Source organism: the organism of the source record quoted next, unplaced genomic scaffold (genome assembly GCF_019419815.1).
Source record: "Pyrus x bretschneideri cultivar Hongxiangsu unplaced genomic scaffold, Pyrus_bretschneideri_v1 Contig36, whole genome shotgun sequence".
Lineage (NCBI taxonomy): Eukaryota > Viridiplantae > Streptophyta > Magnoliopsida > Rosales > Rosaceae > Pyrus > Pyrus x bretschneideri.
The window spans coordinates 1,953,376-2,025,464 of record NW_025999679.1 but is presented as its reverse complement, the minus strand read 5'-3'; the positions used below and the strand labels follow the sequence as shown (position 1 = coordinate 2,025,464).

Here is a 72,089-nt window from a genome sequence, read left to right as displayed (position 1 = left end):
TTACATGTTCTTTCTTCCTGCATTTTACTTAAATCGAGAAAAAAAAAATTTATTCTGAATTCTCAAACAAATGCAACAAATTTTCATAGAAAGATGTGAAGAATGTAAACTTGTGCTTAAATTTTGCAGATAGCCAGGTTGAGATGGTGTTGTTATCCATTTCCCCTTCTCTAAGTCTAATATTGCACAATGCACACCATGAAAGACACTAATTCCAATAACTAATCAAACCCCAGAATTATAACTTGGTTGGCAGTCCCACGTCGATGGGTGAGCTCAACAAGGATGGCTTGAAATATGATTACCTTACTCTTAACTAATACGGAGGCTTTTTTTGGTAAAACCTCACACCTAATGGATTAGGCAGGTGGTAAAGTTGGGAATAGTAGCAGTGTCGTTAAAGTGGGCCTTCCAGGCCCGTTGATCTAAAAAAATTCAATATGGTATCAGAGCCCACGGTTATGGGTCCATGCAAGCCAAAGGCTTGTAACGAGGGTGTGGGCATGGAAATGAGCTTGGACTCTTAACATAGAGCCGGCCTCTGAGTTCTTAAAAGGCATTTCCTGAAAGAGCTGAAAACAAGTCTAGACTCCATAGGAGCCGACCTCTAAGTTTCAATTGCCGATGTGTGGATCTCCATATGTGAACCACCAAAATGGGGTTATACGTGAGGGGACATGTTTCATAAAGATTCGACGTAAGAATGGAGTGCCAACTATTAACTACCTAACATTCTCCCCCTTCTTTTTTATCTGAGCTTGGGACTGGCAGTGCAAGCCCATGTGGAGTTATATATATGTATTACCAAATAAGGAATAAAAATATATTTGGCAAAATGTTTGATTTGAGATATCTAATGTTGTGCAAACCTCTCAGTAATTACCCATCTTTTAAGTCTATGAGTGACATAATTGAAATATTGAACTCGTGATTCCATTTTTAATATAGGGAAATGTAAACCACATGCAATTGTTCTGCTTTTATGCACCTCTTCATTTTTGGACATTAAATTCAATAAATCAAATGAAAATAACCAACAAGATCAATTGGTTGTGTAGGGGGAGACAAAAAAGGTGTGGTTACCATAATCCTGGTAAATTTTTTAGGGAAATAGACAAAAATGACCTATTTTCTTAATCTTGGGACATAAATAGGACACACCGCCCATGCACAAGCCATGAACACTATGGACAAAATGGAAATTACTAAAATACCCACATATAAATACTAAAAACTCTCAGCTCATTGCATCATTTTCCTCATTTGGAAGAGAAGGATGTCAAGAGAACTTTGTGAGCTCTGAGTTTTTGGGTTGAGCTCAGATCTCAGATTTTGAAGGGAATGAAGTTGAGAGTGAAGCTTCAAAGTGAGGGTCTCTAGTTTTCATCAGTGTTCAATCCTTGAAGATATGACCTTTGTACCAAATTTTTCATTTTGGTCATGAAGTTCCATTTTTTCCGATGCGTGAAACTACAGCAGCCATATTTCCACAGCCATCTGGTTCGTCTCTCTCTCGTCTCTTTCTCTCTAACTCAATCATCGTCTCTATTTCTGCATCTAATTACTTGTTTTTTTTTTCAATTGGTTTTTTTGGGATTTGTAGAGATGAGAAGTCGAAGAAAAGAGGGATAGAGAAGAGAAGGCTTAGAATGTGTTTTGGAAATTTTCATTTGTTTGTGGGTTTTGTTATTTTAGTTCCAAGTTTCTATATCAAGGATTTATGAAATAAATGGGTTAATTGTAAGATGAATTAATACTTAGAAGCTAAATTAGTGTTTCTATTTCATATTGAGGCCTATGAATTTTGGAATTAACTTTACTTTTTTACATGCTACAAAATTGGGATGGAACAATTTTTGGTTTTCAAGTGTTCAATTGCAGAAATTTGTGAAATTTTTTCCGTATTGTGCATATGGTGTGCATATGGTGAGAAGCAAGAATGTTCACTAGTTATAATGCACACATGTTGGGCCCCGAAATTTAGCGAGTATGACCACAACCTAGTTAGCCTTGGCAAAAATCAAAATTAAAAAAAAGCTTGGAGGATGTTAAGGGTCAATCATGTCCATGAAATCACGACAACGAGCTAGTATCATGTTTTCCATGTGCACGATTAGGCAGTCATTGATATACATAACAAGACTTTTCAAACTGCCACTGTAACCTTATATATGTAACAATTATGTTTTAATTGTATCCATTATACCAATAGGTTGCCATTAATATTTCTTATTAATGCGAAAATCAACTCGTTGCTCGATCTCCAGTTCTATGCATATCATGTGCATATAATGTACATATGATGTGCATGTAGTGTGCGTATAATGTATATGGTGGTGACGTCATATGTGATGATGTCATTTTTTTTTATTTTGAAGAGAGCTGTGAGGTCTAGGTTTTTGGGTTGCTCAGATATGTGAGCATGTTGTGTGCATGTCACTAGAAAGAGATGATTTTTAGTGGGATTTCTTGAATCTAGGTTCAAGTCAAGGATTTGTAAACTATAGATCTTTAAGGAATTTCCATAATCTAGATCCCACATATCCCCCAACGCCATTAATTGCACGATGCACGTCCACAACAAAACCAACGTCGTTGCATGTATTGATACAAATAAGAAATTTAGGATTTTCTTCGAACTTAGAAGTAGAAGGCGTTCATCAGTGGATGAGAGAGGGAGATTATAGCAGAAAAAATGGTGTCTTTAGTTTTTCATAATGGATTTCCCTTGACATTTGAATTTTTTTGGGACTGTAGATTGGATTTGACCCATATGGGTTTTGAATGAGATTTCAAATTTGGGGAAGAATATGGTGATTTAAGGAAGAAATCCCCAATTTGCAATCTGCAACTGCCAGCACAAAAGTGTGTTCATTTCCCAAAAGCTTCAATAAGTAAACACGAACAATCTCCAAATAAAACAAAATTTTCAACTGAGTTTTTCATTATCTTTCACTAATCTAAGAACAACCAATAAATGTCAATTTTAGAGAGAGAGAGAGAGAGAGTAGAGAGAGAAATCAAAAAATGGGAGGAAATAACCCATTTATATACGAGGGCAATTTGATCATTTCAATGTGTAGGAAAAATCTTATTTCTGTCTGATTGTTGTGCATGCCATGTGCATATTCGAAAAATCTAATGTTTGTACCAAGATTAAGAAAATGGGTCATTTTTGTCTATTTTTGAAAATTTTATAAGGTAACATATAATTCAATATACTAGACAGTAAGCAACTATAAATTCAGAAGTAGCATAATATAAAGTCAGTAATATGTCGCCTAAACTATTTATGATATATAATCCCCGAATAAGAAGGTTTCAATTCTTGGATGCCACATAGATTTTGAAACTTTTTATGACATGCTATTAATTCACCCGAAGTTCATATGGATCTCCACACGAGTAGAGTACACCAACCACATATAACATAAATCAGTTCGTCTAGAAATAACATTTAAAGAATTTAAAGAGAACTGTTATCGGGGCTCCTGTGTAATTTCTCCCTTGTATTTCAAAAACCATGAGCACATGATGACAACTTTGGAGTGCTAGTGGCAACTTCTATTTGGAAATATAGGAGTTAGCTGGATGATCAAGCAAACCTTGATCATGAATGAAAGACGTTGTAACTTTCATGCCCAATATAATCTAGGGAAAGACAAAAATAGGCCATTTTCTTAATCTTGAGACAAAAATAAGACAAACCGGCCATGCATAAGCCATGCACGCCATGCACAAAATTGAAATTACTAAAATACCCTCATATAAATACTAAAAATCCTCATCCCATTTCATCATTTTTGTCTTGGAAGAGAGGTGTGCCGAGAGAGCTATGTAAGTCCTAGGTTTCTAGGTTGAGCTCAGATCTCTAAGCTTTGATTTCGAAGAGAGAGACGTCGAGAGTGAAGCTTCAAAGTGAAGGTTTTTGGTTTGCATTAGTGTTCGATCCTTAAAGATATGACTTTTGTGCCAGATTTTTTGTTTTGGTCGGAAAGTTACAATTTTTCTGGCGAGTGCAACTTCGGCAGCCATATTTCCACAGCCATCTGGTTCATCTTTCTCTTCCTTTCATCTCATTCTCTCTAACTCAATCATGGTCTATATTTCTACAACTAATTACTTGTTTTTTCAATTAGGTTTTTTGGATTTGCAGAGATGGAAAGTCGAAGAAAAGAAAGATAGGGAAAAGAAGGCTCAAAATGTGTTTTGGAAATCTTTATGTGTTTGTAGGTTTTGTTATTTTAGATTCTGAGTTTCAATTTTTGAGTATCAATATTAGAGTATTGCGTTTTAATTTTTGTTTAGGGTATTGAAGATTCATGGAGTTGTGTTGGTGGATTTGGCTTTGTGGGTTTGTTATAGAATGCTTAATATTTGTTAGTTTTGTTATGAACTTGCAAATGTTTGTGAATTTGATCTAGAATGGGTATTTGTTTGAAAATGTTGCAAATTACATGTTTTAGTTCAATATGAAAGAAATTGTACACGATATGCACATGTAACAACCCGTCCTTAATTTTACAGCTTTATTAATTTAAAATGAGTGAATTGACGATAGTATGATGTAGGGGTGTGAGATTTGATAGCACACTAACCTTTATATTGGAAATGAAGTAATAAATTTTGGAAGCATCATTCAAGTCGGGGAACAAAAAGGTAGTGGTGGGGATTCTTACAACTTTTGAAGGTCACATGCATCACATCCTCACCACATAAACACCTTCAACACAATCCCTCTTTTACCCAACGGATTTCTCCTCCTCATGGTAGACTAGTGTATAAATATGATTCTCACACATAGTTGCAATAACCATTATCCCCATCAAAAATTACACTTCTCAGATAGCCAAAACAATTCACAACACAAAGATGTCCAAATTCCCACATGAAACTAAGGGCTTTAACATCGAGTTCCACAAGTGATACAACATGGAACCTCCTCCACTTTCGGGGTCACTGAATACATATCCTATGTCATCATTTAGCTATGTGGACTCGGAGACACCGCTGAAAAATATAGATCAAATTCGCAGGAAACTCGACTATGAGAAGGGTGTTGCCGAGTATTGGAACCACAAGCTAAAAAAGTTTGTGGACCTCAATGGTAAATCCAATGAAGCACTCTACTGTGCAAGTAAGTAGAAAGCGAAGGGTGACACATGTGGAGAAAGGATCACATCTCTAAATTTTAAATTGTGGCAGAAGTGTTGAGGCCATATTGAGTCGGACGAGCGTTCCCGGGAGGGAAAGGCAAAAATGGAGGAGAAACGCAACAAGGGCTTCGAGGATTCTCGTCGATTAACGAAGTGAAAGGAACCGCGTCAACCATAATGGGATTATATGACATTTTATTGTTGTGCAATGTATTTGCTAACTATTCTATGATAATAAAGACACGTACTATGTATCCTTGTTATATGCACATACCATGTACATTACATGCACATCCCATGCACACCTTATGCAAACCATGTGCACAAAATATGCCATGCCCATCAAAAGCACACCTTATGTAAGCGATATGCACAATGTATGCATGTCGTATGCACACATTAGGAAAATTTTGTGAAATTTCAACAATTGAACTAAAATACAAATTGGAACATACCTAATATTTTACCACGTCAGGAATCAAAAAATTTCCTTACATTAGTGTAAATCCAGTCGGCATTAGCATGTTGGCCTTGGGATTCTGTTCAAGACTAGGCGCCAAAAGGGATGAGACTTACCCCATTATTTTAGGGTTTCATATCTTGGAAAATGCATCATCCTCATATTAGTGAAATCCCAAACTAAAAAGTGCAAATTGGATATCAAATTTTGCCTTCCATGCTTTGTTTCTACATGGATTGGTTGGCAAACTAGTTAGGAAATTGACAAAACAAGGTAGTTGTGGTGTATATAACCCTCATGTCTTGTCTTAACCTACTTGAGGTGTGCATCGCATTCAACATGTGTAAGATGTGCTTTTTCATCATGTCCACTCATAAATGTCCCAATATTTAATAATAATGTATTACAAAAGTACTGGGTTTTAATTAATGTTTTGTTTGTGTACTTAGTTTGACAAAAAATAGACCTGGCAGTTTCTGATACGACACAATGACACGACACGAAAACGACGCGAAAATAACGGGTTTTGGATCAACACAATAACTAATTAGGTCATTATCGGGTGACATGATAAAGACCTGTTAATAACAGGTTCTTAACTGGTATACACGTTGGTAACACGTGGGGAAACCGTTTCGACCCGTTAAGAAAAAAATATTATTTTGATAATTTTAAAGTTTAATTACTTAAGATTAATTATAAAATACAATAGCCATATTAATATATATAATATATTCTATATTAAATATATAGTATATAGTTTTTTTATTATTATTCTATATAAGTTAAAAAAAAAATTTTGGTCATTATATATTTTTATTATGAGAGTTCCTTATTATCATTACTAGGATAAATTTTACTTAACATGTTATTGTCCAAAATTAAAATAAACTAGTATAGTATTTGTATAGGTAAGAACTAAGAAGACATACATACAAGTATGAAAAATGTGAAAGAATATATAAACACTTGTGATTCATCATTATTCCTCCACGAGTAGATAATGGTTACACTTACATTATCGTTTAGATTTTTAAAATTCTTCAAACCCTCATGAATAATGTTTTTTATTTAAGGGAAAAATTAATAAAATTAATAATAATTATTGTAGAAGTGTAAAAAATGTAATATATATATACACACAATCACTCATAATGACAAGCTTTACAACTTTCATGAAGGGGCCAGCTTCGAAATCCAACACTATAATTCATAAACCTTAAATTTATATTTAACTGTCAATTGTCATTTACATTTTATTTTTGTTACTAAATTTCATTTTTAAAATTTTCTTTTTTGAAAACATGATCATCTGGCAGATGTAAGAAGATGAACGGTTTAGATCTTTGATATCACGTTTCTATATTTACGGTTAACTAAAATATGAGTCGATGTCATATAGTTTGTAGAAACTTTATAAACATCAAGCAATATTTTCACTAACCGTAAAACTCTGAACATAATATCAACAATCCAAACCGTTCATCTTCTTGCATCCTCTAATAAATCATGTTTTCAAAAAAGAAAATCTGAAAAAACAAAATTTGATGAGAAAAATGAAGCGTAAATGTAAACAACAATCAACGATTAAATTTTGATATATGATTTATATGATTATAAAGGCGAATTTTGAAGTTAAGCTTTTCACAAAAGTTGTAAAACTTGTCATTACAAGCGTTTATATATATATATTTTATATTTTTTACACTTCTACATTAATTAAAAACTATTAAAAACTTTACTTAAATAACAACCGTAAGATAAATGAGAGTAAATCTATACCGTTAGATTCTATTTCAATTATATTATTAGAATTTTTTTGGACAAAAAAACCCCTTGTGTTTTCCAATTTTACAATCTAATCTGATCAAAATTCAAAACAAAAGCCAGCCCTAATCCCTTTCTATCTCCCCACTCCCGTAACCCTCTCTCCCAACCCGCCGCCTGTTCTTCCTGGCCCCTCTCTCCCGCCGTATGCTCTTCCGGTAGCCTCTCTCAGCATCTCTTTTCTCCTCCCTCGTGCAGTGGACGCGACAGAATCATTCTTGATCTTGTCATCTCTGCTCTGGTCGTCTCTAGATCTCTGCATTCTCCAGATTCCACTTCAGGTTCGATTTTGTTTCTACATCTGAATATCTCTGTTCTTTTTATTTGTTTAATGTTGTATCTTCATAAATCTTATGTTTTTGTTTCTTCTTTTGCATTCGGTGGTACGGTTTTGGTGAACTATTAAACTTAGTTCGTGTTGTTGAATGTAATCTAATGATCCTTGCACAATGTGCATAATTGTTAATTCGTTTCAATTCAATGATGTGTAGAAATTCTTTTGCTTTCTGGGTTTGCAAAACTAGGTTCAAAATTTTGAGCGTAGATAATATTTATAGGGATTAGGTTTGAGAGACCTTAAGCACACATGGGGTAAGTGTGGGGAAGAATTGTTGATGAGCTTGCTGTAGTTTGAAATATTAGAAATAAACAGATATGCGCTTTTCCAAATCAAATACCCTCGAAAAGACATTGGGCAAATCAGTCTATAGATGCCTGCTCAATTATGTCCAAAACACACCCCTAAAAGTTTGAACTTTATATGGTTTTGTAGGTGGAAGTGGTCTATATACTTGATTAATTGAAGGATTGTTTTATATTTCCACTGTCTTTGTAAATTTCTATAAAGGAGTGGTAGAATTTTATGTGGGAAATTTTGTGTGGAAGGGGATAGTTACTTTATAGAGGATGATGCTGGCTGTTTATAACCTCTGTAGGTAAATTTCGAAAATTGCTTGATGAGTATTTTTTGCTAGTGTTCTCTGCAGCTAAATTTGATCTTGTATATATGCGTGTCCTGGTATACCTTATAAGAGTTTGTTGGATTTTGGTGCTACATTTCTTTGAACTGCTTGTGAATTGCTTATAAAATGGTTCTTGAAACTCATTTAAGTTAGTAGTAGTTGGTGCCTTGGAAAAACTTTAAGTCTGCAATTTCAACATGCTGGTGCTAACTGCTTAGTGTTTGACCTCAGAACACGAACAATGTACTACTGACTGGTCTTTAAGCAAATTAAAAATATTTAACATGTATTTAATTCATTTACTTTGCTTTTGAAACTTTGGTTCGAGGAAGCACCAAAAGTTAATAAAAGCACAGAGCACCATGTTCAGTATTCACTTTGGTAGTCTGGTGCGCGGGTGGGGTTTAGAAAACAGGGCAAAAAGACAAAGTGCCCAAAATGGTATTGAACTGCTCGGTGGAGACAATAAGTATTGAACTGTTTCCATCCTCAAAATGGTTCCTATATATTGACAAGTATACCAATTGATTTGCAATCAGTGCACCGCATCGAAAACTTGGTATTATCTTGCCTAATGCTGAATGCTTTATTGCTTAGTAATATCCATTGTTACTCTTAGTAATATCCTACCTGTTTGAAAAGCTATTAATTAATTTATACCCATTTTGTTTCAAAAGCAATGGATGCTAAAGATTCAGATTCAGTAAACGATGACGAGTCAGTGGAGATTATACTGGCCTTTCAAGCCACCGTGATTTCAAGATGGCCTTTGCTATGCTGCATATGGAGAATAGCCTTGTCACTTATAGTACCTTAATAAACGCAAAAATTAAACAGATAGAATAAATCGCCAATTATTTTATGAGAGACCATCACTATACCAACAAATAATATTACTATTTGGAAGCAGGGGTATGGGTGTGAATTAAATTGGTGGACACAGATTGGCTCTAGCTGACGCGAGAAAGTCTAGGTTATGTCCATTGTGTATGGCATCACACTCACAATAAGGTGGGATCCCTTGCATATGGTCTCGTATGAAGTCTGATCTCCTTTATTGTTAGTGCCCATAGGCATGGCACATAGGCTCATAGGAAGAGTAGTCTTCGTCGATGGCCTGCACCATTCTTGCACGGGTAGAAGATTGATTTGTGTTTTGGTTCTAATCAAGCAATTGTGGGTTCGAGAGTCCCATGGGCGTGCAAGCGCAACCTTTTTTTCACTCAAAAAAAGTATTATGTTTTTCAATTGATTATTTATTGGTTTAAAATATAGTTTCCTTAACGGGTAATTGGTCGGGTTATATTACCTGTTAATATTATCAGCTCGATTTCAAGTCGGGTCATTTTACTTGTTTATTTTAACAGGTGTTACATGACACAACCTGTTAAGATATCGGGTATGCCACGAACACGAGAAACACGAAACGAATGGCACGTCTACCCAAAAGGGTTTGGGAAAATGTTAATTTTCCCAATTCCAGATTATAAGTTATTAGTATTCAAGATGCAACATGTAGTGTGTATATCATGATCATAAGTGATAATTCAGTGTACTTAATATGTGCATAGTCTGTGCATATAATGCGCATACATTGTATAAGGAAGGTGGTTATCATTAATTTACATCTGTAATACTATTGGATGGTTTTATTTTTTATTTATTACGTACTTAAGCAATTAACTTTTTGTCATGGGAAGTTGCACCGTCTGAAAGACTCTTATTCTCCATCTATTTAAGTTGTCTTGTGGTTTGTGTTTCATTACAAACCCACAAGTTCAATTTACATCTTCCTAAAAAACAACCAAAAGTTGAAAATGATGAAGAAAGGACGCACCACCTCTTCCTCCATGCAATCTGTTTTGGATGACGTTCTTCTCAAAATTCTCATCATCTTTGCTTTCCGTTTGTTAAGGGGCCTATTTTCGACGAATATGGTCTTGAAAAAGTTCAACGAAATAGCCGAAGGTCCTTACATCTACCAACACATGAATATTACAAACTTTGAGACTGTCAACCCGTTTAAATCAAGGAGCACGTCTGACAGTCTCAAAGCTCATCAATCGCTGCATCCAGTGTGGCAACCTCCAGACCCTCTACATGGTGGGGATGCTTTCTTCCTTGACAACAAGGAAGAAGCCAAAATTGAACATCTTAAAAGTATAATCTCAGAAGTAGCAACATATGTCTACGGTGCGATCTTAGTGTGCCATTGCTGGGATTCCAAGCACGAAGGGCATAAACTTCTTTATTCTCTCAATCGTCACAACCCGAGGCGGTTAAGTGTATGGAATTCTGAGAGAGGTTTTGCCTATGTTTGTTGAGTTTTTGGGTGGATAGGGAAGTAAAGGCCTGAATCCTAAAACTTCACAATGACAACGCTACCATCAAACTTTGCAGCAAATGTGGAAGTCCTCAAGGTCCAGTCACACTCCAAACGCATTGGGATGCATCTGACCATGAAAAATTCACTACATGTAATGCATGTAGATGACATCAGTAAGTGAATAAATTTTGTGATATATTATGCGGTAGAGACAGGTGCTAAGTTTGTTTTTTAGTTCGTTTAATCTTGTTGTAATCGTAGCATTTAAATTTTAAAGCAACTTTTTGTTTCCTTTATGTCTTTCATGTACTACTGAATTCGTAATTCTATGGACTTTGTACTTTTCAATTTTTCTTCATAAAGATACATAAACAAGAAGGTTTAAAAACTAGGCATAATTACATAAAACTAGCCCAAGGTGTCATCATTACTATATCTACCTTGCCGACACTTTTTCCCACTCATCAATGCTTGCCTATCTTTTTATTTTCTTTGGATATTGTGCATGAATAACTGACATGCATAGGACATGCATATTCTATGCATAGGAAATGTATGTACCTATGCACATGACATGCATATGGCATGCACATGAAATGCACAATATATGCACATGACATCAGGTTTGGTGTGTGGTTAGGTTCTCGAGGGTTGACTGAATTAAGATTGATTTGGTTATTGTGCATGCATGGTTAGGATGTAAAGTCTCATCCACCTCATCTAGTTGGTTATTGTCTATACACAAACAAGAAGCTTAAAAAACTAGGCATAACTAGGAAATTGTGATAATTAATTACAAAATTGTGCATGAATGACTTTTGGGTTGCATGAGAGATGATGTATTTATTCATGCTTGTCCAAGAACCAATGTTCTAAAAATCCCCACCTAGCACCTCCTAGATCTGCCTAGGCACTAGGCGGCTAGCCACCACCCCGATTAATGCCTAGGCATTTGAAAATTAAGAAAAGGCACCTAAACCTGCTAAGGCACCCCCTAGACTGCCTAGGCACTCGCCTAGCCTGCCTAGACCCACTTAGGCACATACCTAGGTTGCAACTCACTTAGACATAAAATAGATAACTTTCAATTTGCATTTAATTTTTTTCAATAAATTGTAATAGACTTGTTGAATACTTAAATAAGCACACACTATATGCTTGTTCCCCATGTTTTCATTATGTTCCAATACTTCATAATACATATGTCATTGTATTTTGTAGTTTATGATGAAATTATATATATTTTAAGTATAAACAGACACTTATTACACAAAATATACTGGATTTACTTAAATCCACTTAGGCGCTAAGCCTCAGCCAACCGTCGAACTAGTGCATAACATTTTTTAGAATCTTGCCAAGAACAAACCACCTCATCCAGTTGTAGAACGATGAAGCAAGACATAACTATGAGGAAAGGTAGAGCGATGAAGAAAGGCACAACGACCCCAACTTTCATACAATCTTTTCTGGATGAGCTTCTTCTGGAATTGGCGAACGTAATCAAGATACGTCTACGGTGTGATCTTGGTGTGCCAAGGGGGATGAAAAAAGAAAGGCCTCAGGCTTTTGCATTCTCTTAACCATCAGAAATTGGTGAGCGTAATGGAGTGTAGAGAAAGAGCTCAGCGGTTTTCTGGTCAATTAGTGTGGACAAGGAAGTTAAAAGTAGAATAATAAAACTTCAAGAGGATAGTGCTGCCATTAAAGCATGTAGAATATGTGAAAGTGCACAAGGTTCTTTCACAGTCTGACTCCATTAAGATTATTGGTGCCATGACAAATTCAACAGTTGCAATTCGTGTAGATGGCATCATGAAGTGAACATTTTTTTGTGATATGTTAAATGGTTTAATAGGGACTTGATTTGTTTCTTTTTCTTTACTTTTCTTCAAATTTAGTTGTCATGTATTTTTGTTAGTAAATGGAAAAGGGGAGAAGTTTTTGATAACATGAATAATGTTTGCTTTCTTAAATGAAAAGATGCATAGCACAAAGCATGAACAAAGCATGCTTAAGTCTCCAAAACCCGATGTCGTAGATTTGAATCATATAGGGCGTGATTCTGTGTCATTGTGAATCGTGTTCGGTCAAAATTAGACTAAAATAATTGAGCACAAACCCAAATTTGAAGGCAAAGCCAAGAAATATTTGACCCCCTTTTATGCATCTCGTGTGCATACAGTGTATAGCTTTCTGGAAAATTGAAGGCAAAGCCAAGAAATATTTGACCCCAGCCATAGAATCCACTAACTCACAAAATACTGGCAATAGCCAAGAAACCCAGCAGCCATAAAACATATGAACCCAGAAATTAATACTCATAAATATTGCACTTTGAAATTAAAGCCATAAACAAACCTTAAAAGATTTAAAAAAAAAAAAAAGATTCCCCAAATGTCGTAAAGAAACCCACATAACTCGTAGTGGCCTTTGGCTCATGTTGGATTCCAATCTCACTGTGTCTTGAAACTAAGAAGTTAAAAGAAATTGGCAAGAAGGTCATGAGTTTGGAAGTGCACTCTTCACCTACGACGTTCATGAGAGCTTTGGTGGATGAATTATTATTCATTACACACCAAGCTTTTGGGATGGCAGGTTGGGAATTGCACTGCCACCCAAAAGTTAGCTGCGATCTTAATCGTGGGTCACCAACTCGAAAAGAGAGGAGAGAGAGGACTAGTGAAAAAGAGAGGAGAGAGAGGACTAGTGAAAGGATGGCCATCGGTGAGAAAGAAAGGTTTGCCGCCGGTGAGGTGGGTTGTTATAGGGTGAGTGCATCATTATGTTCTTCAAGAGAGAGAGATCAGAAAATAGGAGGAAATAATCCATTTATATACGAAGGCAATTAGGTCATTTTCAGTTGTAGGAAAAATTCTATTTATGTCCTATTGTTGTGCATGACGTGTACATGCTCTGTGCATATTCAAAAGATCCTATTTTTGTCCCAATTTGACCGGCACACCCGCTTCGGTCTTTGGCTACTTACAGTAGTTTACTATTTTTTAGGTAGACGGATTTGTGCATCTCCAATCTTCACAACGGTGCACGTGATTAGTTCCAACATCATAGTGTATTATAAATAAAGGAACTGAATAGGGAAAATATTATCTAACTATTTCCCTAAGCCCCATTCTCTCTTTTTTCTCTCTTTGCTGCATATATCTCTCCCTTCAGCCTTCAGTAAATTGGCCACATCAAATTTGCAATTTTTAACATTTGTTTTAAATATTGTGTCCAAGTGGTGCTATTATGACATCATTTAACGAAGTAATCTCCACATGTGTCATGTCATTAAATATGCTAGATTTAACACAAAAATTTGCTTAATCTCCCACTCTTTACGACCAATCTCAGTATTATAGTATATTGATATTTATCTCTACTTGTAAGTGAAAGGTCGACTTCTGTAAATAACGAATTTGATATCAAATTACTATTATTGATTCATTATTTGGCTTAACCCAAATGTCAAACGTATTAAAAAACCTTAAAAGAACTATATATATCACAAAGGGTTGTTTTATACACACCCTGTATTTTGTTGACTATGGTTTAGTAGTATTCATTTTTACTTGTAAGTGAGAGATCTTAGGTTCGATTCTTGCCATATGCGAATTTGAACCACATTATTACTAGCATATGTGAGGCTCCACTCCTCCAACCCTCTTTGTAGATAATATCGTTTGTTTAAAAATAAAATTACCCTAATACACACCACATACTTTACAACACTACCCTTATACCCACACTTGTGAAATGTAGGATTTCTTCTTATATTCTCTATTCAAATTTCTGCACATTTAGTTTTGTCCACTCGAGGGTTTAGTCTTCCATCAATTCAAGAATTTCTTTTTATTGATCTTGATTCACGACATACTTAACCTTCTTTCATTTTGTTAGAATATGGGCTGCTTAGGTTAGTTGTAGACAATTAAACCAGAACTAGTTTAGCTTGGTCCACCTTCAATCGATTTTTTGTGTTTATGTTTAGAGAAAAAAGTGGGATTCCAAACATCTCTTAAAGAGCATAACAATGATTAAACTAGAAAATAAACTAAAATCATAACTACAATATATAATACAACATGTAACATCGTACAAACTCTTTAGGCCCAACATGGCCAATCACTAACAATACTGATTTTGTCTTCAAATTAACTACATATTACTAGATGTGAGGTTTTATTACAAACTGTCTCAGTAATAGTAGAAGTGAACTTCTCGCATATAAACTGTATGTTATTTTATTATATATGTGATATAAGATTGCATTCTCCAACAAATTTCACATTTGAATACTCAAATAAAAAGTATTATAAAAAATCATTGGATATTATCCATTGGATGATGTCAATGACACAATGAATTTGTGAATTGAATTTTTGTAGTAGCAATCGTTCTTGATCTTACATATACAATCAAAATTAAAACGCAAATAAAGGCATATGAGGGATAGAAATCCCGTCACACGCAATCCCTCCATACAATGATAAGTATCTCGCCATCCAATTTGCAAAGATCTCTTGCCCTTGAGAGTTAACTCACAGGCTGCCTAACAGGTTCTGCCTAAAAGATTATAAGAGATGACTTTACAAGGAAGAAGCAAGAACATAGACGTCTCATCTTCGTTTTCTTCTCGAGCAAGAAAGAGAACAACAAATGCTGAGTACCAATTTTCTTCACTAGGATCATCAAGATTATGTTGCGGAACCATCTCAGGAAACTCGACTGTCATTAATGTATCAAGATCAACATGGTACTTGACAAACCAGCCAGAGTAGCCCCTCCCATCAACTTGAGCAAGGCAAGCCCTATAAATTTCAATGAGGTGCAAATGGCCGCGTGACACCCAGGAATATCTCTACTCCTGCTTGCGAAAAACATTGTAATCTGGAGGCCTAGACACCATTCCATGGCCCTCTTCATTATCTAAGTCAGTGTAACAACCTACTTAATTGTACTGCTGATCCAATTAATTGTATCATTCAAGTGTTAGAGTATGAGTATGATTCATATAGTTTGATAATATTCCTTGTTGTCTCGGATTACAATAAAGAAGTCTTAATATGTTTATAAGAGTTAATTCGACAATGGTTTGGATTGAAACTCTGTGTTGATAAGCTTGGGTATAGAACTGATGCTTGCACAAGGATTTGGTCTTGTAATCCTTATAGGATTGTTATAGGGCAATCTTCACAAAGAACGCTCTTTTGTTCCAATTACCTATAACTTGGAAAGCATTAAGTTTTGCCGAGAGGAGAAGGCTTGTGCAGATTTTCATGGCTTCTTCGTCTATGAACATGTCTGCAGGTATGTACTGGTGTAATTGCTTCTGTTCTTACATTCACATTACATACACGATCAAGGGGCTGTGATTTAGTTGATTAATCCTTATGTTCTTGGCTGATGAGTTAATCTATAAGTTTATATTTCTTCTTACATGTGGTATCAAAGCCAAAGGATTTTTCATTTAAATTCAATCTTAAAATCGTTCTTTAAATCTGCAAAACAAACTGACCTAAAGGAACAAGTCTGTTTAAATTCGAATTGAAGTATACGACGTCGTTTTATTAGGATTCTTTAAAATTATGGCCGTTGGCTACGGAAAACAAAACTGGGTTTTAAAATTACTTTTAAAATTTTTTTACCGTTATCAAAGCAAAGAGGAAAAAACAACTCTTAATTTTCAATCTGTGAAGGAAAGATCCATAATCTAATATGCCAATTTCATCTTTCCCAAACATCATAAAATCAAAATTCTTCTATATAGTGCTTCCGCTGTGTTGATTACGATGTCTGCATATTGAGGTAATTTCTGTTTCCTCTTAATCCACCTTGTGTTAATATAGAAATACATAAAGATGTATTCTGTAACTTCTGCCATGATTAATGAAAAACGTTGAACGAAGATTATACAATGCATTTGATTCCATATCTGCAGTTTATTGACATGCCATTTTTTTGTTTTCTTGTCACAATTGGAATTATGATCGGCATGATGATTGAGTTTCTGTATACACAAATGGGTTGTTTAATCTATATATGTTTTTCATGTTCATGACAAATTTATATATATGGCTAAATTGATTCATAAGCATTGTGTATTAAGTGAAAATGGATTGAAATCAAAAACTTATGGTTCTTCTGTTGAGATTTCATTTTGAATATGTTTGCAGTTTCACTTAAGATGCTCAACCTTGCTAGTGTGCCTATTCTCACTGGAGGCAACAATTACAAGAAATGGAGGCGTGAAATTGGTTTATTGCTGACACTTAATGAGTTCGACATTGAACTGGATTCACCTAAACCACCAAAATTGATGGATAAGAGCACGAAAGCTCAAAAAGCTAATTCTGAAAGGTGGATGAGGGCTAATAAAATTGCCTTATCAATTCTTGAGAGTGCAATGACTGACACAGTCAGGGGGCATAAAGAAGCATGCTCTTGAAGTGGATTATCTCAAAGCCATTGAAAACAAGTTCAAGGAGTCTGAAAAGGCAGAAATTATCTTGTACATGTCAATGTTGACAACTTACAAGATTGATGGGAACACTTCCATCAGGGACCATATAATGAAGATGACAAATGCAGCAGAAATGCTTAACTCAGTGGATGTTACTATTGGTGAAAAACAACTTGTCTTCATGATTTTGCAAGCACTGCCAGCAAAGTATAGTCAATTGAAAGTGTCCTATAATACTCAAGACAAGACATGGACCATTGATGAGTTAATTGCTCAATGTGTGCAAGAGGAATCTTGACAAAAACATGAAAAAGGCAAGGAGCTCAAATCTGTCAATCTTGTGCACAAAGAGACCACTTATGCTTCTTGTACGACATTTAAATTGTCTGATAAGTCTGGTAAGCCTGCTAAAAATACTAAACCCTCTAAGTCTAACAATCTTAAAGTTAAACCTAAAGATGTTTCTAAGATCAAGTGTCACCACTGCAAGAGTAAGGGTCATTATAGAAAGGATTGTGAGATATTCAAGGATTGGTTGAAAAGTAAAAAGTTTTGGGGACGCATCATTGGCCCAAAATTTACCACATATTTCGGCCCTAGTAACCCTAAGGTGTGCTAAAATTTGTAGGGCTAGGATCCACGTCTAATTTGGTCTCCATCTTAGCTCCCACTCTTAAAAAGATTTTATTATCCCTAATAATTAAAGGGACTTGTTATTAGCATTTCAAAAATCTCATTCTACACTCAAAACTTTCTATATTAGGAAAGAAAAATACACTTGTGAGTAGTGTAGAATAAGATTTTTGGAGTGTCAATAACACATCCCTAATTAAAACTCTCAACAATTAAGAAATCTAATTTAATTAGGAAATAACATTTTAAATAGGATTCATAACTTTTAAGAATCCATTTGGATATTGAAACAATTTTCCATACCACAATTCTTGTCAAAGAAAAATAGGATATTGAATTCCTATTTCTTTTATTCAACAATTAAATAAAATTATGAAACATATTCCAATGTGGAGTTCTATTCCAAAATAGAATTGACTTTCCTATTAGATTTATAATCTAATTGAAATCATATTGGTTAGAGAATTTATTGTCTCTTGACAATCAAGAAAGCCTTAAAATTCATGAAAGATGTTAAAATTAAAATCTAATTTCCGCATGGAATTGATGTGGCAAACAGTTTTATCACTAAAAGTTTTTAAAGGGCAATTTGAGACTTTCAGTGACAGTTTTTTTTTAAAACAAAACTCCTAGCGGATTTCAATTTCAATTTTTAATTTTTTTTCCAATCTTTTAATTAATCCCGTAAACACAAACCTCAATCATGTATCTCCAATATTTAGATCAAAACATTCATATTATCAAGAACCATTCAAGGATAACATGAACCCTAATAATAAAAATAAAGAAGTCTACAATGCAATTCATCGTAAGACCATCTTCAATGGTTGGGCCAAAAGCCAAATTTTTTAGCCCGGAAAATTTTGCTTTTAGGCCAGAAATAATTTTTCTGCTCCAACCGTTCTAGTTTAAAATTTTAATCCGGAATTATTAAAGAATTAACTAAGGTTAATTTTTTGTTAAATTAAATTTTAAAAAAAAATAGGTAGACTATCGTAAATTAATTTTATGAACATTTTAACCTAAAAAAATTTAAATTCCGATAAATATTGGATGGAGTCCACTCTGATTTCTGGGCTAAATTTTGGGAGAAATTTAGTATTGGTTTAACATTTAGCATTTAATTCAAAATTTCTCTTTGAGTTGGAGTGGATTTGGGGAGAAATTTTAGGGAATAACTTGACTTTTAGCCCACAATTGCTCAATTATCAATTACAACCATGGATCTGATACCACTGTCGAAGTTTCAAGTCCAAAAAAATATGAAGCTTCGCCCCAAAAAATGAATTATTATTTTAATCGGCACGGCTACAACAGAATCCTAACGCCGTCACAGATTGTGGCGTTGGTGGTGTGGCCGAGAATGAAGCTCGAGGCCGTCGGTCTAGGTGCAGGTCTCGAATTCAGTCGAGTTGGGATGGCTTCAGATGTCCATGGATGTCGGCGACTGGAGATGGAGAACGGAAGACACGGGTATCTTTAGAGGGTTCCAAATCTAGGTCGGATTTCTTCTGGAATCTCTGAAACCCAGTCTTCGGGGATGATTTCGTTCGCTGGTGGACGATTGTAGGTCGTAGTGATAGTGGATCCCGGCCTCTTCGTCACTCAACTTCAGGCAAGGACAAACGAGGTGGCGGCGAGGTATGAAGGGATAAGACGACGTCGAAAACGATGTGTCGCTCTCCAATGAAGGATGACGTCAAACGACATGTCATCCTGGACCAATTATTATTTTTTTTTTTAATTTTGTCTAACAGTAGCTTAGCTCGAGTTAAGGTTTAAAAATACTTTTTTTATTGTAAAATCGACGGTATGTGTAGTGAAATAAATAAAACAAGACACGAAATTTACGAGGTTCTTCTACAATCAATGTGACTGGAGTACTTCCTCGGTGCAGTAATGGTGCTTTCATTATAATTTGGAATAACAAGATTACAAAGATAACTCTCACTATTTTCTCCTCTCTTCTTCCTCTCTTTCTTTCTTTCTTCCTCTTCCTTCCTCTCTCTGCCATAAGTCTCTCTACTTTGGTGTTGTGTGGGGCTTGTACTTATATAGAAAACAGGAGTCGTAGGAAGCAAGCTTCAGCAGACAGTGGAAGGGCAACTTGCCCATTATTTAATTATTTGAGTGGACATCCATTGTTCTACAACACTCCCCCATGAATAGCCACAAGTCTTCGATTGACTCGTTAAAATCTTGATATGTTTTTGGATCCTCCCCCTGATGAGTAGTACCATATCTGTTGTGCTTGTTAACTTTCCACAAGCTTGTTCTTGAACTGGGCTGTAGGGCCTTCTACTAAACTTCCACCAAAGGTCTGAATTTACTCCTTTTATCTAGAGCTGAATTTGATTCAAGGGGGGTGGACACTTGATCTTGAATCGGACTTGTGATTTCTTCAATGGCCTTAGGACTTGTTCTTGAATGAAATGGGACCACAAGCAGCTCCACGTGACAAGTGATCTTCGGCTCCATCGAGGATGAATCAGCACGTGTTTTGTTGTGCTTGTCTCCACCTGCTTCAATGTATCATTTTCACTTGCCTTATCTGTTCCCCTTGTATAAGTGGTATTTTCCCTAGTCTTCCCCATGCATGTGTGACATCTTCTCTTACAGTATTTGTCCCCTAATGTGGAAGTGGAATGCAACCCTTGCATTTGAATGGTCCTTTAGAACATCACTTCTCAGCGACTCATCATGTTTGGCAGCTTCAGTTTAAATAGCCAACATCATATCAACAGTTGAAAATGAGTACTCGAGAGCAATGCAAGGTAAGCAACTAGGCAAAGGTTCTGGGCAATCAGTTCCAGATCGAGAGCTTGATTCCAAGTGGCGACTGATTGCTCTCTTTCTCCTTGTCTTGCAGATAAGAACAAGGACAAGGGAAAGGACGACGGAAAGCATGATATGAGATACCCTTCCTTTGGTGTGACTTGTTTGAAGAGGTATTCTTGGAGAGGAAGAAAACTGAGTATTTCGAGATGCTTTGTTGAAGATGCATTCTCAAAAATGAGGAACAGTTAGGTATTCTTGCATGTTTGCCTTGATATGGAGAACAAAGGTCGACATATATAAAGATTTTTCAATAGCAAGTAGTGGTGTTGTGCTTTTACTCTTGTCAGCAACTGTGGTGTAATTAGAACAATAAGATTTACGCGTTTTCAACTTTGTCAGAGATTTTTGACAAAGTTGCACGTGATATCTGAAAGGCTGAGATTGCATTTGAAACGTACCAACAAACTTTATTTATAGGCTTTTGAAATTCGAGAGTTATGCCTCTTCGATCTCTGAATAAGTGGCTCTGTTGCCTCTTCTTTTATAGAGACATCAATTGTGTTTGAGAGTATGCTCAAAAAGTTGCTGCCTGTAGAAATTTTCCCCTTCTTGCACTTCTAAGATTATATTTGACCTCATTTTTCCTTCATCATTTCTGAGAATGGCTTACCCATCTAACCTTTGTTTAGATTTGAGTCTTAGGAGTGATATAGACAAGCCTCGTCATGATAATATATGACACAAGTCCTTCTTGCCAATAATTACTCAACGAGCATGAAAAGAAAGCTCACTAGCTGCTAGAATCTGAAAGTCGGATTCAAAGTAATCACCAGAGATTCATGGCTAGATTCTGAAGGCAAATGATGCCTTCGCCTTCTGGTGTATTGCCAAGTATTGGGGAGCCACATGATCAATCTCCAGTACTTCCCCTTTCTGGGGTACTGCTGAGTACTAAGGCTTCACATGAACAACCTTTGTAAAGGCTTCATCTTGTTTGTTTGTTTTAACTCATGTGTATGTACATGTCTATAATTTCTCGAAGATATTAATAGATAAGCTTTATTTCATTCAATGTATTGTGCCAAATACAATAAGACATATATTTCACTAAGATGTTGTACTTCTAGACCAAATATCAATTTATCTTTACCCTCACGAAGATAAATGATATTTCTTAGTGTCTACATCATTTGAGTATTCAACTCATAATCTTCAATCCATATGATTCTTTAATATCATAAACATCATGGATAAGATTCGTGTTAGCATATTGTTCGATATGCAGCTCAAGCCAATATTCCTCTCAACACTTCATAATCTTTCTTGACTTTTTAGGATTTCTAATTTAATGTCATTGACTCTTGCAAGAGATTTTAGTATGTTGCAACAATATCATAATGATAGTACTCACTACGGCAATTCATATCATCTATTGGTATTGAGTATATAATTTATGTTTTACCCTTAGAGGGCTTACTTCAAGCAATTTGAATCCTTCAGGGATTTTCTACACTTTATGACACATTTTTCTTTGGAATTTATACAGAGCAATTTGCTTCCATGTATACTTGAGGGATTTACTTATGGAGATATGATGTGGGCGACTCCTAAGAATCTTCGCAATTCAGGTAGAAATTGAATCACTTTTCGTTTTGAACTCATTTACAAAACTATAATTTCAGGTTTCAATTGGTAACCTTGTGTCACATCATGTGAATGTATTTCACTGTATTACAAATGCTCATATGTAACCTACTTGGTTCAACATCTTTTGGCTATTTGTATTATATTCAAATATATAGGTCCATTTTTTCATGTTCTTGCAAAATTGTAATGGAATTTCCCTTCTCAATTTTTTGGTCAATAATCTTTCCTTTCGTTGACGGAAAAGAATGGGACTCAATATCAACACAACTCATTAATGAATTTAGTAGCTACTTGTAAAAACCAAAATTATCATTGGTGATCATCAATATGTGATCTCATATTCTCATGTGCATGCGCATGCATAAAATCTTTTCATTTCTTTTGGATATCCATTGCCTCTTCAAGGGCATTACACTATCTCTTCCAAGATAGTCATAATTTAGAGAATGCGGATCATAACCTCTTCTTGAGCATTATAGAGCTCGGATTGTCTCCATTTCTAGGAGTTGAGTCATTGGAACGTATATGTCTATCATGCTTCATGCATGAGAAACCAACATTCCCTTGTCCACGGATTGTCCTTTCTGTGACATATATCCATGCGGCGACTGTCATGCTTCTGGCATGCAATATTATGCTTCGGGAATGCAATAGTTCAATAGTGTTATATTCTTCTTCTTTCAAATGACTAAACCTTTTGAGTCTGAAGGACAGATAAATCATTTGCTACCTCATTATTTTATCCAACGAGGACATCAATTCTTGTAGGCACATTGCCAATAAGTATATGTGATTTCATCATTTTCGTTGCATCATTAAATGCATTTGGCATTTTATTGACACATCATTGCATCATTCAATTATTCCTACTTCATTTTCATATTAATTGCTTCGTGAATCAAAATAAGACAAATTCTCATCATTCTTCTGGAATGGTATTTTCTCATCATTCTTCTGGAACGATGTTATTTTCTCCCCCTAACGGCGGTAAATTTGTTTCATCAAAATGACAATCCACAAACCATGCGGTAAACATATCCCTAGTCAAATGTTCTAAATATTGAATGATAAATGGTGTTCAACACAATCATCGATGATGCCTCATTTCAATACGTTGTGGCATTGCAATAGGCACAAAGATAACACAACCAAAAACTCGTAAATGTATAATGTTTGGCTGGTGCCCAAACATGAGTTGTACTGAGAAGTATTCACGGTTGGCAACAAGCCCCAACCGAACTAATAATGCATCATGTAAAATGACATGTCCCCATGTAGAAAACTGGCAATTTCGTTTTCATGAGCAGAGCACATGTAATCAATTTCATACACTTAATAAAGGCTTCTGCTAAACCATTTTAAGTATGGATATGAGGAACTTCTAGTCCTTATTTAATATTTTGTAGACTGAGACTCTTATAGCCTTTATTACAATTAAGTTGAGGCACTACGGCACTTCAAACTTACGGTACTCATCAAGGAACTTTATATCCTGATCTTAAGGATCAAGGGACTTCATGCCCGATCTTTTTGTATGATGGAACTTCGGGTCCAATCATTTTTATATGATGAGGATCAAGAAACTCCAAGTTCTGATCTGATCAAGGAACTTCGGGTCTTATATATACTCATCGTAACAAAAGATAAGTACAATAAATAAATTAAAACAATAGGCGGTAATTCCAGCCATAGTGAGTAAATTGCATTTAAGTAAATAAAGCTTGTGATAAGGGCTTTAATTCAGCACCATTCACATAAGTCAAAACATAAAGCAGTAGGAGGTAAAACCGTCCATGGTAAATAAATTGCTTTAAAGTAAATAGAACTTGTGAAAAAATTTTAAGCCAACACCATTCACATAAATACATATATATATATATATATATATATTGTTTTTTCTTTCTTTTCAAAAGGTACAACACCATCCAAAAGTCTTTACCTATTTTTTTTTAATTATTTTTTTTTCTTATTCATTCACATGCTGCATCATTCCAAAAACTTTGCTTTTTGTTTTCTTTCACATGGTGCAACGCACCTTTCCAAAGCTTTGGCCCCATTTCCCTTTTTATTCTTTTATGTGCACAATTCTAACACATCAAAGTAACTCTTTTGGAGCTTTATGGCTGCTGGCTTTTCTTTGCCCTTTTCTCCTTTTCTGTCAGCGTCATACACCAAAATTCCACCTTTCCAATCATTTTTTACACGGTGCCTGAAACACCATTCCATAATCTCTCCTTCCTTTTTCTTCTTTGTCTGTCTCTACCAGTCTCAAACCCAGGGCCAGTTGGGTTGTGGAGGTCACACAGAACCAATTCAATCCCAAAAGGCTACCAGAGACTGGCGTTGTTCTTGCATGGCCTAGAGAACATGGCATCGCGAAGCAAGAACCTCCCTATAGGGACATAGATGATAGCGGAGTTGATGGAGGCATAAGAAAATGAGGCATGTGCGGAGTTAGTCATGCCATCACCATCTCAGACAACCGAATATTCATAGGAGTTCTCAAGATCCGTCGAAAATGACGCGATCTGGGTTTCCAAGTCTAATGAGATTCTTCTGGATCTATGGAAACCAGTTGTCATGTATGCGTTTTCTTATCTCATGATGACTACAGGTTGTTGTGAATTTCAATTCTCACCGGAATTCAGTGGGGCGCTTTTGGCACTATGGGAGAAACGAAAAATGGACATACCTTTGCTTGTTTTGTTGCACCTTTGTTTGTCTGTAAGATCTCTCCATCTCTATTGTCCACGAGAGAGATTGAGATTGCAGGTCTAGTAGGGATAAGGTGATACACATCAACAGCTAGAGTGACAAAAGAATGGTTAATGGATTTTTGGGACAAGATGATCTTCCCTATTTGTCGTGTTTGGCTTGCCGTCTCTACTATGTGATTTTTTTGGTGCTACATCTCAGAGCTAAACTACTCCTAGTACTGCAAGTTTGACTTGTATTTATCCGAATTTATGGCGTTATGCTTTCCACTGACATGAGAGCTTCTCGTGCTAATAACGTGTTGTAAAATCGACGGTGTGTGCAATGGAATAAATGAAACAAAACACAAAATTTACAAGGTTTCTCTACTGTCAGTGCGACTGGAGTACGTCCTCGGGGTAGCAGTGGTGGTTTCATTATAATTTGGAATAATAAGATTACAAAGATAACTCTCACTATTTTCTCCTCTTATTCCTCTCTTTCTCTCTTTCTTCCTCTTCCTTCCTCTCTCTCTGCCGTAAGTCTCTCTACTTTGGTGTTGTGTGGGGTTTGTATTTATATAGAAAATAGGAGTCATAAGAAGCAACCTTTGGCAGACAGTGGAAGGGCAACTTGCCCCTTATTTAATTATTTGAGTGGACATCCACTGTTCTACAACATTTTTCTTTTCTTTCCTTTTTGTTTTCTTATTCAGGCATATTCAGTTCACCATTATATAATATATATATATATATATGTATATATATATATATATGTGTGTGTGTGTGTGTGTGTGTGTGTGTATATAATGTGAAAACAATTTATGCAGATTCTATAATTCCAAAACGCATACAAGTTGAGTTCATGCATCATGGTGAATGTTTCATGCAATTAAGGCTGAAAAAATATCGACAATTAAGGGCGTGTGTTTAGATTTCCAATGTTAGATTTCCATCTTTAAAGCATTGTATCACGTTCAACATAAAAAACATAAAGTGAACCAATAAAAAGTATATTACTTCCATAAATTAAAAAGGTAATTATAATAAGAATGATTCAAACGTAATACTCCCCTCATTGAAGATGGACAAACTCTCCTTAGCGCAGCATGAAGAGTGTGCTGGTAACGTGTTGTGACCTAAAGTTAGAGAGAGAAAGAGAGAAGGTGCGGTAGAGAGAAGATGGAGAAAGGCTTGAAAAATTCTTTGATGTGATTCCAAGTAATACAAAGTAAAATAGGAAGCATCTTCCTGATCTCGAAAGATTCTTGATTTATCTCAACTTAGGATTTATACAATCACATGTGAAATATTAATTACAACAATTTTACAATTTTTTTGGTCTTTTTAAATAGTTTTTTGTCCACAGGTGCTATTATGACATACATTTCAACAAAGTAAACTCCATATATGTCATGCCATCTATTAAGGCCCAAAAATGTCATATACAGGCCCAACCAAGCCTCAAAGCCCAATTGTCATGCAAGCCTCTATTCAAGCCCAAATACATGCAAAGGTGCGAGATCGATAAAGAAATATATTTACAACCATGCCATGCTATGGTAATTAGACCGGATCACGCCTTGCCTATTTACTACGCTAATCACTATTCATGCTAAGATAAGCCCAAGTCACATGCTCGGGGCTTGTCAAGTGAATATAGAAGTCCATTAGGCCTACGTGGAGTCAAGATTATGGAAGACTTTGGGTTACTTGGGAGCCCAAAAGTCCAAGACCATAACCTTTGTATTCCATGTGGGTAATTTTGAGAGAGAACCAGCCTAGTTTCCTCATTTCCCTAGCAAGTTAACCAACATAGTTAGGGAGGAACGAAGCACTAACCCTTAAAGTCACGTGAAAGCCCAACCAAACATGCATTTAATGAAGAAAGAAGCAGACTTTCCCTTCATAACTCACACGGAAATCCAACGTACGAAAGCCATGAAGCGTGCTACCTAAAGTAGCGTATGCGAAAAGCTGACCCAAACAACCCACGCCTCTAGAAAAAGACACGATGCAAGTTCAATAGTCTAGCCTCCTTACACCAAAATATAGGGTAGCATGAGCACTAGGGAGAAATGGGAGGAAGAAACCAGCCACAATTAGAGATTCCCTAGGAACCCTAGAGATGAGACTTTCACTAACAAAAAGGGGAGTCAGAAACTATTAAAAAGCACCCAAGGACTCAGCCTAGAATAGGACAAGACAGAGAGGTTAAAACGCTAGAGACAAACACATAACCATCTTTCTGCAACCTTAAAGTTTTCCCCCAGACTTCCTTCAACCCTTTCAGTCAGGGAATACATCTTTAGGGCCAATCCTCTAGCTTCACAGAGAGAACTAAAGAAACCCAATTTATCCAACAAAGAACACTATACGACCATGCCAACTTTCTCTCTTAACATGTTAAACTGATCAATGTCTAGCTTCCACACCATGCCTCAGTTAAGCAAGCCATTATTTGCTTAATCATGCTATCTTCGATTCATTGATGCAACTGCGATATTTCCTAAGATGTGCTAATTCTTTCGAGATATTCCCGAACTTGGTATGAAATCGAACCAAGGGAGACAAGAGGACATTCCCAAAGTCCAAGTCCATCTTAAACTAAAAGTCCCTCTTCATAAGGCGACTTCACTAGGGACCAGGTTGCATCTTGATTCAATGGCTCCAATATCCAGAAGAAATGCTACCATGAGCAATAACTCTTCAAAGGCAGGCGAGGTTGTTTCTTAACTGAACGAATCTTAACGTAAAAAGCAGCACTAGGAAAGCCAGGAAAACCTAGACGAATATGCCATGCCTGACATCATCGTAACCATTCATGGTTTGGGTGAAGCCCAAAGAGAAATTGAATCATATGTGAAGGAGCTGAAAAACTCAATCTTAAAGCTATGTGAGAAAGCCAGTGACAAAGACTGTACACCTAAGGAAAAAACTTCCAGAAGAATCAGCTGTTGCTACAGGCAAGTATTTTGAAAATATGTCATCTTTGCTCACTCAGGAAGACGTCATTGCCATGCTAAAAAAAAAAAGGAGTTACACATGAGTTCGGAGGACTGGAAGTTTATTCCTTAGCTACCATACCCAGTCAGCCTTCTCCATATGCCATATCCTAATAGATACGAGACTTCCAACTTTGTCCTCTTTGATAGGAGGAAGGGTAGCCATAAGGAACATATAAGCCATTTCATTAATGTTTTGGGTCCTCATGCCGATAACTACAATCTCTGCCTCAGGGATTTCTCGAAGAGTCTAACCAATCGTGCCTAAACTTGGTACATTACCCTCGTGCTAGGTTTCATCTGAACCTAGAAAGAGCTGGCAGGCAAGTTCTGCAAAAGGTACTTCCATCATAAGGAAAAATTCACAATAACTTAGCTCAACAACACACGTCAAATGCACGTGGACGATCATATGACTTTTGTCAAGTGTTTCTGCGACCTTGCCCTTGACTGCCACAACAGGAAGGATAAGGAAGCATTTCTGGAAATTTGTATAAGCAATATCATGGCTAACAACAAGGTGTACTTGGTGAACATCGGTATCGATCATTTCTCAAGGCTCCTAGAAGTAGTAAGGAAAATCAGTGTGTCTGTATAAGCTTCCACAAAGAGATCATGGGAAAATAACAAGGAAGAGACTCATCAGGATAGATTGGACTACGAGGTTGTGCTGCCCGATGGGCTCATTGTCTACTGCTCGTGACAGGTTAAGGGGTTCAACCATATTCTATGGGAAAACCCCAAGTATGGAGGTACGGCACCCAAGCAAGTTGTAATAACCCTTACCCAAATAATCTAAAATTTTATTGGGCCAAGCCTAGCCCCCTTTGTGTTAACTTAAGGCCCAAGGTTAAGTCTAATTACCCAACCCGTGAACTCTGTCTCATTCCTCTTCATTCTTCTGAAATTCCCTTTCTCTCTCTCTCTCTTTCTCTCTCTCTCTCTAACTCTCGAAAACTCTCACTCTCCCCAGAGCTCCGAGAGCTCTCGTCCCCCTCCCTTTTCAAAATCTAAACAAATCCAACAAAATAACCACATATCTAGAATCCTTAAGGCTTGAGGAACTCAACTGTAATCCTGCATGCATCATTAGAACACCTCTGTGTGTTCTGCCATTGAAGCCGAGAGCTTCAAACCTCTGAAACTCGAACACAGGTAAGGCTCGCTGCCCTATTCTATTTTGTTGAGTTGTTCTCAGTCCAAATGGAAGGTTCTAATTTGTGCATGCACTCTATTTTCGTTCTTCCACAACCCTTTTGATTCTATTTATGGTAAAATCTTGCTTTCCTTCTTTTTCAGCATCATTTTTATGATTTAACTTCCTATTTTTACTTAGTTTTAGGTCCAAATCGGAATCGAGACGAATCCCAATCAAATTTCTGGTGTTCTTCTCCGTTCAACACGTAGGCCTTCAGGCCATTTAGGACAGCCACGGGCTTTAGGCCCGTAGACCAAACCCAGCCCACTCTTTTTTGTTTAATTGATTTTTTTTGTTATTTATTTCAATGACCCAAAAAGCCTTGGGCCATTTTTATTTAGAAAAGGCTTAAAGCCTGGCCCCATGTGTAAGGCCTTTGGGCTATGCAGTGCATGAGTGTGTGCGTGTGTATGTGGACTGCGTGTGTATATGGACTCTCTGTGTGTGTGTGCATGCCGTGCATGTGTCTGTGTTTGTGTAATGTGTGTATGTGTGTACGTGTGAATGTATGTGTCTGTGTGAGTGTGTGTGGTGCACGTGCGTGTGTGTGTGTGTGTGTTTTGTGTCATGCGTGTGTGTGTTGGTTTGGGATTAAGCTCAAACCACCCCTTTTCACCCTAACCCTTTTTAACCAAAAACCTTAGGACCCGAAAACCCAAAATCTCTCCTAGGCCAATTTGTTTCGAATCCGTTTTTGGCATCCATTTCCTAGAATTCTACCGTTTGGGCATAGTTTGATAAATTGTACATTTTTGTGCTTAGGTGAACTTGCTAGTGGGGATTTCCTTAATCCTTTTCCGCACAACTCTGCTGCTACGGAGTATCTGTGTGTGGACCCTTTCTAAAATTACATGATTTCATAGTTTAATTGCATAAATGAAAAGCATGCCTTACTAGTTTATGGATTGATTTTATGTTAAGCATGTTTATTGAAATGTTGATTATCGTCTCGTTATTTTGTAAGGAATTAATTGTTGGCCTATATTGAGCTATAGTTTGATATATTGTATTTTCTATAAAAACCATGAACTGGTAGACTATCTGATGGATGACGATAGGATGCTAGAACATGTTTTAGAAACCCCTATTTATAGTATAGATGATGGATGACTTTATACTATGAAGTGGTTATTTATCAGAGGCGTAACTATTTGTGCATACCTAGTGGACACTATGCCGCCTGGGGCGAGGATCTGGTGTTGGCAGTTAAGTCGGGAGAAATAATCCCTAGCTACGGGCTAAGGGACACGGAGCAGCCATTGGGCCGAGAGTTGGTAATCTCTGGCTACAGGCGCAGAGACCACGGTGCTGGCATAGGGCCGGGAGTTATATTTATTTAGTGATCTTACTAGCAGCACACCGCACTTACGAGACGATCTGTGAGACAATTGATATTTTGATTTCCTCAATATGTCTTTTGTGATGTTTTTGGCATGCTAGGGTTTTCAGTAAACTTATCACTTTTTATACTAGTAGTTTTTATTATATAAACTGTGGGGGTTGGTATCTTGATAACTATTTTATTATTATTGTATATATGAACTTGGTCCACTCATCCTTGTTTTGCACCCCCATTCAGGTCTTAGAAATGAGGACTATGACACACCGTACAAGGTATTTCCCTACCAGTAGCGGTCTATCATTCACTTGTGTGATATCTTGTAATGATCTTTTCTTTGTGACTTGTTTTAGAGCGTGTTCTATGCACTCTAGCTATTTTCTTAAACTCTGTTTAATTCACTTAATTTCCTCTATGATTATTTATTCATGTATATTTCCTCCTAATCATTACTCTTGTATTCAATAAATGGCTTTTGTCACCCTCGAGTGTCGGCCAACATGTGCCTATCCGGGTATTCGGGGAATATTAGGGTCGGGACGTGTCACAAGTAAAGCCCCTGAGGAATCTAAAGGCATACCTGCACCTACTACCGAAGACAAATCCACTACAGCGTCAAAGAAACCTAAAGAGAAAAAGTTAGTCAACCTACTAAGGAAACTTAAAAAACAGAAGAAGTTACAAAAGCAGTTGCTGAGCCTAAAGTACTATTGTCCTACCATGAGGGAAGATACGCACAACATAGCTGAAAGATGTCATGCATGCCAAGTTCACGAGAACTTGACCCACAAGCCTCTAAGGTTACTACAAGACATGCACACTCCATGGCCATTTCATACTTGGGGGTTCGACTTGATCGAAAAAATCAAGCACCACTGCTCTGCGTTGTACTATCCATAAGAAAATAGTTAAGCCAAAACCACAAACAAGACACTTCTAAGGATCCTAAGAGACATTGTGCACAATTACTTTAGGGGCTGGAACACGCATCTCCCAAATGTTATGTAGGTCTATCGTACGTCTCCAAGGAATACTACAGCTTACTTAGAATGGAGGTGGACAAATCTCGAGTCATTCGAGGAAAGAAGAATGGAAGCAGTTAGGAAAGCAACTATATACCACCAACAAGTTACCATAGTCTACAATCATAGAGTCGAGCCAAACAGCTTCAAAGAAAGAGATATTCTTTTTAGAATGCCCATATAAAAGCAGACCTCTAAACCTTCAAAGTTTTCCCCACACTGGAAAAGTTCCAATCAAGGAAGCTTACGAAAGCACATGCTACTACTTGCTACTACTTGAGTTCAGTCAACGATGACATGCCAACAGAACTAGTCAATGGTAAGAGGCTTAAGCCTTATTACTGCTAAGACTCTCTTACTATTTCATCACGCTTATTAAGAAGAAGAATCTCCTTCTACATCATGATCATTTTGTCTACTCTATGAAGCTTTGTAAAGCTTTGCACCGATTGATGTACCTCAAATTTTAAAGATATAAATGGAGCATTTTGTCAAAATCTTTGGTACATTTATCCTTTTACATTGACGAGTGTAAATGCAAGGACTTCTTCTAGTGAACATGTTATAGTAGTAATCAAGCTAAGACTATAAAAAAATCTCAAGCCTTCCTAAAACTCCAATCACGTTAAAGTTAAAGCAATAACCCATGCCAAGCAAGCTACATAATGGTTTAAGCAATGTCCATGCAATGTGCCAAGTCAAATTGCAGCACGCCATGCAAAACCATTCGAGTGAAGCAAGGAAAACTATTAAAGCAATCAAGCTAATCAATGTTAAGCCTAACAATACGAAATCGAGGACAAGCCTAACAATGCAAAATCAATGCCAAACTTAACAATTCAAGATCAAGCTAAACAGTGAAAGCTTTTAAAACAATTAAGCCAATCAATGCCAAGCAAGTCAAGCCTTCTTAGCACACTTAGTTTCCCCAAGGAAACTAGCCTAAGCATTCCCACCTTCCCCAGGGAAACTCACTGGCAAAATGCAAAATGCCAGAATCAACCATAAAAAACAAGCAAAAGCTAAAGCCTATATCTCAAAGCTTGACAAGATTTTACTCAACAAATCCCCATGCATGAAAGTAAACTCCAATTTCATTACAAGACCAAATATACCAAGTATCATGCCAAGTTCAACATCAAAATTCAAAGCCAAAGCAAATGAAGAAATAAAAGTGAGACAAAACACCCCATTGTCTGAGGGAATAACTAGCCCTTCGAAAAGCAAGATTCAGGAAAAGATCATGCTCTGCCAAGAAAAGGAAATTGAAGCTTAAGCAAGCAGACAACCAAGTGACATGCAATGCCTGGGAAAAGCAAAAGATAACCACAACGAGCTACTTTTCCAAATGAAAGTTGGAAGCATTAACCTGCATTTGATTCACCGCAAGCTAAACGCAACTCACCATCTACATTCACTTGTAAGGAAAGCACAAAGTGTGCCTCATGAAATGATAGATCAGTAAGCAGAAGCACGAAATATTATAAGCAACTGAGCCTATCCGAGGTAAAGCCTCAACAAGATAACATGCCTATGCATGCACATATGCAACACGAAGAAAGACATGCCAATGCTCAACAAGGATTAGTCACCTCATAGTGTACAAATGAATCCATGCAAACAAAAGAGAATGGGCAAGCAGTTGCAAAAGTCCACACAAAGATGTCCATAAGGAAAAAGAAATTCCTTTACAGTCGCTGCATTTGCAATAGTCATCACGATGGGAGAACATGATACATTCACTCGGACATCATCATTGAGGAAAACATCAACCTCATTGAAATTATCAGCACCAATCATCTTGTTGTCACTCCTGTCACTTGATCATGTATCATTATCCTCTTCAACCGCACCTTCCCCAAAGAAGCTTGAGGACGCATTATGCTTCCCAGCTTAGAATCGGCACTCGAATTGATGCTCTCTATAGCTTTTAAATCCTCACTAAACTCCTTGTCATCAGCAACACTGCTAATACCGATCATCTTCACTTGAATCGATAGTATCAAGATATTCTACATGCTTAGGGCACCAAATGAAGCAAAGGCCCGTGAACTCATGGTTCTATAAGTAGGACTGACAGGGGCAGCTTCTTTATCAAATATTACAATGAAGAGACACAGTCATCATACAACAACTAAAGCATGGCAAAGCAACAAACAAAAATCCACCTTAAAAAAACAAGCAAATGTTCTTAGAGATAGCAAAATCTCTAAGAGTTCAAGAACCTCACTCAAAATCCGATGGCTTTAATATGAGACTAATTTCCTTACATTCCATAATATGGGACTAGCTTCCCTACATGCCATCATACAAAAGCCTAAGGTCTAAACATGCGACTAGCTTCTTTACATGCTATCACGCATAACACATATATCTTTCCCTACACATGCCATGCTAACAAGCCATAAAAACATAAGAGACATCATTAGGGAAAGCATGCTATATAAATGCTAATGAAAAGCAAGCTATATGCAATCAAGGAACCATGCCCAACCAAACAATGCACCAAAACTAATCCAACTTGAACATGCTCCAATAAGAATTCAAGCCGGGCTATGAGGTAATCCCACGATGCACATGAAAAGTAAGAAGAAAATCACAAGGAAACACATCATCACAATGTCACCAGCAGCCACACGGGAAAAGGAAAAGTCTCATAAGGAAAGCCACAATCATAAATCTCTTGGGCTTGGGTTTGATTATTTAGCTTGCTCAAGGTCTTTCACAACCCAAATAATTAAGGGGGCTAATTTGGAGGCCCAAAAATGTCACATGCAAGCCTAACCAAGTCTCGAGGCCCAACTGTCATGCAAACCTTTATTTAAATTCAAATACATGCAAAAGTGCGAGATCAATGAAGAAGTATATTTACAAACAGACCATGCTACGGCAATTAGACCAAATCATGCCATGCCTATTCATCATGCTAATCATTATTCATGTTACGATAAGCCCAAGTCACATGCTCGGGGGTTGTCAAGTGAATTATTGTGTGGATGGTTACGTAAGTTCATTGGGCCTACATGGAGTCAAGATTATGGAAGACTTTGGGTTGCTTGGGAGCCCAAACATCTAAGCCCATAACCTTTGTATTCCACGTGGGTAAGTTTGATAGAGAACCAGCCTAGTTTCCTTCTTTTCCTAGCAAGCTAACCAACTTAGTTAGGGAGGAACCAAGCCCTGACCCTTATAATCACATGAAAGCCCAGCAAAACATGCATTTAATAAAGAGAGAAGTAGACTTTCCCTTCCTAGCTCACGCACAAGTCCAACGCGTGAAAGCCATGAGGCACGCTACCAAAAGTAGCGCTTGTGGAAAGCTGGCCTGGGAAACTCACACATTAGGAAGAAGACATGATGTAGGTTTTACAATCTAGCCTCCTAACACCAAAATATGGGGTAGCAGGAGAACTAAGGAGAAATGAAAATGAGAACCAAGCCGCAATTAGAGATTCCTTAGGAACCCTAGAAATGAGTCATTCACCTTAAAAATAGGAGTCAGAAGCCATTAAAAGGGATCCAATGACTCAGCCCAGAAGAGGAGAAGACAAAGAGGTTCAAACATTAAAGAGAAACACAGAACCATCCCCCAAACTTCCTTCAACCGTTTCAGTTAAGGAAAACCTCTTTACGCCCAATCCTCCCACTTCACAGAGTGAACCAAAGAAACCTAGATTATCCAACAGAGAACTCATGCAACCATGCCAACTCTCTTTCTCAACATGCTAAATTGATGAACATCAAGCTTCCACACCATGCCTCACTTGAGCAAGCCATTATTTGCTTAATCATGCTATCTTCGAGTCATTTATCCAACTGGGATATTTCCTAAGATGTGCTAATTCTTTCGAGATATTATGGGACCCGGTACGAAACCGAACCAAGAGAAACAAGAGGACGCTCTCAAAGTCCAAGTCCACCTTGACCAAAAAGTCCCCCAACTCCAATAAATATAACAAATATATCGTAAAAAAATTAGCTCAATCTCCAACTTCTTGGTGCAAATCTCAATATTACAATTTAGTGATATTCATCTCCACTTATAAGTTAAATGTCTTGGGTTCGACTTCCGTAGATGACGAACTCGATACTAAATTATTATTACTGATTAATTATATGGCTTAACCTATATGTCAAACGTATTAAAATAAAAAATAAAATAAAAATATAAAAATAAAAAATAAATAAAACAACCTTAAAATAATCAAATATACATAGATGGCAAATTGGGTCAAAGTGACTTTTAGAGAGAAAAGTGGGATTTCAAACATCTTTCGAAGGGCATAATAATCATTAAACTAGAAAATACACTAAAATCATAACTACAAAAAATATATAGTACAACATGTACCATCGTATAAACTCTATAGGTCAAACATGGCTAATCACTACCATTATCGAGGTTGTTTTCAAATTAATTACATATTACTAAATGTGGAGTTTTATCATAGATTGTATAATATTATCCCCTAGGATGAAGTCGTCGGGGATAATAAACTATTTAATATTTTATTATATATATGAAGTGGGACAGTATTCTCCAACAACATATTTCATATTTGAATAAAATCAAAATTATTCTAGAAAAATCATTGAATATTATCCCCTAGGATGTTCTCAACGGCACAATGAATTTGTTAACTGAATTTTGTAGTAGCAATCATTCTTGATCTCACATATACAATCAAAATTAAAACGCAAAGCAACGGCGCATAGAGGATACAAATACCTTCACACGCAAGCCAACGTCTCCATACAATGATAAGTATCTCGCCACCCAATTTGCAAAGATCTCTTGCCTTTGAGAGTTAACTCACAAGCTGTCTTACAGGTTCTGTCTAAAAGATTATAAGAGATGACTTTACAAGGAATATACAAGAACATAGCTGTCTCCTCTTCATTTTCTTCTCGAACAAGAAAGAGAACAACAAACTCATAGTACCAATTTTCTTCACTAGGATCATCAATATTATGTTGCGGAACCATCTTCGGAAACTTGGCGGTTATTGTATCAAGATCAACATGGTACTTGACAAACCAGCCAGAGTAGTCCCTCCCCATCTCCATCACGTCAAATTGAGTAAAGCAAGGCCTATAAATTTCAATGAGGTGCAAATGGCCGCGTGACTCCCCGAAATATATATACTCCCGCTTGCGAAAAACATTGTAATCTGGAGGCCTGCACACCAATCCATGACCCTCTTCATGATCTAAGTGATAGTGCAACAACCTACTTGTACGGCTGATCCAATTAATTGCACCATTGAAGTACACCCCATGGCTGAAGTCAATATGGAATGGCCTATCAAAAGTAGACTTTCGAAGCGTCCAATTTCGAGTCTCAGACGAATATATCTCTACTTGGAATGAGACAACAGATCCAGCAATGCACTGGACGCAGATAACCTTGTAATGAATCGATTTGGAAGGGTCAAAAGCCAAAGCAACCCCCAAAAGGCTTGTGGAATTAGTAGCATACGGTGAATTAGTGAGAGCTACAAAATGATTGGTTGTGGGATTGAGTACATAATATGTTGGGGTAGTTCTCGTGTTTGTAATTTCGTGAGAGGTACAACACAAGAGCAAGCCATTGCAAGACTGCAAAATCTTAAGGCCTCTTGGTAGACCTCGGATGAACTCAGGATGTTTCGATGGAGACCTAAATGTGTTTTCGTTGTTCTGAATTGATATGCGGTAGATTTGCATTGTTGTGTTAAAGAAGGCTGAGAAATTGGGGTACGGATTTTTGAAGGTATGGCTGTCACAAAATTTGGGGTCAGAGATTAGAGAGAGCCAACGCTTGCATACGCATTTGAGGCGAAGTAGAGCTCGAGTTGGGATGCACAGAAGGATTGGTGTGAGCAGGTTTTCATTGTTGGCTAAGATTTCTGCTGGCGAAGAAATTATGGGCAGATTAGGACATCGACCCTGCATTTTTTAAAAATTTTGTTCTGAGGGTGACAATGAAATTAAAACCAACTCCAAAAAGGCAGAAATGCTAAAATATAAAATGTTCTCAAATTGTAGTTTTCTATTTACGTATGCAAAAGTACAAACATGAATTAAGTATGTGGGTTCCCCTTACCAACCAATTCATTGTCTCATCAATGCCGTTGCCAAAGTTAGTAACAAATTCATTGGCCCCCCTACGTGCATTGGAACACTTCTTAAAGTATCTTCTTGCTAAAATTGGCTTTCACATGCTTATTTTGTAGCTCAAGTGGTAAAGCTTACTTGCATTTATTTCTACACTTGAGGTTATAAATTTAATTCATTCTTCTTTCACCATCACTTGTGTCAAAAATTGGCTTCCGCATAAATAACTCTGGGCCACTCAAGTAGTAGGCAATTTTTTTTTTCCTCTCTCTCTTTTGAGAGGGGAATTAGGATAGTAAGTTAAAGGTCAACAATAAGTCCATGTTGGGATGTAACCTTGGATTTAGATTCACAACAAGCCGTAATGGATTTAAGCTTATAATTTGGTATCAATGATTGAATTAGATTAGATAACTCATACTGCATCACACCAAAATCATGCTCAAAACACTGAGCTTGACAAGGTAAGTACATATATCACCATATATCCCCTGTATCGCAGGTATATTTCCATTTTACCCTTTACCCATCGGAGAACTTGATTCATTTCTTCACATGTTTATGTCGACTTTGCTTTTGTTTTTTTTTTTTTTTTTTTTTTTTTTTTTTTTTTTGGGTTCATTCCACCATCCTTCAACTCTTTTCAATCTGCAAAAAATATAGTCAATATGGACTATAACAATGAACAATTACAAGTTGTTGCAATAATTGATGTACAAAATAATTGGAACCCTATTAAAACAGGTGAAGAAGACATACAAACATCAAGGGAGACAGTGAGATGGGAGGTATATACTTTTTCATTGACAATGGCTAAATTTGTTGCATAATTCTATCCCTATACCATTTAATTCATTGCCTGCAGCTAAGGCAGTAGCTAGGAACCAAGACCTCGTCACATTGATCCTTGTACGCCTGCCCGTGAAGTCACTTCTCTGCTTCAAATGTGTCTCCAAGCAGTGGCTTTGTCTCATCTCCAGCCAAAATTTCTATAGCCACTTCCTCTGCATGCATCCTCTTGTCTCAAATTCCCAGCCGCATCAGTCACCCATATCTCAATTGCAGCAGTTCAGAGCAACCCCTTTTCATCTCTTGACTTCATTGATGATTCAGCAGGTGTTAAGTTACTGCAGTCCATCAATGGCCTGGTCTCGGGGTGTAGCTTTTACAAGTTGGGAAAAACTATTAGTTATTATGTCTGCAACCCTTCAACAAGGCAATTCTCGACGCTTCCTCCACCTAATGCCAAGGGTCATGATTCGTTATCAACTATTTTAGGTGTTTATTTATCTTTTGATCCATCCAAATTACCTCATTACCAAGTCTTCTGCATTCAAAATTGCTCTTCATCAGCAGCAAATTTGGATGGTTTCCTTTTTGTCCAAGAAACTGAAGAGGGCTCATCACTGTTGCTGCATATTCCTGGTATGTTTATATCTTATAATATTAGAGATAAGAGTTTCAAGGAGATGTGATTTTGATCCAAAATCCACCAAAACAAATGCAGCATTACATGTTGGATGCGTTCGTGCTCATCAGTTTATAGACTCTTGCTAGTGTTTAAACATTTAAAGATGTCAATTTGCCTCCACTTATTGTTTGTACAATAGAGATTAAAACCGTTGTAAATATTATGCCATTTGAGTTTGGGATATCCAGAGTCTAAAGATTTTCCTATTAAGTTTGAATTCAAATGTAAATTTTCACCCCTTAAAGCACCATTGGAGAGTTGCAAATTTGGGACGTAAAGACTATATTTATATTGTATTGGGGATATTGATATTTAGATCCTAATAAGTCTATATATTTTGGATTCTATTTGAGATATTAATGTAAGTTCCACTTTAATTGGGAAGATCTATATTTTAAAAGCGTTTCCTACTATGCGGACGGTTCATTTGTGTGAATATATATAGGCAATTGGATTTTATCTCAACGGCTATAAACAAATCAATCAAAGAGAGCTTACACTAGAACTGGATCACAAATGACCCGTCATTAAAACCCATTGGACTCGACAACAGTTACCTCTTCATTAGTTTTGTCATCTCCTCCGCCAAAATGCTCCCGCGAACAACTTCCAAAAAAAAAATTTCAATTGACTTCCACAATGTTTGAAACTCAATTGACTTCCACACCGCGCGTTCAAAACTCAGTCGAACTTCGTTCGAAATTTGTTCTTAATTCATCTAGTCAATTCGACAGGAATGACGTGGTACTTGCTTCCCTTAAGTTGATGTCAAAGTCCTTGCTTGGACAATACTTGACATCATAGTTCCTTCCCCCAAGTCAATTTGAAATTTAGTGAGTTCGGAAATTTGGAGCTGTAGAAGTAAATTTTAAGAATTAGCGTAAGATTGCTAAATTCATGATGCTTTGTTCATGGTTGATATATTGTGAAAACTGGTTGACATGTTTGTTAAGGGTATACATTGTTAAATTTGGTTGTGTTGAATGCTTATATTGTTATATGTACAGGAAATGGCAATCGGGGGTTCAAGTAGTGACAAGAGAAGAAAAATCCTATAGAGGAAGGGTTACCAACCTACCCCAAGCTTGTCATGTGTTAGGGGTGATGTGTCAAAAGTTTAATAATACCCAGATTGTTGTCTTTAGGCATCCTTCTTCTAGCACTTAAAGCACGTTGATAAACTGGCCTTAAGTGGTCAATTGGTTTATTTGAATTGTAGCTCCATGGAGTGGCAAGTCAAGGGGTAAAAGACTTAGAGGGAATCACCTATTTACTTAGCTATGAAGTGACCTGGTTCACAAAGGGCTTTTGCCTCATTATTGGGCTTCGGTGTGACAAACCCTACGACATAGAGGTTGAGCTTTCCAAGATTAGGTTATTGAATGAGTATGTTCCTAAGAAGTTTGGATTTGATATAGAGAGCAGGAAGGGTAGGAGAGATAAGGGCAAAGGTAAAGCGAAGATGGACCCCAAGAAAGTGAGCAAGAAAATATGGTGACTTGCACCGAATTTGAAAGAGCTTTTAAAGAATGCGAAAACAAGGATTATGTGCTGAAGATAGGGCTGGTATACTTTGCGAAGGCTATCATGATAAGGGCGAAGAGCAATGTCGCTGTGAATCTAGACTACTTCCACCTCATTGAGGACATGGATAGGTTCAATGATTATTCATGGTGGGGTGCAATATCATTTGAACAACTTCAAGACTACCTCATTTGCTGCTTTTAGGAGAGGGAAATGAAGAGTGGATGATGATGTGAACAAAAATGATGAGGAGGAAAAAGAAGGAAGGGCAAACAAGAAGGGCAAAGAGCCTGATTGGGCTGCAAAGGCTTTACGTATGCTTTTCAGGTACTATGTGTTGCTTATGTAGCTATTAATGCTATAATAATTGTGATTGAGTACTAATTTAGTTTTACGTGCAAGTATGGGTATACGAAACAACTCCCCAACTAGATAAGTCCTTATGTTATTGTAAGATAATTGATTTAGCATGTGATGAGCCGATTTTAAATTATATATTTAACCCTATTCTTGGTATGCTTTGGTAATTATTTTGGTAAAATTTTAATACTTATATTAACAATGTAGGACTTGTGAGTCCTTCTTGAGCTAAAAGTGATCAAACAGATAAATTTTGGAGTAATTCCAATTGGAGGATGTTCGTGAGTCTTTCAACTTGTTCGTGTCAAAGTTTCAGATTTTTCTACCAAGCGGTTAAATATGGCGATGAAATAAATGACCAGCACGTAGTGCTACCAAGGTTACGTTTTGGGCTTATTTAGACTTTTTGGCGTCCAAGATGGTGTCTTTTGGTAATGAGTTTGCCTTCAAATATGTTTAGGATATCTGAAGCTTTAGAAAGAGTCATCTTAGGCCTATTTTGGAGGTGTCTAAGGTCCTAACCATGGCAAATCTTTGAAGAGGCAGATTCTCCACATTAGTATTAGGATTATGTTTCTGGTTTTTAGAAGACCCTTTCTACGAAGGATTTTATTTTGTGGTAGTATAAATAAGGTTAGCTAGCATTAGGGTTCTCTACACTCTTTTGGAGCACTCGGCTTAGAGAGCTTCGACGATTCAAGTTTACTTACAAGGTGTTCTCTATCCATTCTTCTAATAATATTTTGTTTTTTTTCTTATTAATTTCCTTTTGCTAGGCTGGGGCCACAAGTCTTAGCATGAATATGTAGTCTTTATTTAAGTGCTTATGATATTATGCGTGCATACTTTGAATTATTAATTACTGTGTTTATACTATCTCTATGTCTTAATGCTTAGCTACCATTAAGATATTTAAATAAGTAATCAGATGCAATTCGGTCGGAATATCAACGGATGATTGAGTAGGGCTTCTTGTGATTGATAAATGTAAGTTCACAATTTCAAATCTTTCCCAAAACTTGTTTTAAATAGTTAGCTAAGGACTGGTTTTAAATACAATTTCAAATCTCTGTGGAGAACGACCTCGTTTGAGTCGTTTATTTTACAATTACTTTTTACTCTTGCAAATATTTTTAAGTATTTTTATCCCTATTTTTGCAGATGGTAAGAATCTTATCAGCAGCCATCCCATGACTTCTCAACTAGAAAACAACAGAGAAGCAATTCACTTTCGAGCAGCTGAAGATGTACATCACGTAGAGCTGAGAGGTATGACTATTTATGAATGTATACTACTGTTTATGAATGTTTGTGAATGTTTAAGTATGGTTATGTGTGATAAATTAAATTCGGATGACTGTTATGTTAATTAGCAGCTAGTGTATGTTGGATAGTGGCCAAATTAGGCTAGGAAACAAAACAAAATTGATGAGGGAACATCATGATGAGGATTATGTTTTCTTGTTTTGTGGCTTGTTTTGTTCCTTGTTTTGTGGCTTGTCTTGTTCCTTATTTTGTGGCTTTTTCAAAGCCATAATTATTTGGCTTTCGGGTGGAAGAAAGGAGGAGAAGAAAAGAGGCTGATTTTTATTTAAAGGCTTGCCAAGTGAAAAGAGTGGATGAGGAGGAGAACAAAAGAAAAAATTAGAGAGTGAGAGTAAGGAACTCTTGGGGTAGAGTGAGGCTCTTGGGAAAATTCTGTGAGTGGGTGTACAAGGGATATGGGATTAGGTTATGTCGATTTAACTCATGTGTAACTTGTACTGTTTTTCTCATAGTGAAGAGCAATATCTCTCCGAGGACGTAGGCAGGTTTTTGCCGAACCTCGTAAATTTCTCGGTGTCTTTATTTCTTGTATTTTAAACTATTCAACTGTGGGTTTGTATGTTGGTGAGATAATCAGCCAAGGCACAACAGTGTAGGCATTCGAGAAATTTTCCCAACTGAAGGGGAGAGGAAGCAAGCCTATTAGAGGTGGACAAATGATGAGGAATATGTTATGCCTGACAACCTAACCATTGACATTAATGATGTCGATGAGTTGAAAACAGAGATCAAGCAGTTGCAGATATATGTGGTACACATGGCGCATGAGAATGATATTTCAGACCGAAAAATGTGGAAGAAGATCAAAGAGATAGCCACGATTATGGAGGAATTAAGAAAGGATGTTAAGACAAAAGGGGTGGAGGATTCGAGTGAGGAAGAAGAAGGTGGTGAGGAAGAGGGTGGTGAGGAAAATGATGGTGAGGAAGACGCTGAAGAAGAGGGTGGGGAGGAAGACATTGAGGAACAAGGTAGTGAGAAAGAAGGTAAGTAATAAGGTGAGGAAGAGGATGCAGATGTAGAGGAGGAAGAAAGAGAGGATCCCGAAGGGGAAGAAACCAAGGAATCAAAAGGGAAAAAAGGTGAGAACAGAGGGAAGAAGATTATGGTTGAAAAGGAGGAAGAGCCTTTGAAGGTGTTGCACGAGACTGTTGATTGGGACAGTCCCACAGATATATGTGCAAAGCTTCTTAACTTGTTGGGAGAAGCAGTACCGGACCGGCATCAAGAAGTCGATCTTTTCGATGTTGATGATGACGTAGTGGTATTCACATTTGGTTTCCAGCATTTGGGAACCAAAAAGAACATCCGTTTTATAAGAGCGACGGCGAAATTTATGGCACATAAAAGGGATCAGAAAAAGAAATGCAAAGTGGCCATAGATCATACGGCGATGGTCTTTGACCTCACCAAATGCCCAAAACTCTATGCCTGTCAGCCCTTGGAGGACATTATGTAGAGAGATTCCATAAACTAAAATGTAGATAAACAATGCATGCTTGATATGATGGAATTTTTCTATCAATTAAAGAACGTGAAAGAGAACGAAATTGAGAAAGTTACTCTTTAAAGTTTCATTTTGATTTATGCATGAAAGTTTTTGAGTTATTCTCCACGATTACATTGATGAGCCCTTATGTTTTTTGTTACATGGTTAGTCTGGTTGCCCCGTTAGCCATTAGGACGCCTAGAGGGCACTAATTTCTGGAGGTGCATTCTTCCTACTTCACAGGGTTTTCAACTTCTGTCTTTTATCAAGTTGTAATAATAATGCATGATCAAACTTTCGAAATGCAATGCACAAAACGTAGATGATTGTTGTATGTACTACTATTATACTCTGAACATGATGTGGTAATGATAGGGTTGAACCCTAATGTGTTTCCAAGTGGGGAGGCTGATGTAGGATTTGCAGGTTGATTAGTACTTAATTCATTCACATATTTAATTTACTATCTATGACTTCATCATCATTTTGGTGATGGCCAACACATCTTTACCCCTAGTTTGATGGCTGTTGGGGTTGGGGTGTGTCTCCGCAAGTAAACTAAGCTTCTAATCAAGAGATTGTGCCATATAGGGGTTAAAATCTATGTTAAGTTATTTTCTATGCCTTGTTATGTCAAGGACTTCAAATATTTTCTTCGTGTATGCCAAATGGTAATCACAAACTAAATGGACCTAGGTTCAACTCAGTTTGCAATCCGAATAAATATAATAACAGATTGTATAACAAACTATATAAAAATGAAAACAAAAGAAGGCAATGAAGTTAAACACTTATCAATTATCCAACAACAAAGTAATAACTAAAAAAAATACGAAATACAAGCAATCGGGTTGTAGATCTATTCGGACAAGTTCATACTAGTGACTGAAGTGCTTTGGAATGAAGTTTTCCTATAGGAAGTCGATACTATAAGTAATGCAGCAGAATTTTAAACATAAATTGCAAAAGTGTTGAATTACAAAAGAAATTTGGAAAAGATATTGTAGACATCGAAATTTCAGTGAAATAAATGTTAACCAATGTATTAAAATTACAACATTTATTTATTTCGCCTACATCACACACTCACTTCACCTACAACTTCCACTTATTTCACCTACATCACACACTCATTTCACCTACAACTTCCACTTACTTCACCAACCTCACACACTTACTTCACCTACCAACTCCATTTACTTCACCTACAACATCCACTCACTTCACCAAAAAAATGAGTGGTGGTGATTCACTCTCAAAGCCTATAAATAGGCTTCTCCATCAAGAGGAAGGGACACACACCAAAACCTTGAAGCCTTAAAGTTCTAAAGCTCTCAAGAAAATCCCGAAGAATCAAGAAAGCACTCTTCGTTCTTCGTCAAATCCTCCTTCAAGATCAAGCCCCAACAACCCTTGAAGAACTTCTACCAACTCAAGATCAAGCCCCGACGGCCCTTGAAGAAAGTGTTCATCATTCATCATCCGTTCATCCTAAGATCAAGCCCCAACGGCCCTTTGGATCAACAACCTCAACAAACCCATACACCCATTCTTCAAGATCAAGCCCAACGCCCCTTGAAGATCCATTCATCAACTGTTCATCCTTAGATCAAGCCCCGACGGCCCTTTGGATCAACAACTCATCCACAAACCTACACCCTACGAAGATAGAATCAGAGGATCAAATTACAAAGAGATCGTAACCCTAAAATAATTAATACACAAAATATTATTTTGTACACGTATTCTTGTTTCTTGTTTCAGGAATTTTTCGTGTTTACAAATTTGGCACGCCCAGTGGGACATCTCTACCTCTCATCTCTATCCTCAAATCATCGAAAAACGCAAATGGCATCAAGAAAGGATCAAGTTGTTCCTGCAGTCAAAGCGAAGAACAAGAACATTATTGCAGCAACTGGTGATATTTCGGGCATCATAACCCGAAGTAAAGCAAGAGCTCTTTTTGCCGCGGCATCCACCCCTGCATTAACTCTGTCAAAGGAACAAGAGCACCTGAGGCACGAGCCTGTGATCACCCTAGCCTCGCTAAGGGCATCAAGAGGAGAAAGCCCAAGGAAATACTCAGAGTCCCTACTCTCCGACGCTGATTCGAGCAGCAATACAACCATGCAAGTCATGACCACTGGAGCAACTTCAATCGAGGAGCAGCTAGCTCAGATGAATGAAGCAATCGCAAAGCTCACACGGACTGTGGAAGAGAAGGACTTGCAGATTACCGCACTCGTCAACCAACTAGATGCGCGGCCTGACGTGAAAGTCGACCCAAATGATAGCCTAGTAAAGAAAGAAGTCGACGAAGAAGAGGAGCCTCCAACAGAGAAAGTTGAAGAAAAGCTGAAGCTAGACCAAGCAACGGCATTCATAGGATCTCTCTCTATCCAGCAACTACAAGAGATGATTGCAAGCACTATCAAGACACAGTATGAAGGAAGTTCACATGACTCTGTACTGTACTCAAAGCCCTACTCCAAGAAGATTGATGCTTTGAAGATGTCAAGGGGTTATCAGCCCCCAAAATTCATGCACTTCGATGGAAAAGGCAACCCGAAGCAACATGTCGCCCATTTCATTGAAACTTGCAACAATGCTGGGACAGAGGGGGACTACCTCGTTAAACAGTTCGTGCGTTCACTGAAAAGTAATGTTTTTGATTGGTACACTGACCTCGAACCCGAGTCTATCAACAGTTGGGACCAGCTAGAAAGGGAATTCCTCAATCGCTTCTACAGCACTCGTCGTACTGTAAGCATGCTAGAGCTAACCAGTACGAAACAGTGGAGAGATGAACCTATCGTCGACTACATAAATAGATGGCGCTCCTTAAGTCTGGATTGCAAAGATCGGCTTTCTGAAACCTCTGCCATTGAGATGTGCGTTCAAGGCATGCACTGGGGGTTACATTACATCCTCCAAGGCATAAAACCAAGAACATTCGAAGAGCTAGCAACTCGTTCCCACGACATGGAGCTGAGTATCGCTAATCATGGGGAAAAGGAGCCGATTACTAACTTCAAGAAGGATAAAGTATTCGCCCCAAATGTAGACAAGACTGGGAAGAAGCCTGTTAAGGAAGCTTTCACCGTCAACACTACCCCCATCAAGACCTCCTCAGCGCCCATCAAGATCTCCTCCAAGAAGAAAGCGAAGGAGATAAAGACAAGTGAGGCTTCTCGCACCCAAGACAGATACAAGAGCACCTTGAGAGAGTTGGAACAGAAAACGTACCCTTTTCCTCACTCTGATATGGCTGCCATGTTAGATGACTTGCTGGAAAAAAAAGGTGATTGAGCTACCCGAATGCAAGCGTCCTGAAGAAATGAATCGCACAAACGATTCTAGGTACTGCAAGTACCATCGTATTGTGAGCCATCCTGTTGGCAAGTGCTTCGTTCTTAAAGAACTCATCATGAAGCTAGCACAACAAGGGCAAATTGAGCTCGACCTTGAGGACACGGCCGCAACGCATACCACTACAATTGCGTTTGGATCGTTTAATCCTGTGCCTCTCCAAGCGACACCTGACCATTCCCGTGAATGCTCAAGCTGCACGGCACCTCCTACACAACCATCACTGGAGGGAAGCGACCAAGATGCACATGCTTGACGATTTTTTTGAATCGGTGGTTGTGTCGCCTCTCCTTTTATAGAGGTATCGATCACATCCAACATGCACACTCTGAAGATTGCCCATTCGTGAAAATCGTCTCCAGTGTATTTTGTTTTAACGGCCCTTTGAGATTTTACTCCATCCAACCCTTCTCTTTTAACATCTTTGAAAATGGCTAACTCATCTAACATTTGCTTAGATTTGAGTCTCAGCAGTGATATAGGTGCGCCGCATCAGGGTAATATATGGTGCCCGTCTTTCTTATCTTCTAATGGCCCTCTTACAGGTGACGACTCCGTGATGAAGGATGCAACAACAGCTACGATAGTAGCTAGGAACCTCCTCACCCTTAGAGATAGTAGGCTGCTTTCAGGACGGTCCGATGAGTTGGCCGTTCAAGAGTCCCTAGCTCTCAGTGTTCAGTGTGCGGGCTCTGTGTCCAACATGGGCCAACGCCTACTTGCTCGATCCCGTCAAGTTGAATCATTGATGGCGGAGGTGGAAAATCTTAAACAAGAGATCAAACAGCTTAAGCGCGAGAATAGAGGTTTGCACGTGCTTGCAAATAATTATTCGACGAGCATGAAGAGGAAACTTGATCAGCTACAAGAATCTGAAGGTCGAATTCAAAGTGACCGTCAAAGGCTTGCGGCTTTCTTCCAGAGGCACCTTTTTCCTTCGTCATCTAGCGTTCCACCAAGTATTGAGGCCTCGAATGATCTATCTTCGATGCCTCCCGCTCCTGGAGTTTTGCCAAGTAGTGGGGCTTCACGTGAACAACCTTTGTGAAAGCTCCATCTTTTTTTTTTTTTTTTTTTTTTTTTTTTTTGTACGCACTTGTAATTTCTCGGAGATTAATGGACATGCTTTATTTTATTCAGTGTATTGTGCTAAATATAGATAAAACATATATATCACCAAGATGTGTTATTTCCTTTTTTTTTTTTCTTTTTTTTTTTCTTTTTTTTTGGGTGATTTTGTTGATGATTTTGCCGTACACAGTTTATGCTCTTGCGGGCCAGAAGCGTTTGTTGTCACCTTTTACGCTCGTGCAAACAAGGAGCTTTTGGTGCCATTCACAGTTTCAGCTCGTGCAGGCAAGGAGCTTTTTTTGTCACCTTTTAGGCTCGTGCGAACGAGAAGCTTTGGTTGTTGTTGTGGATTTGTCAAGCGATCTGGGAGAGGCATTCCTCGCAATCTTCATAGGAAGGAGCCTTGACCGAGTAATTGAAGAAGTCTTCTGGGAAGAGGTCGCACATTATGATGGGGATGGACGATCTTTATGTCAAAATTTCATTATCTCTAACACTTTCACATTGTTCTGGAGGTTGATAAGAGCTGTTTTGCCCCCTTTTCGATTGATAAACTTGTGGACAAGATGGTTGCTGCTTGTCCAATTTCTTCGAAGCGATCTTCGAAAGACATTCCTCACAATCTTCATAGCAAGGAGCCTTGATCGAGAAATTGAATAAGTCTTCGAGGAAGAAAAGATCCCGCATGAACGATCTTTATGTTGAAATTTTCTTATCTTCAACATTTTCACATTGCTTTGGAGGTTGGCGAAAGCTATTTTCCCTCCTTTCTGATTGGTGCACTTTTGGAGAAGACATATGTTTCTCGTGCAGTTTCTTCGGAGTGACATGAGTCCATCCTTCAATTTCACTTGACTTGGAGCATGCCCCCAACAGTCGAGGTGAAGACTTTGAGTCGAAAGAGCCAGAAATGACATCTTTCTTAGGGATTTCATCTTCAGTGCCGTCCTCTTGGGTTTGTTGGCATAAAGATTTGCCAGTGTGGACGATGATGCGCCTCCTTACCTTCAGTGGTCCTTTTGTGTCGACCTCTAGGATTGCTTGGCGCTTCATCCTTGAAGGAATCAAGCTTCGAACGTCGCCTTTTTCTGCTAACCCATCGAACTTTTCTTCCTTTGGTGTTGTCTTCCTCTTTCCAAAAGGCTTCTCATTATCTTCAAATCTTTCCGAAGCTGATCGTCGCCGAGGAGAGATAGCTGTGTTGCTTTGTTTCTTAGGCTTTAACAACCTTTCAAAAATAGAGCTTTAGGATGTTGGCGCGTTAAGCCTCTTGAAGACAGAGGTTCGGTTTTGACTACCAATGCGATTAAGCACTGAAATTTTGGAGCTTGAATGGCTCATCCTATCGAAGACCAACGTCCGAGGGGCGGGTTTAGGCTCTTTTTTGTCTTGTTCAATGCTCACGCTGACGTATTGAGTGCTAGTGTTTTTCGCTTTGTTTGAAATCATCACAGGTGCATTTGGTGTGAAGCCAAGTCCAGCTTTGTTGTTGTCAACTCTGTAACCATGCTCCTTCAACTTCTTTTGAGTTTTGGTGAGGTTACGTTCTTTGTCATTGACAGTGTTTGAAACCTTCTTTCCAGCCTCCTCAGAAGAAGCGAAGTCGTACCCGGCCTTTGACATGAGTTTGTAGGCGTTTGGGTCGAAACCTTCCTCAGTCCTCTTGGTTGGAAGAAAGCTTGATTCCACCTTCTTTGGTAGAGCTTTTATGAAGCCTTGTGGTAGTCTTGCGGCCTTAGCACCCCCTAGCTGTGTCAGAGGCAAAACTGCATTCGTCTTGAGCAACTTTACATTATCCGTGTGCCACTGTGTGTCGGCTTTTCTTGTTCCAGTTTCGAATAAAGATTGACCATTCTTTCTTCTTGACATCGGGATATACCGGAATATGGGTACGTTCGGTCCTTCTGACGGCATCCTACTCCCTTTGGTTGTTGCAGGTTTAGCAAACTCGTCACCATCTTTGCTTGAAGATGGCACGGCCTGCTCTTTTTGCTTTTTAGGCTTGGCTTGCCACTCCTGCTTTTTAGGTGCTGCTTTGCCCGTGGATTTGATCTCTTCCGGAAGAGCTTCGGGTACCATGTCTTCGTCCATGTAGAACTTGGCGTCTGCAAAGTGTGATTTGGCTTCGGTGAATGGCTTGGTGTCACCTTGGATCACCTTCACTCCTTCTCGGTAAAATTTTAGGCATTGGTGAAGGGTGGACAGCATTACCTCATTTGCGTGGATCCAAGGTCTTCCTAAGAGCAAGCTGTAGGAAGTTCTTGCATCAATCACGTGGAATATCGTGCTTGATTTGAGCTCACCAATGGTCATCTCTACTCGGATCATGCCCATCGCCCTTTGTCGTCCTTGGTTAAAACCCTGGATCAGCAGACGGCTCAGGGATAGTTCATTCACCTTGATGCCGATTATGGTCATTGTTGATTTTGGCATGATGTTTATGGCCAACCCACCATCCACAAGCATGCGGTTGACTTTGTATTCCCTTACGTACCCTGAGACGAAGAGAGGACGGTTATGAGGCTTTGATCCCAGCAGTAGGTCTTCATCAGTGAAGTTAATTACGTCATAAGTGGCACAACATGTGGCACATTTATGTGGCTGAAGCTTCGAGCCTTCGTGGTTACTTTCTTAAATAATGCTGGGACAGAGGGGGACTACCTCGTCAAACAGTTCGTGCGTTCCCTGAAAAGTAATGCTTTTGATTGGTACACTGACCTTGAACCCGAGTCTATCAACAGTTGGGACCAGCTAGAAAGGGAATTCCTCAACCGCTTTTACAGCACTCGTCGTACTGTAAGCATGCTAGAGCTAACCAGTACGAAACAGTGGAGAGATGAACCTGTCATCGACTACATAAATAGATGGCGCTTCTTAAGTCTGGATTGCAAAGATCGGCTTTCTGAAACCTCTGCCATTGAGATGTGCGTTCAAGGCATGCACTGGGGATTACATTACATCCTCCAAGGCATAAAATCAAGAACATTCGAAGAGCTAGCAACTCGTTCCCATGACATGGAGCTGAGTATCGCTAATCATGGGGAAAATGAGCCGATTACTAACTTCAAGAAGGATAAAGTATTCGCCCCAAATGTAGACAAGACTGGGAAGAAGCCCGCTAAGGAAGCTTTCACCGTCAACACTACCCCCATCAAGACCTCCTCATGCTTTTTCCCTGTCTTTTCCTTTGCCCTTGTTCTTGCCTCCAAGACAAGGAGAAAGAAAGCAATCAGTCGGAACCCGAAATCAAACTTCCGATCTGGAACTGATTGCCCAGAACCTTTGCCTGGTTGCTTACCTAGCGTTGCTCTCGAGTGCTCGTCTTCAACTGTTGGTGAGTCTTGAATTCCCTCAGCACATACTTGAGGACAGGTGACGGAGTGTTGGCTCTTTACACTGAAGCTGCCAAGCATATATGAAGTGCTGAGAAATGATGCCTTGAAAGACCATTTAAAGGCAAAGGGTTGCGCACCACCTCGGCTATGTAAAAGAAACAAGCAGAGAAGAATGCGGTACAAGGAGCTGGAACAAACTGCTGGAGCACGACACCTTCCCCTGCAACACCATCCAGACAGAAGAGTTTAAGTCAAATCCAAGCTCGACATCATTGTTCTAATCAAAGAGCTCGAGAAGCCTCAATAACCCTCCGCTGGCGCCGTCACCAAAGAGCAAAGCCTCGCCGCGCGACGCCGTTAAATCGTCAACACTTCTTCAAAAAGAAAAAGTATCTCATATCATGCTTTCTCCATGTCCTTTCCTTTGTCCTTGTTCTTACTCGCAGGGCAAAGAGAAAGAGAGCAATCAGCCGGCACTTGGAGTCAGTCTTCCGATCTGGAACCGACTACCTGGAATCTATTCCCTGGTTGCTTACCTAGCGTTGCTCTCGAGTAGTCATCTTCAACGGTTGATACACTTCTAGAGAAGGGACCACATCTGCTTGGAGAACAACTAAGACGAGTGACAATGAAACATCAATCTTGTGGATCGTCAACAAACGCAACAACTGCATATGCTGAGTCATCCTCTAACCCTCTTCAATATGAATTGGAAAGATTGAACAAAGAAACAGGTCATCACCTCCACCTCGTGCTTGCCTGCCATGTGTGACACACCCCAACCGAGATCGGGGCATGCTGGCCGCCACGTGGAAGTGACGTAGCCATGTGCACAGTGCGGAAGCTAGAAACAGTAATAGAAAAGTGCGAATAATTTAAAAACTAGCAAATATAGAGTGATAGAATATGTGCTAGCTTAAATACGACACTGAATTCAGAGCCTAAGGCCTACAGCAGTCCAAAAGAAACAATACAACAAAAGTGCACCCGAAGGTGACCCTACATAGGTGAGTGTCTGTCAGAATGCCGGGACGTCCTCCGAGAAAACCACCAAACCCGCTAAGCTACTAGAACCTGGAGGGGCGCAAAAACAAAACCGTGAGTGGGCAAAATAAATCTCTTAGAAAACCATTTCATAAAACATAATATAACCCCTCGCCGTAAAACCTGTATACTTCCCAGGAATAAACATATATACGTATGTATAAATATACCAAGTATACTCAAGGATATGCCAACATGCTCAATTGCATGCCGTCATGCTCAACGCCACGTAATAATATGCAAGTGCTCAAACATGTAAATCACATCATTAGCATAATTAAACTGGCAGCCGGAGTCCCCTAAGTGACCTGTACGGCTGAATCTAGAGCTCAAATCACAACTCAATCCTTAAACCTGCCCACGAGTCGGAACCACCTATAGTGGTCTGTACGACAAGCCTGGGTGTAATACATATAAACGCTCTAGTGCTACGATCACGTGAAGGTTGTGCGAATAATCGCGGGTCACCTACGAGTCGGAACCACCTATAGTGGTCTGTACGACAGGACTGTGCACCTAACTTGGATTCACGCCGAGCGTGTGGTGCTGGAGGTGAACAACACGTGAATGACTGTGCCCTACACTGGGCGGGAGCACTAACACCGGGGGTGCAGGTTATGAGCCCTCTAAGCACTTCGAAGCACTATTTAATGCGAATGTACAACAACGCTTACCTGACACTTACCTAGGCCGCCACAGCACCAACATATATGTAAATGATGTAATAATAAATATAAACCAATTCATGTGCCGCTAATCATGCATACTCAAACATATAAAATTAATGGCGTAAAACGAAGCATTTATACTAATTTCTAGGAAATAACATGTATATAGGTATATACGGAAAACAAAAGCCCACTCACTGGTATGTAGAAGGGTCGTAGCCCCCCTGCCTCGAATGTGCACGCTCGTCCTCGGGATACGTGTCACCTATATGCGAATTAACTACAAAAACGTTAACTTTAAAGCACATAACCGTCCGTTCAAAATAACTTCTCATACATTGCTCAAAATGGACAAATGAATATACCAACGTGACCTACACAACCTCACGATCACAACCAAATTTTTAAAATAATTTTTGGACACGTCACGCGCCCCCACGCGCCTGGAATGGCACGGGTCCACGCGCCCCCACGCGCGGCCACGTGCCGTTTGACTGACGGAATATTCCCTAACTGACGCCATTAGTCCTGTAGGAATATTCCGTTAAAACTTAACGGAATATTCCCCTGTCCTCTCCGGCGAGTCGCCGCCGTCGCCGGAAAACTGGAAATTTTTCAAACTTCGTTTTCTCACTCGTTTTTCAACCATTTTTCACGTTCTTTATACCAAAATGAAGCTTAGGACTAGTAGAATCACGTTAGACTACTTTTAAGGCCTAAAAATCAAGGAATCTCACCTGCAACAACGATCTAAGTTCGGCCAACTTTGGAACTAAGCTTTCCCGACGTCCAAATTCACCCAACGAAGCATTCCCAAGCTCCTTGAGGCCTCACTAACACATCCACAAGCTTAGAATGTCCAAAAACATGCTAGATTAAGTTTGCATGAACAGTGTTCAAAACGGACCTTACGAGATCGACGTGAAAACGACTGGTTTCTCACCTGAAAATGGCACCACTAGACTCCTCTCGGCCCCACGAGTTCAATGGTAGCCTTGGATCCCTCGATCTGTGACGTTTTAGGGTGTGTGTGTGTGTGTCCGTACGTATATGGTGAAGAAGAAGGGGAAAGAGAGAGACACGGGAGGGAGAGAGTGACAGAGACAGAGACAGAGACAGAGGGTGAGGGTGAGGGAGACAGTGTGTGTGTGTGTGAGTGTGTGGCCCAAAGTTTGCCAACACCACACAAACAACCAAACAACATAACAAAATAACTAGGGGTAAAATGGTAATTTCACGCGTACGGTTCCGATAACTCCGGGACGGGATGTCACAATGTGTCTGAATCCTGAAACCGCTCATGGTCCTATTTTCACTCAAGATCAAGCATCGATGGCCCTTGAAGAAATCACAAGTCCGATTCAAAATCAAGTGTTCACCACCCTCGAATCAAATTCAACTCCAGATAAAAGGAGTAAGTTCAGACCTTCGGAGGAGACCAAAAGAATCCTCCAGCCCAGTTCAAGATTAAGCCTGTGGAAAATCAACGATTGGAGGAAACCAGAAAATCTTCCAGTCGAACTCAAGATCAAGCCTCGATGGCCCTTGAAGAAATCACAAGTCCGATTCAAAATCAAGTGTTCACCACCCTTGAATCAAATTCAACTCCAGATAAAAGGAGTAAGTTCAGACCTTCGGGGGAGACCAAAAGAATCCTCCAGCCCAGTTCAAGATTAAGCCTGTGGAAAATCAACGATTGGAGGAAACCAGAAAATCTTCCAGTCGAACTCAAGATCAAGCCTCGATGGCCCTTGAAGAAATCACAAGTCCGATTCAAAATCAAGTGTTCACCACCCTTGAATCAAATTCAACTCCAGATAAAAGGAGTAAGTTCAGACCTTCGGGGGAGACCAAAAGAATCCTCCAGCCCAGTTCAAGATTAAGCCTGTGGAAAATCAACGATTGGAGGAAACCAGAAAATCTTCCAGTCGAACTCAAGATCAAGCCCCGACAGCCCTTGAAGAAATTTCCAGCCCAATTCAAGATCAAGCCTCGACGGCCCTTGGGTTGACATCTGCATTAAGGGACTTCAAAACGCATCTTCTACACGTGACAAGCACATGTCTACGACGCGCCTTGAAGTGGGGGCATTTGTAGACATCGAAATTTCAGTGAAATAAATGTTAACCAATGTATTAAAATTACAACATTTATTTATTTCACCTACATCACACACTCACTTCACCTACAACTTCCACTTATTTCACCTACATCACATTCATTTCACCTACAACTTCCACTTACTTCACCAACCTCACACACTTACTTCACCTACCAACTCCATTTACTTCACCTACAACATCCACTCACTTCACCAAAAAAATGAATGGTGGTGATTCACTCTCAAAGCCTATAAATAGGCTTCTCCATCAAGAGGAAGGGACACACACCAAAACCTTGAAGCCTTAAAGTTCTAAAGCTCTCAAGAAAATCCCGAAGGATCAAGAAAGCACTCTTTGTTCTTCGTCAAATCCTCCTTCAAGATCAAACCCCAACGACCCTTGAAGAACTTCTACCAACTCAAGATCAAGCCCCGACGGCCCTTGAAGAAAGTGTTCATCATTCATCATCCGTTCATCCTAAGATCAAGCCCCAACGGCCCTTTGGATCAACAACCTCAACAAACCCTACACCCATTCTTTAAGATCAAGCCCAACGCCCCTTGAAGATCCATTCATCAACTGTTCATCCTTAGATCAAGCCCCGACGGCCCTTTGGATCAACAACTCATCCACAAACCTACACCCTACGAAGATAGAATCAGAGGATCAAATTACAAAGAGATCGTAACCCTAAAATCATTAAACACAAAATATTATTTTGTACACGTATTCTTATTTCTTATTCAGGAATTTTTCGTGTTTACAGGTATGTTGCAGAGATTTAAAGCCTTCTTGTGTTGTAAGTTGAGTGCCCTTGTCTTCTGCTTTTCTATTGCCTTATATAGAACCAACATTTCTGTCGGTTTAAGCCTTTTACTCTCATATTAATCATCTATGTTCCCAATTGCTTATTTAGCTAATATCAGAGGATAAGAATTTATATTGCAACTTCAGCTTTATCCTCCCAGTACAACCAAAATACCATCAGAAAGCATCTTCTCTTATGTAAAAACGGATTAAGTTAAATTTGTTCAGTGTGAACTTTGATCAATGTGAAAGAGGGTTTGGCGCCTACAACGCCACACATGAAGCACTTTCAAATCTGCGGGTCCGTGGATTGTTCATTCCGATCAAAATAAATACCCATTAGAGCTTTTAGTTGAAAAATAAAGGAACTGGGTTTTGAAGGCCCATTGTTTAATTTCAATCCCAACAAGCACAAACCATTACAGATATTTTGAATTTTGATTTGGTGCTTTCTAAAGCAAGGTTGGATATCTTCGAGGTCTGACTCCCGTCGAAGGGAAACGAAGAAAAATTCAGGGTGTGGGTCTGTGCGACCATTCATGATCAAACTCGACAGAGAGTTTGAGTTTCTTTTGGCATAGTCTACAACAAAAAAAGATCACAGATTAAAGAGTACCCCGTTAGGATCTCTTTCACGAGGTCCACGGAGTTGGTTAGTTTAGTTGCACTGGCTTCAAATCTTAATCTCTTTATTGAGCTTCTTGCCAATGGTGCCACCATCTTACAGACACAGCCGAGTAGATCTGACTGGCAAGTCCTTTTTTGCTTTCATACTTGTGTGTTGAGACTCACCAAACTCGAAATTCACTAACTCAACACAGTCTACTGGTCGAAGAATACTACTTATAGCATTTCTATATTCTTGTTTACCATGTTCATCCATTATGGCAACAATGAACTACGTTAAGCATCTATGGTAAACACAAAAAATGCATATTACAGATACGCGCATTAACCATAGTTAATGCAAGGCATGATGTTTCCTATAGATAAGAACAAATTGGAGATGTCACATGGTCAATGTAAGACATTAAGTTTCCTAAAAATAAGAAGTTGGAGACCTAAAAGGACAGCATTATAAAAGTTCATAATAATTTGTTAAATTGTAAGTTTCGGGGGCCACTAAAAACGTTTAACAAAGTAGTTGTGGTCGTGACAATTGTGGTAAGGAGTCCGGAGGCGGCAATGGTTGCACCGGTGGGTAATTGTAGCGATAGTGGAAGTTGTGGTAGCAATAGTAACAACGGTGGAACTTGTGGTGGTGATGGGGTGGGGATGAATTCGGATTTGAATCAAGATGGATCTGATTTGACATAATATTACATATTATTTGCTTTTTATAATGTTTTAGAATATAATACTTGTGTAATAGTAATTTAAGTTTATTATGCATTCACGGATCACAATACACTTATACCATATTTTCCTATCATACAACACTAGCCTCTTGCCACATGCCTACACGTGTAGCAATAAGCTTTTTTTAATTGTTTTTTTTTATTCACCTCATTTTAGATATTACTATTTTTTATTGAAATAAATTTTGAAAATTAATGAATGTAACCACCCACAGTCCCATTACATGGTTTTTTTTTTTGGCGAATTATTATTATTATTATTATTATTTTGAAATCTTAATGGGAGAAGGGTAATTTGATTATTATGAAAGCTTCACCCCTTTGCTTTCTCCCTTTCTATATATAGTTGAAGTATTAATTTAAATATAACAATATAAAAATTAGTTAATTTACTAACAATGTTTGAAATGTCATGGATATGCTTGATATTTCCACAGAAATATCAAAAAAATTAGGGAACGATATGGAAATAGGACTTCACCCCGTATCTCCAATATTTCTGAAAATTAGTCAATTTCCTCAATATTTTCTGTATCCTAAAGAAATTTTGATATAAAATTTGCAGACCGTTTTTTAGGGAGACAGAAGCTGAAGGATGAATATCTTTTGTTCCCTCTTTAACATGAATTATGTTTGGATTTTCATCCATACTATATGGGGTGTCAAGATCAAGTTTCGATTCAACACAGTTGTCTAGTGCTTTTTGCATGTAATATGTTCGATGAAATATTTCAACAAATACTTTTTTTGAGTACCAACAATACCAAATTAATTGAAGTGGAAAGCGTGTCTTGATAAATGATGATACCAGTGGGAGAAATTATAATGTAGAGGATGATGTTGGTGGGGAGGAAGATAAAGGACTTAATGATGGAGGAGATAAATAAGAATATGATGGAGTTACATGCTTGAGCCCGTTCATTGGTGATGATGTCTTACTCATGCCACCTAAGATGCATGGGCGTAGAGAAGCTGGTTGGTGCAATTGGAAAGTACTATGCAGGAAGGCCAAATCAAAATGAAAGATTTACTATCAGCTTTAACTCTCCGAGCCTATGCATTCCTTATGGTTTAATTTCTTTATTTATTTTATTTGTTTATTTCAATAAAATCTGTGTTGTTTTCATGATGAAAATTTCAATTAATTTGTGTATAATTTATTGGTTTTAGTGAAATGCTTTATTTTATTACTTGTCATTGGAAAGAAGTTTTCCTACTCACGTTTCTACAAATTTGTGTATCGATATTTCCACCGATACCAATATTTTAAACACTGTTTACTAATGATGTTTTAGTTTTTTTTTAGGTCATAAATGAGATACGATAAAGATTTGATCTGATCCAAAGCTTATCGGATATTTGATCTATAAGTTAGATATGATGATCTAAATACGATAATAATCTGATTATAGATGGAAACAGATATGAAACAAGACTGATCTAGTTCGAATCTGATATGTTTACAAGTCTACTTTATCACACTAAAAGATAAAATAAAAAAAATAAAAAATTGAAAACATAACCGAAAAAATAAACATGCTTTGGTGGATCTACCGTCTACCCATTGCCCGTGTGAAATTAAGTTTCTAAACTTTTTATTTTTATTTATTTTTTGGGTAAATTAAGTCTTTAAACTGATTAAACGTTGTCAATTTCATCTCTACTAAAAGATTCAAAGCTATTCTATTCAATTTTTCGTCAATTTAAATTGTACTTTTAACATAACATACTTTAAGTAGCAATAACGTCATTTTCTCATCCATAAGTTCTGAACATTGCATATAAGTTGGGAATCTAATTGTCAATGTACTTCGTAAAGTTAACTCCATGCACTATTTTTTCGAGAAAAAAAATGATATGTCCTTAAACTTCCAAAAACTATCAATCTACTCTTCCAAGTGTATTACATGCAAGTCACAAAACTTAATTTTATGAATAATTGAATATAGTAGCTTCGAATATTACAATAGGGATAAAATTTGCAATTTTTAATACCCTTGAGGACCTTTTCTTTAAAATAAGTTAAGGACTTCATTTTCACTTAATAATAATTCAGCGACCAAATTAGCATATTACTCAAAGGAAAATGGAAGTTTGAGTTGGAAAACCTTTTCTTTCTTTGGTGTTTTCTAGAAACCTGAAATTAAATAAAGGTGGAAGTTTTTATATTCAAATGCAGTTATAGTGTCAATACTTAATATATAGCATTGATATAGCATCGATATTTGATACCAATTCGTCCAGGTAATGATATTAATATGACATTGATATTCGGTACCATTATCGTCGTTCAGGTAATTTGAGTTGCTCTGTATGTTGTGGCGGATCACTTTCAACCCGCTCCGTAATAAAATGGCACCAAGAACCCCCGTTTCAACCCGCTCTGTAATAAAATGGCACCAAGAACCCCCGCAACAAAGCCTCCAAAAAAGGCTACTCATTAGAAGCTTTCCCCTCCATCCAATTTTGCCCATCCCTATCACTCATTTGTACACTACATTCTCTTTTGATGTCTATTATTGGAATGGATTGGATAACTCATTAAATTCAATATTTTTTTTTTTTAATGAAGAAGTGGATGCCAACTTCCAAAGTTTGTCCAAGTTGAAGATAAAAGATCCATTAGTACAAAAGAAACTTAACCCTCCTTTCTTACCAGTTTTGCGAGAATTGGAAGGAATAAGTTTCCTTCATGATTAATTCATCTTTTACTTTCAACTTAAAGACAATTTGGAAGTTGGCATCCATATGGGACTGCCAAACTATCTAAGCTCTTGGATCCCTTTGATTTAGCTATGTCAGTCCTGCTGCTTTATAGGAGTAGCAGCAACACCTAAAAGAACTACATTTATGATTTTCTTTATCGTACACTAGCCTTTACGCACGTGTGTGAAAGATATTTTTTGAATCATGACGTGTTATGTGTGACTTACACGTTTTAAATGTATTTATATGCGTAAATGAATAATCTTAGATCATATTAGAAAAAACCCCTTATAAACTAATTAAAGCAGCTGAATTCACATAATAAAATTGGTCTCTATAGAATTTATATTAAGAATAGAGAAAATAATATTTAATAAGCAATTGATTAAATCACATTATTGCTAGTCCATTGTGAGGCTAAACTTACCCCCCTCCTCTTAGCCCACCCTCTCCTTATTAGTGTAGATAATATCGTTTGTTAAAATAAAATAAAAAACAATCATTTGACAACTAATTTAATCACATTATTATTCGCGTGCAAAAAACCATTTTTATAACCTGCATTACACGGCTCTTAAGATGTTTTGAACGTGTTTAAAGATAGAGAAAATAATATTTAATAAACAACTTATTGGATCACATTATTGCTAGCTCATTGTGAGGCTAAGCCCACCCGCTCTCTCTTAGTGTAGATAATATTGTTTGTTAAAAAAAAAAAAAAAATTATTTGACAACTAATTAAATCACATTATTATCCACGTGCAAAAGACCTTTTTCATAACCGGCATTACACGCCTCTTAAGATATTTTGAACATGTTTAAAAATAGAGAAATTGAATCACATTATTGCTAGCCTATTGTGATCTACTAATTTAAAAATAAAAAAAATAAAAAAAAGCACAAAAAAATTAACTATTAAAAAAGCACTGCTAAAATGACAAAAATGCCCCTACCTTATTTGATGCATTATTTTGAGATGCCTTTGAAGTTTTTTGTCTAAATATTTTTGTTGAAGCTTGGTGACACCAAATCACCGTTCACCTTTTGTGTTGGCTTTATATATAAGGAAAATTAATGAAAATTGTTTGAAAACTTTGACTTTTAACGATAAGGACAAAATAAAAGGTAAACTGAATAGTACTATGATTGATTTTTTAGTGTAAAAATAAGATTTTTCGTTAAAATGAACATTACCATGAGCTTTTCGTTAAAATTCTGTTATATAGATGGATCCAAATTTTGAAGCAAAAAACCTAGTGAGTATCTGCTAGAAATTAGGAACAAATTCAGAGATCAAGATATTTAACTTGTACAAATAGTCCTAGTGAGTCCCCACGGCAGAGTAGCTGCTATGAATTCTTTCTGGTCGAGCTCTCAAGAACCCGAACTCTTTATTACTGCCAGGAAGCAGATTAAGATTACAAGCATAATAAGAAGTAAACTTAGGTGAATCCATGTGAGGCTTGGAAAAACATCTCAACCCATTACAGAAATGATGAACTTTGACATTGGGAATGCTTAAAATTTTGGATCTCTAACAATTTGCCACGGCCTCCGAAGGAAATGAAAGAAAATTCCGAGTGCAGACCCTGAACAATATCACATCTGTTAAGCTCCAGTTAAAAATTTATTAAATTAAATACGACTTATTCTGTCTCAAAAATCAATAGAAGGTAATGAAATAATAGCATCCACTAGCTAACAGTCATCACCACCCCCATCAAGCCATCACCTCCAAATTCAACGCAATATGTGACAACTCGTCCCTAATTTTACATTTTTATTAATTTTAAAAAGCGTGAATTGACAAAAATGCCCTAGAGGCAAGGACTTTGACTTCTGTTGATCATTGTCTAGAGAAATGTATGACCTATTCTATTGACGTATTTGTGTAGTACTCAATGGTACGAACGTATAAGCGAAAGTCGTTTGCGAGTCCGGATTACAACGGTATAGTTACGGACATTTTAAATGGGTTACTTACATTTTAGATTATAAATTATTTGAACTCCCACCTTGTGGGAAAGAAGCCAATCGGTTTCAAGGAAAGAAAATAGGGACCAATTAGATAAAAGAAAAGAAAGCCTTCAGCCAATCATGAAAAAAAAAAAAAAAAAAAAAAAAAAAAAAGAGGGATTTCTCCCTTCCATTCCCGTCGGCTCTTCTACCCACGCCAAACCAGTTTCGACCCGGTTCCAAATCCGACGAATTTCCGCCAATTTTTGGTCAAATCACCATCATCCAACACTTGCAACCTCTCCCTCAATCTCTCCTCTACCATTTCCGCCCAAGATCGAAGGGTTTTAGGTCCCATTTCGTGTAGAACTCCACCGGAGCATCGAAGGTGCTAGACGGTGATTCCTTCGTTCCGGCGAGTTTCATTACCCACCACCACTCCTAATCAACTCCCCTTGGACCCAGGAACAAGACCCAACCAGTGATAGGGGCATTGGAACACCAGAGAAGTCGAATTGACAAACACCCATTCTAGGGTTTCCAGGCGATTCGTGGCAATTTGAGGCTTTTTATAGCCAAATTGCACTTGACCACAGGTATAAAACTTGCTCTAGTCATTGACATCTTGATTTTTCTGGCGAGTCGGGGCAGCCGACTGCCGTGTGCAGTGGCATGTGGGTCGAGACCCCACCTGCCCGTCCTAGGCTAATTTGGATGCCCTGATTCCATATGTGAAGTCCGATTAATGAAATTCCATTGTTTGGGTACAATTTCGCTAATGTCCGCCACTTGGTCATTATTTGAATCGACGATCCGACCATTTGATCGTCACCAAACTTTAATAGGTTATTATTCAAAATATTTGAGGACCTTGGAAACTTATGGATCAGGAATCCGACATACGGATCTTCCCGAATTGGATTTGTAAGTTCATAAAATAAAACGTTAACTGCCACTTGAATTTGCAATTGGCGGAAATCCAATCATTGGATCATAATGAAACTTTAATATGATGTTTTAGAAACATAATGTGGATCTTTGGAAGTTACGGATTGGAAATCCGAGGTGCGGATCTTTCGGATCGAGTTACGTAGGGTTGTGGACCCTACCGTCGACCTTTGACCGACGGTTGACTTTTGGTCAAAGGGTTTAAATCATTTTAGAACATCCTTGGGGATGTGTTTTATGTAAGATATGTGTCCTATCAATCAGAATTCTAAGATGTGATTTGATAATTGTTCTAGGCGCCGATCATTCGAGACGTCTCAATATTCGTGCTTGGGAGTTGTAACGCAGACTCCAGATGAGTGGGTCTCTTTCCTTTTTATAGTATATATATATATATATATATATATATATATATGTATGATTGATAGTTTACACAAATGCTTTTGAATTGATTCATGCACTTCATGCCATGATTAAATTATGTTATGAGAAATGTTGCACTGTTGTGAAATACCAAGATGATCCTACAGGATGCGCAGGTAAGTTTAGGTAAGTTTATTATGTTGATGGGAATTATTGCATCATTATGGCATGCTTATACTCATATAGTTCGCTCATCAATGCTACACCCCGGTGTTAGTGCTCCTACCCCGGGCCAGGGCCAACCTTCACGTGATTATTCACCTCCCGCACCGCACGCTCGCTGTGGATCCAAGTAGGTGCTAGCCTGTCGTACAAACTGCATTAGGCAGTTTCGACTTGTAGGTGACCCGTGCATAGCGCTAGCTTCATGTGATTGTAGCACTAGAGCGTTTATTATTACACCTAGCCTGTCGTGCAAATCATATTAAGTGACTCCGACTCGTGTGTTAGCATAGTCTGATGAGCGATAGGTGCAGTCGTATAGGTCACATTAGGTGACTCCAACTGACATTCTAGTATAGATTACTGAGCACATGATCATATCTATATTACTATTAAGCTATTCTGCCATGGCATATTTTTGGACTTACAGTTAGCATGCATTTGATTTTCATACTTATACTTAGTATGATATTTTGGAAACTATATATGTTTTACGCCGAGGGGTTATAACATTTTCAAAACGGTTTTTATAGAACTTTATTTTCAAGCCCACTCATCCTTATTTTTCGCCCCTCCAAGTTTTAGCTGCTAAACGGTTGTATCAACGGGGATTCTTAGTGAATCTCAGTATTGGTGGCTACTTCTGAGGGTATAATCTTTATCCACTCTATTATACTTTACTTATACTCTGACGTTACGTATGAAATAGGTTCATTCCCGCTCACCAGCGCACTCTTATATTTAGGCACTTTTGGGTTTAAATTTATTCAAATTTTCCACATCACTACACTTTATGGCTTCGTCACCTTCCAGATGTCGGTCAGTACAGCTTAATTCGGAGTCCTAGTGGACATATTTGGTCGGGGTGTGTCACAAAACCACCAACTCCACCCTACAACTCAAGTTGCCAACATCAAGAAGAAGATCATGAAGGTTGCTGAAATGGTATGGACTTCCATGATGTGGCAACCACCATCTTCACCACCCACAAAAAAGAATTGAAAGTTTTACGAGCTGAGAATCAGTGAATGAGGAAATCACATAAGCAGAAACAGTCTCTTTGAGGCCGTATTTGAATTTTTAACTGTCTTTTTTGTTAAGAGATTGCCCTCCTGATGTGATTTCAAATTGAATCCATTTTCGAAAGGCTAATTAATTAATTGCCCTTTGAAACTGTCATTTAGTCTCAATTTACCCTGTGAAACTGGTTTTTCTCACTTTGCCCTTTGAAACTGCCATTTTCAACTCATTTGGTCTCACTTCACCCCCAATCTAGTTAAAGAAACGTTAAATTCAAAGGTATTTTGGACATTTCATTTTCTACACACCTCTTTACCTCCAGCATGCCCACTAAAACAATCTTAATTCCATTTTGACAACTCTAAGTCAAACTCATGGGTGTTGAGCTGTTTTGGAATAAACTATTCAATCAATTGAGTCATTTCACTTACAAGGTATTCATGTACTAGTTCAATGAAAACTTTGCACTTGAAAAGTACTCATTACAATAGAAAAGAAACATGACCAACCTATTCAAAAATATCTTTCCAATCGAAATTGGCCTAACCACAAGTTTCACTCATGAAAAAAATAATCTCAAATTAGTTACACAAAATAAATCTTAAAAGAAAAATCATTAAGCTTTCTGTCAAAAATATGATTGCAGCACAAGCATGGGGGCACGGAATGCCATTTAAATCAAAGCTTCTGCAAGAACATGTGCGATCCTGCAAATTTACCACAATTTGCCTCCCACTTTGATGTCTGACTTCAACTCCCTTGGATTCTTGGAACTACTTTATGGCCATGCCATCTCTCACAAGTAGTTAGCCTTGATACCATTGAAAGCATGACGTAATATGGACTAGTTAAATGCCTCATATAAGTTGTTCAACAGAATGTGACACTTTAAACTGAGGCTTCAAGTGTGATCCACTCCATTGCTTACTTAGCATAGTTAGCCAATCTTGAGCAGGTTTAGGTCATCTCCGACCGAGGACTGGTCAGAGGGCTCATTTTAGCCCTTTGGCCCTCTAAGATATTAATATTTTAATGAACAGTACATGACCATATTTGCCTCCGTCTCCAACCAAGGATCAAAGGGCCATAGGGCTCGTTTTAGCCCTATCACAAAAAACTGTCTCCAACCGAGGGCCAAAGGACCATATGGCCAAACATAATTTATTATTTAAATTTAAAAAATACAACAACTTAAATTCAAATCCAACAACAATTTAAATTTAAAAACTACAACGGTAACTGACCCAAAAACCCAAAAAAAATTAGAACTTAAATTTAATGAATGGTTAGGTATTTATAGGAAAAAAAAAATAGAATTTTTAAGAATTAAAAAAGGGAAAAAAAAAGGCCCAAAAAATCCAAAAAAAAAAAATTGAATACAACAACTAGTCAACTAGCCGTTGGATTAAAATTTTTGTTTAAGCATTCTTGTCGGTTATAACTGACAAAATTGCTCTATTTTCTGGCCAGCCCCAGAGCTAGCCCTTTGGCCCTTTCAGATTTCATGGGGCCCATGAGCCCTCTGACTTAGCCCTCGGTTAGAGACGATTTTCGGGTTATTTTTTGCCCTCTAAACCCTTCGGTTGAAGATGGCCTTACTGTATTTCAACATGGCTTCTTCATTTCATCAGAAAACCATGCCAATGTTGTAGTGGCCCTTCCAATGGATTCCATCTTATTCTCCATATTGAAGTTTGCATAAAATCATAACCATATTTTTGGTAATAACCATGCATATGAAAACACTGCAGATTTGTCCACTTTTTCCGTTGCTTCTATTAATTATGTATCCGCAAAGCCTTCGATTTTCGATAGCGGAGCTATTGACCACATCACCTCTGATTCCAAACTTTTCACTGAAACAAATTCCACACCTATGCCCATCGTTAATTTACCTACTGGCTCTACGGCTGTAATCACTTCCACTGGCACAATACCGTTCAACTCCAATATCACTTTAGAGAACGTCTATTGTGTTCCTGCTTTCCGTTTAAATCTCATGTTTGCCGACAAAGTCACTAATTCTCTAAATTGTTGTGCCGCTTTGTTTCTCACTTTCTGTGTTTTACATGACTTGGCTACGAAGAAGATGATTGGCTCCGGAACACAGGTCTTTATTACATGTCTCCTTTACAATGCCCGTTTGCTTCCAACCAAGTTTCTCAACCCTCAAATTTGTGGCATATGCGACTAAGACACCCATCACCTTCTTGCCTTAAATTACCATCTCCAATTTTATCTTTGCATAATATTTCTTTAGGTAAATTACATAAAATTACCTCAACTATTGGGTCAGTCACAATATCATACCTCATCTTACAAATTTGTTATAATTTCATACATTCCGTCAGTTTGTATGTCAATTCCGTTAAATAGTGACGTGACTAAAAAAAATTAATTAAATATTAAAATATTAAAAATTTTAATTAAATATTAAAAACTAAAAAAATAAAATCATTTAATTTATTTTTTTTTTTTGCATGGGAGACCCACCCCTTATCCCCTCACCTTTCTTCCCCGCTCCCGTCTTCCCCCAACCCACCCCCCAAACTCATCACCCTCAACCTTCTTCCCCACTTGTCTCCCCCGAACTCATCACCTTCACCCTTCTTCCCCATTTCAGTCCCCAATTTTTAATTTACTCAAACAAATCAAATCCCAAATTTTCTAGGAAAATCCTTCACTGCAAACCCAAGAACCCATCAGAAACATTTATTTTCTCGGGAACCAAACAGCCCCCAGAGAAATTTTTTCATTTAGATTAAGGGTTGCTTTCCTCAAATTTTCTTTTCTGGCTTTGGTGGGTCGGTGGGTTGGGACTGATTCAAAAGAATGGTGGTGAAGATGATGAGGTGGAGACCATGGCAACCTATGACGACGAAGAAGTACGAGGTGAGGCTGGTGGTGCAGAGGCTGAAGGGCTGGGATCTGGTGAGGGAGGGTGCAGGCAGGGCTAGTCCACAAGATAAAGAAAAAGAAGACAAGTGGATGGTGGAGATTAGGTGAAAGGGATCCAAGGTCAAGGTCAAGACCGACGAGGCTGCTGTTGCAGCGTGAAAGGGAGAAAGGGAGAAAGAATATGGGAGGAAATGGGAGAGAGAGAGGGGAGGGATGATGGTTTTGGTACGATGAGAGAGAGAAGTGGGGGAGGAAGGAGACTACGAGTAAGTGAGGTTGGTTTTTATTAGGGGTGGGTCCCCATGCAAAAAAAAAATTTATTAAATGATTTTATCTTTTTAGTTTTTAATATTTAATTAATTTTTGTAAACCACGTCATTATTTAATAGAAGAATTGACAGACAAACTGATGGAAGGTATGAAATTGTAACAAATTCGTAAGATGAGGTATGACATTGACATTTTTTAAAGATGAGGTATGAAACTGTGATGTCATTATTTCTTTTAAGATGAGGTATGCAACTGTGACTGATCTAATAGTTAAGGTAGTTTTATGTGATTTACCCTATTTCTTTTAATATGATCGTTGTGATGACTAAAAAAAATATAATGATTGTTGTGTTTGTCCTATGGCCGAACAAACTGGATTTTCATTTCCTTTGAGCTCTATATCAACTCATGCTGCAGTTGATTTGTTGCATTGTGATATTTGAGGTCTCCACAAAAGTTCCTACTTATTTAGGGGTCTTAACTTTTTTTACCGTTGTTGATGATTATACCAAATGCTATTTAATGCAACATAAGTTTGAAACTCAACATATTTTAAGATCTTGCTTTTGCTCACTCTCAATAACATGCCAACATCAAAGTTATACTACTCGACAATGGGTCTGAATTTATGTCCATGAGAGAATTTTTTCAAACTAATGGCATTGAACATCAACGAACATTCGTTTACACTCGACAATAAAATGGAGTTTTCAAATGTGTTTTAATTGCTGACTAACTCATTAATCGCCGACCATCCCTACTACTAGCCACTAAATCACCTTTTGAGATATTGTACAACCGTCCACCATCTTCTGATCACCGGAAGGTTTTTGGCTATCTTTGTTATGCAATCGTTGTGATGTGAAATTTTGTGAAGTTACCTTTCCTCTCTCTTCCATTTCAACGCCACCTGCTCTCACTTTTGAATTTGAATGGTGTTATTCACATACTTATTTATACATTTAACACACATCTCTTAATTTATAATTATTGAATAGAATAAATTAAAGAAAATTAATAAAAGTATAATTAACAGAAGTGTGTGAAGGATTAAAAATAGCATATGAATAACACTATTTTGAATTTTTTCCAATCTCCCCAGATGACATCATCCATGCCCATCAATCTTCCAACACCAAGGTGCCATTAAACAATCCACGTACACAGACGCCACCAACCATCTCGCCCATATGCACAACCTCCAGAGCAGTCTGACACAGCAGAAAGCAACAGCCCCTCTGCCCTACTTGTCCACACACCTCACCTGCCCATCAGCAGTCCTATACCACCAGTGTCATCCCATCCCGTCCATTCCACAGAATTTGATTGCCCCACCGAATCAAGTACACCACTTTCTCCCCACCCATCTATCACATTTAGAAGTGGGTTTGGTTTCATTCGATTTGATGTTTTACTAAAATCGAAATCCAACCAAAACTTCGGTTTTTTTATTTTGTTTGGTTTTGTTCTGTTTGATGTCGGTTTGGTTCGGCTCGATTTTATCTTACATTGGTAGACTAATAATAAAAAAATAGGAAAAGTGGAGAGGTAGTTGTGCATATGCAATCCTATAGTGGGAAGGTAGTTGTACATATGCAATCTTATTTTATCAATAATCTTAATTATAAAGAAAAATGATCACCGTATTTATTCCAAAAACAAATAAAGAAGTTCTTTCAAGTTCCAAAACCTTCTAAAACTTTTCTCTATAACCAATAAAATATCCTCCCTAATTGAATCAAGTATGCTCCTTGAAAAAACCTAGGCTTAGTTTTGAACTTAGCAACAAAATTTCACAAAAGGAACATCATAGGCATAAATTCATAGTGTAAAGGGATTCGATTTGGTTCCAATAAAAGTTGGTTCGGTTTGATTTTTCCATTTTTGATTCAATTTTTTTTTTTTCAATTTTCTGTTTTTCAGTTTTCGGTTTTTGATTTTCGATTTTTGAAAACCCCCCCCCCCCTAGCAACCCCCCACATGGCATAAAGATTATCACATGACAAACCAAGTCACTCAATCTGCCCCGACACCACCACCTTCTTCCTCTAGTACTCATTACCTTTCTTATTTTCTTTCCTACTCTCGCTTCTCCTATGCCCATTGTACTTTTCTAGCTAATATTACAGACGACACCGAGTATACATCGTATACTCAAGCTGTCCTTAATACTAATTGGCACCAAGCTATGCATACAGAATTAAAGGCTGTATAACACAATAACACATAAAGTATGGTTCCTCTGCTTGTTGGTTCGAAACTGAAGTTGCAAATGGATTTACAAAATCAAATACATGTCTGATTTAGAATCCTTGTAATATATCATCATTATTGTAGGATATTTACTTTCTTATATCAGCTAGGTCAAATCCAATCTCACTTTTGGTGGATCAGGTTTCCTGTGCCATAGAAGACGACATGATTGGATTGATGTATTTGTATATATGTTGGTCTCTTTGCTGTTGATGAATATAGAAAACTATTTGCAGGTAGATTGTCTGTCCTTCTATTTCTATATTTTTTCTATATCTTTTTGTAATGTGTGATCATAATTAAGTCACGTTAATATTTTATATTAATTTTTTATAAAAATAATAAAATAAAAAATAATAAGAATATAAAATATTAACGTAGTTTAATCATGATCACATAAACAGAAGAGCGTAACAAGAATATGGAAATGGGAGTATGAAAATGAGAGGCAGACAATTCCCCTCCAAACTATTCAACCACTGCATACAATTCTTCTAGCCTTCTGTCAGTTTCACTGTTTCAGTTTTCTCAGCAGATGTAGATCCCTTCAAAATCTTCATCTGAAATCTTGGTCCGTCACCACTCATTTATGACTTAACTTTCACTGTAGTTCCCAAATTTGTTGCCTTCAACTCATCAATGTAATCCCACACTATTGCATATTTGTCTACTTGCCCGAAAGTTAAAACGAACCCTCTGACCAGCTATCAGATGGCCTAAAATCCCCTCATCCATCCCTAGGTTTCCTAGGTTTAAACCCTCGTCGAAGTCTATTTTATCCTTCCTTGCAACTTCATTCTTCTTTTCTCACTGCCATATTTCACTTCTTGCTTTGCAGGAATCGGACGAAGATGGCAATCTCATCGCCCGGAGAAGCCGTCGCCAACAGCCAAGACATACTCACACAAATCCTCCTCCGACTGCCCACAAAATCCCTCGTCCGCTTCAAATGCGTGTCAAACCACTGGTTCTCTCTCATCTCCTGCCCCCAACTCATCGCCGCCCAAGTCCGCCGCCAAGGTACTCCGGCCCCCTCCGGCCTCCTCTTGAACATTGACTACTTGCCCACCCCAGAATTCCAATATGTCTCTTTCACACACTCGAATCACCCCAAATTCGATGCGAATCCCCCTCCGTATCTGAGTTATCTGGGTGTTCCACGCATCAAAATCCTTCAATCCTGTAATGGGTTGCTCTTGTGTTCCTCTGCCTACCTTACGGACGACCCCGATTTCAAGAACACAGCGTTTGATTTTGGTATCCCACATGATTTTATTACCTCTATTAGTGAGGATGATTGTGGGATTAGAATCTTTGTTTGTAATCCCATCACCATGCAGTTCAAGACCATTAATCTTCCGAGCGATGAAGTCGGTTGCGCAGAGATAGAGGGTGTGAATATGGCCTTTGATCCGACTCATTCACCCCACTTCAAGATAGTATGTGTACTGAGGAGCTCGAATGGCGCTGACGATGTATATTCGCTTCGTGTTTATGAATCCCAGAACAACGCTTGGAAGCCGTCTCTAATCAAATTTGATCCACCAGAAGCAACACATTTCGGTGCCCCTGTGTTTTTTAGGCGGGCAATTCACTGGTACAGTGAGGAGCAGACTTCCCTTTGTTTCGATGTGGACGAAGAGTGCTTGAACCCGATTCCCATGCCGCGATACCTAACGTGTAACACTATCCAGTATTTTGGGGAGTCTCGGGGCCATCTGCAGTTGATAATGCACACGACCTCGGATGTGGAATTTGATGTGTTGGAGTTGAAGGAGGATTACTCTGGGTGGCGGCTGAGGCACCGTGTCAATCTTGCTACCTTTAGAGTGGAATTCTGTGATATGTATGGGGTTGGCAGCGAATGGTTTCGTGTTTCGGTTTTGAGAATGGTTGAAGCAGAAGCAGAAGGGCGGGAGGA

At 38.0% G+C, this 72,089-nt stretch overlaps 4 protein-coding genes, 1 long non-coding RNA gene and 1 pseudogene across 5 annotated transcripts in view; 5 read left to right on the top strand and 1 right to left on the bottom strand.

Annotated features, from left to right (window-relative positions):
• LOC103931618 (phospholipase A2-alpha) overlaps positions 1-174 on the top strand; it is a 2,318-nt gene extending 2,144 nt beyond the window's left edge. The window contains exon 4 of the mRNA XM_009341138.3: positions 1-174. This exon is cut by the window's left edge and continues 238 nt beyond it. The gene's annotated coding sequence lies outside the window, so the exon portion shown is untranslated.
• Positions 175-7,496: 7,322 nt separating this feature from the next.
• LOC108868087 lies at positions 7,497-9,314 on the top strand. Its single transcript, XR_007261051.1, has 2 exons — positions 7,497-7,724; positions 9,083-9,314. It is a non-coding gene; the product is annotated as an uncharacterized LOC108868087 (long non-coding RNA).
• A 26,929-nt stretch (positions 9,315-36,243) lies between these two features.
• LOC103931622 (F-box protein At5g07610-like) lies at positions 36,244-37,218 on the bottom strand. Its single transcript, XM_009341140.2, has one exon. It carries the CDS (start codon positions 37,216-37,218, stop codon positions 36,244-36,246), a length of 975 nt encoding a protein of 324 aa, XP_009339415.2.
• Positions 37,219-38,436: 1,218 nt separating this feature from the next.
• LOC103959420 lies at positions 38,437-39,260 on the top strand (annotated as a pseudogene).
• A 3,702-nt stretch (positions 39,261-42,962) lies between these two features.
• On the top strand, positions 42,963-43,748 carry LOC125480806 (acidic leucine-rich nuclear phosphoprotein 32 family member A-like). The gene is made up of 2 exons (XM_048591933.1): positions 42,963-43,260; positions 43,306-43,748. The coding sequence occupies exons 1-2, from the start codon at positions 42,963-42,965 to the stop codon at positions 43,746-43,748; spliced, it is 741 nt and encodes a 246-aa protein (XP_048447890.1).
• A 26,998-nt stretch (positions 43,749-70,746) lies between these two features.
• The window catches only part of LOC103959390 (F-box protein At5g07610-like), a 1,681-nt gene continuing 338 nt past the window's right edge, over positions 70,747-72,089 (top strand). The window contains exons 1-2 of the mRNA XM_009371739.3: positions 70,747-70,918; positions 71,007-72,089. The exon at positions 71,007-72,089 is cut by the window's right edge and continues 338 nt beyond it. Of these exons, the coding sequence (XP_009370014.2) occupies positions 71,020-72,089 (1,070 nt within the window). The 5' untranslated portion in view covers positions 70,747-70,918; positions 71,007-71,019. The remainder of the gene's footprint in view (positions 70,919-71,006) is intronic.

Coding starts and splice junctions, on each gene's coding strand:
- LOC103931622 (XM_009341140.2), bottom strand. CDS start 37,218: ATGCAAATCTACCGCATATCAATTCAGAACAACGAAAACACATTTAGG.
- LOC125480806 (XM_048591933.1), top strand. CDS start 42,963: ATGCCTGACAACCTAACCATTGACATTAATGATGTCGATGAGTTGAAA. Junction 43,261..43,305: donor GGAAGACATTGAGGAACAAG/GTAGTGAGAAAG, acceptor AAGAGGATGCAG/ATGTAGAGGAGGAAGAAAGA.